This window comes from Leptodactylus fuscus, chromosome 9 (genome assembly GCF_031893055.1).
Source record: "Leptodactylus fuscus isolate aLepFus1 chromosome 9, aLepFus1.hap2, whole genome shotgun sequence".
Taxonomy (NCBI): domain Eukaryota; kingdom Metazoa; phylum Chordata; class Amphibia; order Anura; family Leptodactylidae; genus Leptodactylus; species Leptodactylus fuscus.
The window spans coordinates 14,074,156-14,146,244 of record NC_134273.1 but is presented as its reverse complement, the minus strand read 5'-3'; positions in this window follow the sequence as shown (position 1 = coordinate 14,146,244).

Here is a 72,089-nt window from a genome sequence, read left to right as displayed (position 1 = left end):
TACAGGGTAGGGCGCATATTCAGGGTAGGGCGCATATATATGTGTGCGCATAAATATGTGCGCACATAAAAATGTGCGCACATATACAGAGTAGGATGCATAAATAAGTGCGCGCATAAATATGTGCGTGCATGTACAGGGTAGTGCGCATGAATATGTGCGCGCATAAATATGTGCATGCATATACAGAGTAGGGCGCATAAATATGTGCACGCAAATACAGGGTAGGGCGCATAAATATGTGCGCACATAAATATGTGCGTGCATGTACAGGGTAGTGCGCATAAATATGTGCGCGCATAAATATGTGCACGCATATACAGGGTAGGGCGCATAAATATGTGCGTGCATGTACAGGGTAGTGCGCATAAATATGTGCGCGCATAAGTATGTGCACGCATATACAGGGTAGGGCGCATAAATATGTGCGCGCATATACAGGGTAGGGCGCATAAATATGTGCGCACATAAATATGTGCGCGCATAGATATGTGCGCACATAAATATGTGCGCGCAAAAATATGTGCGCACATATACAGCGTATAGCGCATAAATATGTGCGCGCATAAATATGTGCACGCATGTACAGGGTAGGGCTCATATACAGGGTAGGGCGCATAAATATGTGCGCGCATAAATATGTACGCGCATATACAGGGTAGGGCACATAAATATTTGCACGCATAAATATGTGCGCGCATAAATATGTGCGCGCATATACAGGGTAGTGCGCATAAATTTGTGCACGCATAAATATGTGCGCGCATATACAGGGTAGGGCGCATAAATATGTGCGCGCATAAATATGTGCACTCATATACAGGGTAGGGCACATAAATATGTGCGCGCATAAATGTGTGCGCGCATATACAGGGTAGTGCGCATAAATTTGTGCGCACATAAATATGTGAGCGCATAAATATGCACGCGCATATACAGGGTAGGGCGCATAAATATGTGCGCGCATAAATATCTGCGCTCATATACAGGGTAGGGCAAATAAATATGTGCGCGCATAAATGTGTGTGCGCATAAATATGTGCACGCATAAATATATATGTGCGCGCATACAGGTTAGGGCGCATATATATGTGCGCGCATAAATATGTGTGCGCGTATTCAGGGTAGAGCGCATTTTCAGGGTAGGGCGCATAAATATGTGCGCGCATATACAGGGTAGGGCGCATAAATATGTGCGCACATAAATATGTGCGTGCATAAATATGTGCGCACATAAATATGTGCGCGCATAAATATGTGCGCACATAAATATGTGCGCGCAAAAATATGTGCGCACATATACAGCGTATAGCGCATAAATATGTGCACGCATGTACAGGGTAGGGCTCATATACAGGGTAGGGCGCATAAATATGTGCGCGCATAAATATGTACACGCATATACAGGGTAGGGTGCATAAATATGTGCGCGCATAAATATGTGCGCGCATAAATATGCACGCGCATATACAGGGTAGGGCGCATAAATATATGCGCGCATAAATATGTGCGCGCATAAATATGTGCGCGCAGAAATATGTGCGCACATATACAGCGTAGAGCGCATAAATATGTGCGCGCATAAATATGTGCGCGCATAAATATGTGCGCGCATATACAGGGTTGGGCACATAAATATGTGCGCGCATAAATGTGTGCGCGCATAAATATGTGCACGCATAAATATGTGCACGCATGTACAGGGTAGGGCTCATATACAGGGTAGGGCGCATAAATATGTGCGCGCATAAATATGTGCGCTCATATACAGGGTAGGGCACATAAATATGTGCGCGTATAAATGTGTGCGCGCATAAATATGTGCACGCATAAATATGTGCACGCATGTACAGGGTAGGGCTCATATACAGGGTAGGGCGCATATATATGTGCGCGCATAAATATGTGCGCGCATAAATATAAATGTGCGCGCATACAGGGTAGGGTGCATATATATGTGCGCGCATAAATATGTGTGCACATAAAAATGTGCGCACATATACAGAGTAGGGTGCATAAATAAGTGAGCGCATAAATATGTGCGTGCATGTACAGGGTAGTGCGCATAAATATGTGCGCGCATAAATATGTGCATGCATATACAGGGTAGGGCGCATAAATATGTGCGCGCATATACAGGGTAGGGTGCATAAATATGTGCGCACATAAATATGTGGGTGCATGTACAGGGTAGTGCGCATAAATATGTGTGCGCATAAATATGTGCACGCATATACAGGGTAGGGCGCATAAATATGTGCGCCATATACAGGGTAGGGCGCATAAATATGTGCGCGCATAAATATGTGCGCGCATAAATATGTGCGCACATAAATATGTGCGCGCAAAAATATGTGCGCACATATACAGCGTATAGCGCATAAATATGTGCGCGCATAAATATGTGCACGCATGTACAGGGTAGGGCTCATATACAGGGTAGGGCGCATAAATATGTGCGCGCATAAATATGTACGCGCATATACAGGGTAGGGTGCATAAATATGTGCGCGCATAAATAAGTGCGCGCATAAATATGCACGCGCATATACAGGGTAGGGCGCATAAATATGTGCGCGCATAAATATGTGCGCGCATAAATATGCACGAGCATATACAGGGTAGGGCGCATAAATATGTGCGCGCATAATTATGTGCGCGCATATACGGGGTAGGGCGCATAAATATGTGCGCGCATAAATATGTGCGCTCATATACAGGGTAGTGCACATAAATATGTGCGCGCATAAATGTGTGCGCGCATAAATATGTGCGCGCATAATTATGTGCGTGCATATACGGGGTAGGGTGCATAAATATGTGCGCGCATAAATATGTGAGCTCATATACAGGGTAGGGCACATAAATATGTGCGCGCATAAATGTGTGCGCGCATAAATATGTGCACGCATAAATACGTGCACGCATGTACAGGGTAGGGCTCATATACAGGGTAGGGCGCATATATATGTGCGCGCATAAATATGTGCGCGCATAAATATAAATGCGCGCGCATACAGGGTAGGGTGCATATATATGTGCGCGCATAAATATGTGTGCACGTATACAGCGTAGGGCGCATATTCAGGGTAGGGCGCATATATATGTGTGCGCATAAATATGTGCGCACATAAAAATGTGCGCACATATACAGAGTAGGATGCATAAATATATGCGCGCATAAATATGTGCACGCATATACAGGGTAGGGCGCATAAATATGTGCGCGCATAAATATGTGCGCGCATATACAGGGTAGGGCGCATAAATATGTGCGCGCATATACAGGGTAGGGCGCATAAATATGTGCGCGCAAAAATATGTGCGCACATATACAGCATAGAGCGCATAAATATGTGCGCGCATAAATGTGTGCGCGCATAAATATGTGCACGCATAAATGTGTGCACGCATGTACAGGGTAGGGCTCATATACAGGGTAGGGCGCATAAATATGTACGCGCATAAATATGTGCGCTCATATACAGGGTAGGGCACATAAATATGTGCGCGCATAAATATGTGCGCGCATAAATATGTGCACGCATAAATATGTGCACGCATGTACAGGGTGGGGCTCATATACAGGGTAGGGCGCATATATATGTGCGAGCATATATATGTGCACGCATAAATATAAATGTGCGCGCATATAGGGTAGGGTGCATATATATGTGCGCGCATAAATATGTGTGCGCGTATACAGGGTAGGGCGCATATTCAGGGTAGGGCGCATATATATGTGTGCGCATAAATATGTGCGCACATAATAATGTGCGCACATATACAGAGTAGCGCGCATAAATATGTGCGTGCATGTACAGGGTAGTGCGCATAAATATGTGCGCGCATAAATATGTGCACGCATATACAGGGTAGGGCGCATAAATATGTGCGCGCATATACAGGGTAGGGCGCATAAATATGTGCGCGCATATACAGGGTAGGGCGCATAAATATGTGCGCACATAAATATGTGCGCGCAAAAATACGTGCGCACATATACAGCGTATAGCGCATAAATATGTGCGCGCATAAATATGTGTGCGCATAAATATGTGCGCGCATATACAGGGTAGGGCGCATAAATATGTGCACGCATATTCAGGGTAGGGCGCATAAATATGTGCGCGCATATACAGGGTAGGGCGCATAAATATGTGTGCGCATAAATATGTGCATGCATAAATATGTGCGCGCAAAAATATGTGCGCACATATACAGCGTAGAGCGCATAAATATGTGCGCGCATAAATATGTGTGCGCATAAATATGTGCGCGCATATACAGGGTTGGGCACATAAATATGTGCGCGCATAAATGTGTGCGCGCATAAATATGTGCACGCATAAATATGTGCACGCATGTACAGGGTAGGGCTCATATACAGGGTAGGGCGCATAAATATGTGCGCGCATAAATATGTGCGCTCATATACAGGGTAGGGCACATAAATATGTGCGCGCATAAATGTGTGCGCGCATAAATATGTGCACGCATAAATATGTGCACGCATGTACAGGGTGGGGCTCATATACAGGGTAGGGCGCATATATACGTGCGTGCATAAATATGTGCGCGCATAAATATAAATGTGCGCGCATACAGGGTAGGGTGCATATATATGTGCGCGCATTAATTTGTGTGCGCGTAAACAGGGTAGGGCGCATATTCAGGGTAGGGCGCATATATATGTGTGCGCATAAATATGTGCGCACATAATAATGTGCGCACATATACAGAGTAGCGCGCATAAATATGTGCGCGCATATACAGGGTAGGGCGCATAAATATGTGCGCGCATATTCAGGGTAGGGCGCATAAATATGTGCGCGCATATACAGGGTAGGGCGCATAAATATGTGTGCACATAAATATGTGCGCGCATAAATATGTGCGCGCAAAAATATGTGTGCGCAAAAATATGTGCGCACATATACAGCATAGAGCGCATAAATATGTGCGCGTATAAATATGTGCGCGCATAAACAGGGTTGGGCACATAAATATGTGCGCGCATAAATGTGTGCGCGCATAAATATGTGCACGCATAAATATGTGCACGCATGTACAGGGTAGGGCTCATATACAGGGTAGGGCGCATAAATATGTGCGCGCATAAATATGTGCGCTCATATACAGGGTAGGGCACATAAATATGTGCGCGCATAAATGTGTGCGCGCATAAATATGTGCACGCATAAATATGTGCACGCATGTACAGGGTGGGGCTCATATACAGGGTAGGGCGCATATATATGTGCGCGCATAAATATGTGCGCGCATAAATATAAATGTGCGCGCATACAGGGTAGGGTGCATATATATGTGCGCGCATAAATATGTGCGCACATAAAAATGTGCGCACATATACATAGTAGGGTGCATAAATAAGTGCGCGCATAAATATGTGCGTGCATGTACAGGGTAGTGCGCATAAATATGTGCGCGCATAAATATGTGCACGCATATACTGGGTAGGGCGCATAAATATGTGCGCACATAAAAATGTGCGCACATATACAGAGTAGGGTGCATAAATAAGTGCGCGCATAAATATGTTCGTGCACGTACAGGGTAGTATGCATAAATATGTGCTGTCACGGGATGGTTAGAGTCTATACTATAGGCAATGTGTAATATATATTTCATGTGGAATGTATTCTCTAACCTGTTGTAAACATCAATGTGTAGTTGGCTGATTGGGGTCTAGTGTGTTAGCACATTGTATGCAAATACCTCTAACTAGTGAGGACCAGTGAGGACAATGGGTGGAGATAATCTGATCAGTGTCTCCAAGAAGATGTTGGACTGTGCATTGTTCAAAAGAGACAGGGAGTCTGCTCTCCTTGGTATAGGTGAGGGGGGAAGGATCTGTGACTCAGCCCTTCCCACCCCCAGGTATAGGAAGTAACAGTCTTAGTATATAGATGTAGCTAGCAGTTAGTATGTGTTAGCCGGCCTGTGCACAGCTCTGCAGAGAGCCAGGACTTAGTTACAGGACCAAGGAGCCAAAGCTATCATTGGATTGTGACTTCTGTGGACTTATTGTTATTACGGTTGATGTGACCGCCACTGGCTACTAACTTTGTGGATTACAATAAATTGCTGTTGTCTCCTGACCTCTTGCGTCCGTGTTGATTCAACAGACCATCCGGAGGAAGACGTATACCTTTGCTCCGTGACAACTGGTTGGCAGCGGTGGGATCAACAGCGGACAGCGAGATGGACTACAGCAGCTCAGCGATTAATGGAGCCACAACCTCAGAATACAGGAACTGGACTATGGCAAGTCTACAAGTAAGGGCCCGGGAACTAAACCTGAGTTACCAGGGAAGAACGAAAGAGCAACTGATCGAGGCACTGGAGGAGATGACCCTGCAAAGCGACCATGAGGAGGGCTGCCCCCAGGAGACTGGAGAGATACGGGAGTGGCAGGTACAGACCCAAAAGAGCAGATGGGTTGTTTTGTATGAGGAGGAATTGGCAGTGCTGGGGCTAGAAGCAACTGCAGAGCAAAGGAGTAGAGCATTACAGAGGGCTCAGGAAACGGAGAAGGAGGAACAGAGAATGGCGCATGAAAAGGAAAGAATGGCGCATGAAATGCGAATGGCTGAGATAACTACGCGGAATTATAATCAAACGTCGACCCCCAGCCCAACAGTGAGAGAACCACCATATGTCTCCCATAAACACTTCAAGACCTTTGATGAAGCGGCTGGGGATGTTGATGGATATTTTCAGGACTTCGAACACCAGTGCCGCCTGATGGAAGTCCCAGAGAAGGATTGGGTCCGGTATCTGGTGGGGCACCTACGAGATGGGGCTGCGGAAGCTCTCAGAGCCATGGACCCTAGTGATCAGCGGGACTATGAGGCCATTAAAAGAGCGGTGCAGAAGTATTATGCAGTCACTCCAGAGACCTACCGACTTCAGTTCCGCTCTTTGTCTTACAATGGGGGAAGCTCCTTCCACATGTTCGCCCACAAGTTGAAGCAAGCATGCAAGCGCTGGCTAGAAGGAGAGGAGGCTGTCACAGTCGATAAGATCCTCCAAGTCATACTTAAGGAACAGTTCTTTTCCCAGTGCCCCGCTGAGATCCGTGAGTGGGTGCTGGAACGGAACCCAGCCACAGTTGAGCAAGCTGCTTCTCTTGCAGATGAGGGCCTGACCATCAAGCCGCAGTGGAAGAGGTTGTTTGCAGAGGAGCGGAAAACTACCACAGTCCGCCAGACACCCTTCATCCAGCCACCCACCTTTCGTGTCCGGCCTCAGGATTACAATTCCCCCTCTACCCCTGCCCCAGCCCATCGGCCTCCAGCTATGAACAACCCTGTCCCTAGACAACGACCCACTGGAAGAATGCTAGAGCGCAGATGTTTTGGGTGCGGGCGGCCTGGACATTTGCAAGCTAGTTGCCCTGCTAACATGGGGGCACGGGCCACCGTGGCATCCCGGCCTATTCACTACCTTGGAACCACTCCTAGGACAGAAAGTTTGGCCCCATTTCCAGATGACTCCATGAATGACCCATCTGTTCCACCTCCAGGGGTCTATGGGATTCAGCCTTCCGCCACACATCCCGCAAACCTTCAGCGGAAGCACTTGCAGGAGGTCCTACTGGATGGCCGAACAGTTGTTGGATTCCGGGACTCGGGAGCTTTCCTAACGGTAGCGGACCCCCGAGTTGTGCGACCCGAGGCCCTAGAGGAGGGCCCTGGCCTTTCTATCGAGTTGGCAGGAGGTACTCGGAAACGTATTCCTAAAGCTACCGTGGAACTCGACTATGGTTATGGACCAAAACGATGCACAATTGGTGTGATGAGCGGGCTGCCGGCCGATGTTCTGTTAGGCAACGATGTTGGAAATCTACAGTGCCACTTTGTGGGAGCAGTGACCCGAAGCCAAGCTCAGGGAGAAGCCAACATGGATCCACCGGATTTTCTGACAGATGCCAGCCCTTCAACCCTACAACTTTACCATTCAGTACCGCCGAGGGAACCAACACCAGAACACAGATGGGTTATCCCGGCAGGAGGAAATATGAGCTATAGAGACTGATGTGCATTCCCCAATTTACCTGTGTAGGCCAATTGTGTCATGCACATGTTTTGAGAGGGGGAGGGGTTGTCACGGGATGGTTAGAGTCTATACTATAGGCAATGTGTAATATATATTTCATGTGGAATGTATTCTCTAACCTGTTGTAAACATCAATGTGTAGTTGGCTGATTGGGGTCTAGTGTGTTAGCACATTGTATGCAAATACCTCTAACTAGTGAGGACCAGTGAGGACAATGGGTGGAGATAATCTGATCAGTGTCTCCAAGAAGATGTTGGACTGTGCATTGTTCAAAAGAGACAGGGAGTCTGCTCTCCTTGGTATAGGTGAGGGGGGAAGGATCTGTGACTCAGCCCTTCCCACCCCCAGGTATAGGAAGTAACAGTCTTAGTATATAGATGTAGCTAGCAGTTAGTATGTGTTAGCCGGCCTGTGCACAGCTCTGCAGAGAGCCAGGACTTAGTTACAGGACCAAGGAGCCAAAGCTATCATTGGATTGTGACTTCTGTGGACTTATTGTTATTACGGTTGATGTGACCGCCACCGGCTACTAACTTTGTGGATTACAATAAATTGCTGTTGTCTCCTGACCTCTTGCGTCCGTGTTGATTCAAAAGACCATCCGGAGGAAGACGTATACCTTTGCTCCGTGACATGTGCGCGCATAAATATGTGCACGCATATACAGGGTAGGGCGCATAAATATGTACGCGCATAAATATGTGCGTGCATATACAGGGTAGGGCGCATAAATATGTGCGCGCATATACAGGGTAGGGCGCATAAATATGTGCGCGCATAAATATGTGCGCGCATATACAGGGTAGGGCGTATAAATATGTGCGCACATAAATATGTGCGCGCATAAATATGTGCGCGCAAAAATATGTGCGCACATATACAGCGTATAGCGCATAAATATGTGCGCGCATAAATATGTGCGCGCATAAATGTGTGCGAGCATAAATATGTGTACGCATAAATATGTGCACGCATGTACAGGGTAGGGCTCATATACAGGGTAGGGCTCATAAATATGTGCGCGCATAAATATGTGCGCTCATATACAGGGTAGGGCACATAAATATGTGCGTGCATAAATGTGTGCGTGCATAAATATGTGCACGCATAAATATGTGCACGCATGTACAGGGTAGGGCTCATATACAGGGTAGGGCGCATATATATGTGCGCATAAATATAAATGTGAGCGCATACAGGGTAGGGTGCATATATATGTGCGCGCATAAATATGTGTGCGCGTATACAGGGTAGGGCGCATATTCAGGGTAGGGCGCATATATATGTGTGCGCATAAATATGTGCGCACATAAAAATGTGCGCACATATACAGAGTAGGGTGCATAAATAAGTGCCCGCATAAATATGTGCGTGCATGTACAGGGTTGGGCACATAAATATGTGCGCGCAAAAATATGTGCGCACATATACAGCGTATAGCGCATAAATATGTGCACGCATAAATATGTGCGCGCATAAATATGTGCGCGCATATACAGGGTTGGGCACATAAATATGTGCGCGCATAAACGTGTGCGCGCATAAATATGTGCACGCATAAATATGTGCACGCATGTACAGGGTAGGGCTCATATACAGGGTAGGGCGCATAAATATGTGCGCGCATAAATATGTGCGCTCATAAACAGGGTAGGGCACATAAATATGTGCGCGCATAAATGTGTGTGCGCATAAATATGTGCACGCATAAATATGTGCACGCATGTACAGGGTAGGGCTCATATACAGGGTAGGGCACATAAATATGTGCGCGCATAAATATGTGCGCTCATATACAGGGTAGAGCACATAAAAATGTGCGCGCATAAATTTGTGCGCGCATAAATATGTGCACGCATAAATATGTGCATGCATGTACAGGGTGGGGCTCATTTACAGGGTAGGGCGCATATATATGTGCGCGCATAAATATGTGCGCGCATAAATATAAATGTGCGCGCATACAGGGTAGGGTGCATATATATGTGCGCGCATAAATATGTGCGCACATATACATAGTAGGGTGCATAAATAAGTGCGCGCATAAATATGTGCGTGCATGTACAGGGTAGTGCGCATAAATATGTGCGCGCATAAATATGTGCACGCATATACAGGGTAGGGCGCATAAATATGTGTGCGCATAAATATGTGCGCGCATAAATATGTGCGCGCAAAAATATGTGTGCGCAAAAATATGTGCGCACATATACAGCGTAGAGCGCATAAATATGTGCGCGCATAAATATGTGCGCGCATATACAGGGTTGGGCACATAAATATGTGCGCGCATAAATGTGTGCGCGCATAAATATGTGCACGCATAAATATGTGCACGCATGTACAGGGTAGGGCTCATATACAGGGTAGGGCGCATAAATATGTGCGCGCATAAATATGTGCGCTCATATACAGGGTAGGGCACATAAATATGTGCGCGCATAAATGTGTGCGCGCATAAATATGTGCACGCATAAATATGTGCACGCATGTACAGGGTGGGGCTCATATACAGGGTAGGGCGCATATATATGTGCGCGCATAAAGATAAATGTGCGCGCATACAGGGTAGGGTGCATATATATGTGCGCGCATAAATATGTGCGCACATAAAAATGTGCGCACATATACATAGTAGGGTGCATAAATAAGTGCGCGCATAAATATGTGCGTGCATGTACAGGGTAGTGCGCATAAATATGTGCGCGCATAAATATGTGCACGCATATACAGGGTAGGGCGCATAAATATGTGCGCACATAAAAATGTGCGCACATATACAGAGTAGGGTGCATAAATAAGTGCGCGCATAAATATGTGCGTGCACGTACAGGGTAGTGCGCATAAATATGTGCGCGCATAAATATGTGCACGCATATACAGGGTAGGGCGCATAAATATGTGCGCGCATAAATATGTGCGCGCATATACAGGGTAGGGCGCATAAATATGTGCGCGCATATACAGGGTAGGGCGCATAAATATGTGCGCGCATAAATATGTGCACGCATATACAGGGTAGGGCGCATAAATATGTGCGCGCATATACAGGGTAGGGCGTATAAATATGTGCGCACATAAATATGTGCGCGCATAAATATGTGCGCGCAAAAATATGTGCGCACATATACAGCGTATAGCGCATAAATATGTGCGCGCATAAATATGTGCGCGCATAAATATGTGCGCGCATATACAGGGTTGGGCACATAAATATGTGCGCGCATAAATGTGTGCGCGCATAAATATGTGTACGCATAAATATGTGCACGCATGTACAGGGTAGGGCTCATATACAGGGTAGGGCGCATAAATATGTGCGCGCATAAATATGTGCGCTCATATACAGGGTAGGGCACATAAATATGTGCGTGCATAAATGTGTGCGCGCATAGATATGTGCACGCATAAATATGTGCACGCATGTACAGGGTAGGGCTCATATACAGGGTTGGGCGCATATATATGTGCGCGCATAAATATAAATGTGAGCGCATACAGGGTAGGGTGCATATATATGTGCGCGCATAAATATGTGTGCGCGTATACAGGGTAGGGCGCATATTCAGGGTAGGGCGCATATATATGTGTGCGCATAAATATGTGCGCACATAAAAATGTGCGCACATATACAGAGTAGGGTGCATAAATAAGTGCCCGCATAAATATGTGCGTGCATGTACAGGGTTGGGCACATAAATATGTGCGCGCAAAAATATGTGCGCACATATACAGCGTATAGCGCATAAATATGTGCGCGCATAAATATGTGCGCGCATAAATATGTGCGCGCATATACAGGGTTGGGCACATAAATATGTGCGCGCATATACAGGGTAGGGCGCATAAATATGTGCGCGCATATACAGGGTAGGGCGCATAAATATGTGTGCGCATAAATATGTGCGCGCATAAATATGTGCGCGCATAAATATGTGCGCGCAAAAATATGTGTACGCAAAAATATGTGCGCACATATACAGCGTAGAGCGCATAAATATGTGCGCGCATAAATATGTGCGCGCATAAATATGTGCGCGCATATACAGGGTTGGGCACATAAATATGTGCGCGCATATACAGGGTAGGGCGCATAAATATGTGCGCGCATAAATATGTGCACGCATATACAGGGTAGGGCGCATAAATATGTGCGCGCATATACAGGGTAGGGCGTATAAATATGTGCGCACATAAATATGTGCGCGCATAAATATGTGCGCGCAAAAATATGTGCGCACATATACAGCGTATAGCGCATAAATATGTGCGCGCATAAATATGTGCGCGCATAAATATGTGCGCGCATATACAGGGTTGGGCACATAAATATGTGCGCGCATAAATGTGTGCGCGCATAAATATGTGTACGCATAAATATGTGCACGCATGTACAGGGTAGGGCTCATATACAGGGTAGGGCGCATAAATATGTGCGCGCATAAATATGTGCGCTCATATACAGGGTAGGGCACATAAATATGTGCGTGCATAAATGTGTGCGCGCATAGATATGTGCACGCATAAATATGTGCACGCATGTACAGGGTAGGGCTCATATACAGGGTAGGGCGCATATATATGTGCGCACATAAATATAAATGTGAGCGCATACAGGGTAGGGTGCATATATATGTGCGCGCATAAATATGTGTGCGCGTATACAGGGTAGGGCGCATAATCAGGGTAGGGCGCATATATATGTGTGCGCATAAATATGTGCGCACATAAAAATGTGCGCACATATACAGAGTAGGGTGCATAAATAAGTGCCCGCATAAATATGTGCGTGCATGTACAGGGTTGGGCACATAAATATGTGCGCGCAAAAATATGTGCGCACATATACAGCGTATAGCGCATAAATATGTGCGCGCATAAATATGTGCGCGCATAAATATGTGCGCGCATAAATATGTGCGCGCATAAATATGTGCGCGCATAAATATGTGCGCGCATAAATATGTGCGCGCATAAATATGTGCGCGCATATACAGGGTTGGGCACATAAATATGTGCGCGCATATACAGGGTAGGGCGCATAAATATGTGCGCGCATATACAGGGTAGGGCGCATAAATATGTGTGCGCATAAATATGTGCGCGCATAAATATGTGCGCGCAAAAATATGTGTACGCAAAAATATGTGCGCACATATACAGCGTAGAGCGCATAAATACGTGCGCGCATAAATATGTGCGCGCATAAATATGTGCGCGCATATACAGGGTTGGGCACATAAATATGTGCGCGCATAAATGTGTGCGCGCATAAATATGTGCACGCATAAATATGTGCACGCATGTACAGGGTAGGGCTCATATACAGGGTAGGGCGCATAAATATGTGCGAGCATAAATATGTGCGCTCATATACAGGGTAGGGCACATAAATCTGTGCGCGCATAAATGTGTGCGCGCATAAATATGTGCACGCATAAATATGTGCACGCATGTACAGGGTGGGGCTCATATACAGGGTAGGGCGCATATATATGTGCGCGCATAAATATGTGCGCACATAAAAATGTGCGCACATATACATAGTAGGGTGCATAAATAAGTGCGCGCATAAATATGTGCGTGCATGTACAGGGTAGTGCGCATAAATATGTGCGCGCATAAATATGTGCACGCATATACAGGGTAGGGCGCATAAATATGTGCGCACATAAAAATGTGCGCACATATACAGAGTAGGGTGCATAAATAAGTGCGCGCATAAATATGTGCGTGCACGTACAGGGTAGTGCGCATAAATATGTGCGCGCATAAATATGTGCACGCATATACAGGGTAGGGCGCATAAATATGTGCGCGCATAAATATGTGCGTGCATATACAGGGTAGGGCGCATAAATATGAGCGCGCATATAAAGGGTAGGGCGCATAAATATGTGCGCGCATAAATATGTGCGCACATATACAGGGTAGGGCGCATAAATATGTGCGCGCATATACAGGGTAGGGCGTATAAATATGTGCGCACATAAATATGTGCGCGCATAAATATGTGCGCGCAAAAATATGTGCGCACATATACAGCGTATAGCGCATAAATATGTGCGCGCATAAATATGTGCGCGCATATACAGGGTTGGGCACAAAAATATGTGCGCGCATAAATATGTGCGCGCATAAATATGTGTACGCATAAATATGTGCACACATGTACAGGGTAGGGCTCATATACAGGGTAGTGCGCATAAATATGTGCGCGCATAAATATGTGCGCTCATATACAGGGTAGGGCACATAAATATGTGCGTGCATAAATGTGTGCGCGCATAAATATGTGCACGCATAAATATGTGCACGCATGTACAGGGTAGGGCTCATATACAGGGTAGGGCGCATATATATGTGCGCGCATAAATATAAATGTGAGCGCATACAGGGCAGGGTAGGGTGCATATATATGTGCGCGCATAAATATGTGTGCGCGTATACAGGGTAGGGCGCATATTCAGGGTAGGGCGCATATATATGTGTGCGCATAAATATGTGCGCACATAAAAATGTGCGCACATATACATAGTAGGGTGCATAAATAAGTGCCCGCATAAATATGTGCGTGCATGTACAGGGTTGGGCACATAAATATGTGCGCGCAAAAATATGTGCGCACATATACAGCGTATAGCGCATAAATATGTGTGCGCATAAATATGTGCGCGCATAAATATGTGCGCGCATATACAGGGTTGGGCACATAAATATGTGCGCGCATAAATGTGTGCGCGCATAAATATGTGCACGCATAAATATGTGCACGCATGTACAGGGTAGAGCTCATATACAGGGTAGGGCGCATAAATATGTGCGCGCATAAATATGTGCGCTCATAAACAGGGTAGGGCACATAAATATGTGCGCGCATAAATGTGTGTGCGCATAAATATGTGCACGCATAAATATGTGCACGCATGTACAGGGTAGGGCTCATATACAGGGTAGGGCACATAAATATGTGCGCGCATAAATATGTGCGCTCATATACAGGGTAGAGCCCATAAATATGTGCACGCATAAATATGTGCATGCATGTACAGGGTGGGGCTCATTTACAGGGTAGGGCGCATATATATGTGCGCGCATAAATATGTGCGCGCATAAATATAAATGTGCGCGCATACAGGGTAGGGTGCATATATATGTGCGCGCATAAATATGTGCGCACATAAAAATGTGCGCACATATACATAGTAGGGTGCATAAATAAGTGCGCGCATAAATATGTGCGTGCATGTACAGGGTAGTGCGCATAAATATGTGCGCGCATAAATATGTGCACGCATATACAGGGTAGGGCGCATAAATATGTGTGCGCATAAATATGTGCGCGCATAAATATGTGCGCGCAAAAATATGTGTGCGCAAAAATATGTGCGCACATATACAGCGTAGAGCGCATAAATATGTGCGCGCATAAATATGTGCGCGCATAAATATGTGCGCGCATATACAGGGTTGGGCACATAAATATGTGCGCGCATAAATGTGTGCGCGCATAAATATGTGCACGCATAAATATGTGCACGCATGTACACGGTAGGGCTCATATACAGGGTAGGGCGCATAAATATGTGCGCGCATAAATATGTGCGCTCATATACAGGGTAGGGCACATAAATATGTGCGCGCATAAATGTGTGCGCGCATAAATATGTGCACGCATAAATATGTGCACGCATGTACAGGGTGGGGCTCATATACAGGGTAGGGCGCATATACATGTGCGCGCATAAATATGTGCACGCATAAATATAAATGTGCGCGCATACAGGGTAGGGTGCATATATATGTGCGCGCATAAATATGTGCGCACATAAAAATGTGCGCACATATACATAGTAGGGTGCATAAATAAGTGCGCGCATAAATATGCGCGTGCATGTACAGGGTAGTGCGCATAAATATGTGCGCGCATAAATATGTGCACGCATATACAGGGTAGGGCGCATAAATATGTGCGCACATAAAAATGTGCGCACATATACAGAGTAGGGTGCATAAATAAGTGCGCGCATAAATATGTGCGTGCACGTACAGGGTAGTGCGCATAAATATGTGCGCGCATAAATATGTGCACGCATATACAGGGTAGGGCGCATAAATATGTGCGCGCATAAATATGTGCGCGCATATACAGGGTAGGGTGCATATATATGTGCGCGCATAAATATGTGCGCACATAAAAATGTGCGCACATATACATAGTAGGGTGCATAAATAAGTGCGCGCATAAATATGTGCGTGCATGTACAGGGTAGTGCGCATAAATATGTGCGCGCATAAATATGTGCGCGCATAAATATGTGCACGCATATACAGGGTAGGGCGCATAAATATGTGTGCGCATAAATATGTGCGCGCATAAATATGTGCGCGCAAAAATATGTGTGCGCAAAAATATGTGCGCACATATACAGCGTAGAGCGCATAAATATGTGCGCGCATAAATATGTGCGCGCATAAATATGTGCGCGCATATACAGGGTTGGGCACATAAATATGTGCGCGCATAAATGTGTGCGCGCATAAATATGTGCACGCATAAATATGTGCACGCATGTACACGGTAGGGCTCATATACAGGGTAGGGCGCATAAATATGTGCGCGCATAAATATGTGCGCTCATATACAGGGTAGGGCACATAAATATGTGCGCGCATAAATGTGTGCGCGCATAAATATGTGCACGCATAAATATGTGCACGCATGTAAAGGGTGGGGCTCATATACAGGGTAGGGCGCATATACATGTGCGCGCATAAATATGTGCACGCATAAATATAAATGTGCGCGCATACAGGGTAGGGTGCATATATATGTGCGCGCATAAATATGTGCGCACATAAAAATGTGCGCACATATACATAGTAGGGTGCATAAATAAGTGCGCGCATAAATATGCGCGTGCATGTACAGGGTAGTGCGCATAAATATGTGCGCGCATAAATATGTGCACGCATATACAGGGTAGGGCGCATAAATATGTGCGCACATAAAAATGTGCGCACATATACAGAGTAGGGTGCATAAATAAGTGCGCGCATAAATATGTGCGTGCACGTACAGGGTAGTGCGCATAAATATGTGCGCGCATAAATATGTGCACGCATATACAGGGTAGGGCGCATAAATATGTGCGCGCATAAATATGTGTGCGCATATACAGGGTAGGGCGCATAAATATGTGCGCGCATATACAGGGTAGGGCGCATAAATATGTGCGCGCATAAATATGTGCGCGCATATACAGGGTAGGGCGCATAAATATGTGCGCGCATATACAGGGTAGGGCGTATAAATATGTGCGCACATAAATATGTGCGCGCATAAATATGTGCGCGCAAAAATATGTGCGCACATATACAGCGTATAGCGCATAAATATGTGCGCGCATAAATATGTGCGCGCATAAATATGTGCGCGCATAAACAGGGTTGGGCACATAAATATGTGCGCGCATAAATGTGTGCGCGCATAAATATGTGTACGCATAAATATGTGCACGCATGTACAGGGTAGGGCTCATATACAGGGTAGGGCGCATAAATATGTGCACGCATAAATATGTGCGCGCATAAATAAGTGCACGCATAAATATGTGCACGCATGTACAGGGTAGGGCTCATATACAGGGTAGGGCGCATATATATGTGTGCGCATAAATATAAATGTGAGCGCATACAGGGTAGGGTGCATATATATGTGCGCGCATAAATATGTGTGCGCGTATACAGGGTAGGGCGCATATTCAGGGTAGGGCGCATATATATGTGTGCGCATAAATATGTGCGCACATAAAAATGTGCGCACATATACAGAGTAGGGTGCATAAATAAGTGCCCGCATAAATATGTGCGTGCATGTACAGGGTTGGGCACATAAATATGTGCGCGCAAAAATATGTGCGCACATATACAGCGTATAGCGCATAAATATGTGCGCGCATAAATATGTGCGCGCATAAATATGTGCGCGCATATACAGGGTTGGGCACATAAATATGTGCGCGCATAAATATGTGCACGCATAAATATGTGCACGCATGTACAGGGTAGGGCTCATATACAGGGTAGGGCGCATAAATATGTGCGCGCATAAATATGTGCGCTCATAAACAGGGTAGGGCACATAAATATGTGCGCGCATAAATGTGTGTGCGCATAAATATGTGCACGCATAAATATGTGCACGCATGTACAGGGTAGGGCTCATATACAGGGTAGGGCACATAAATATGTGCGCGCATAAATATGTGCGCTCATATACAGGGTAGAGCACATAAATATGTGCGCGCATAAATGTGTGCGCGCATAAATATGTGCACGCATAAATATGTGCATGCATGTACAGGGTGGGGCTCATTTACAGGGTAGGGCGCATATATATGTGCGCGCATAAATATGTGCGCGCATAAATATAAATGTGCGCGCATACAGGGTAGGGTGCATATATATGTGCGCGCATAAATATGTGCGCACATAAAAATGTGCGCACATATACATAGTAGGGTGCATAAATAAGTGCGCGCATAAATATGTGCGTGCATGTACAGGGTAGTGCGCATAAATATGTGCGCGCATAAATATGTGCACGCATATACAGGGTAGGGCGCATAAATATGTGCGCACATAAAAATGTGCGCACATATACAGAGTAGGGTGCATAAATAAGTGTGCGCATAAATATGTGCGTGCATGTACAGGGTAGTGCGCATAAATATGTGCGCGCATAAATATGTGCACGCATATACAGGGTAGGGCGCATAAATGTGTGCGCGCACATACAGCGTAGGGCGCATAAATATGTGCGCGCATAAATATGTGCGCGCATATACAGGGTAGGGCGCATAAATGTGTGCGCGCACATACAGCGTAGGGCGCATAAATATGTGCGCGCATAAATATGTGCGCGCATATACAGGGTAGGGCGCATAAATATGTGCGCGCATATACAGGGTAGGGCGCATAAATATGTGCGCGCATAAATATGTGCGCGCATATACAGGGTCGGGCGCATAAATATGTGCGCGCATATACAGGGTAGGGCGTATAAATAATTGCGCACATAAATATGTGCGCGCAAAAATATGTGCGCACATATACAGCGTATAGCGCATAAATATGTGCGCGCATAAATATGTGCGCGCATAAATATGTGCGCGCATATACAGGGTTGGGCACATAAATATGTGCGCGCATAAATGTGTGCGCGCATAAATATGTGTACGCATAAATATGTGCACGCATGTACAGGGTAGGGCTCATATACAGGGTAGGGCGCATAAATATGTGCGCGCATAAATATGTGCGCTCATATACAGGGTAGGGCACATAAATATGTGCGTGCATAAATGTGTACGCGCATAAATATGTGCACGCATAAATATGTGCACGCATGTACAGGGTAGGGCTCATATACAGGGTCGGGCGCATATATATGTGCGCGCATAAATATAAATGTGAGCGCATACAGGGTAGGGTGCGTATATATGTGCGCGCATAAATATGTGTGCGCGTATACAGGGTAGGGCGCATATTCAGGGTAGGACGCATATATATGTGTGTGCATAAATATGTGCGCACATAAAAATGTGCACACATATACAGAGTAGGGTGCATAAATAAGTGCCCGCATAAATATGTGCGTGCATGTACAGGGTTGGGCACATAAATATGTGCGCGCAAAAATATGTGCGCACATATACAGCGTATAGCACATAAATATGTGCGCGCATAAATATGTGCGCGCATAAATATGTGCGCGCATATACAGGGTTGGGCACATAAATATGTGCGCGCATAAATGTGTGCGCGCATAAATATGTGCACGCATGTACAGGGTAGGGCTTATATACAGGGTAGGGCGCATAAATATATGCGCGCATAAATATGTGCGCTCATATACAGGGTAGGGCACATAAATATGTGCGCGTATAAATGTGTGCGCGCATATATATGTGCACGCATAAATATGTGCACGCATGTACAGGGTGGGGCTCATATACAGGGTAGGGCGCATATATATGTGCGCGCATAAATATGTGCGCGCATAAATATAAATGTGCGCGCATACAGGGTAGGGTGCATATATATGTGCGCGCATAAATATGTGTGCGCGTATACAGGGTAGGGCGCATATTCAGGGTAGGGCGCATATATATGTGTGCGCATAAATATGTGCGCACATAAAAATGTGCGCACATATACAGAGTAGGGTGCATAAATAAGTGCGCGCATAAATATGTGCGTACATGTACAGGGTAGTGCGCATAAATATGTGCGCGCATAAATATGTGCATGCATATACAGGGTAGGGCGCATAAATATGTGCGCGCATATACAGGGTAGGGTGCATAAATATGTGCGCACATAAATATGTGCATGCATGTACAGGGTAGTGCGCATAAATATGTGCGCGCATAAATATGTGCACGCATATACAGGGTAGGGCGCATAAATATGTGCGTGCATGTACAGGGTAGTGCGCATAAATATGTGCGCACATAAATATGTGCGCGCATAAATATGTGCGCGCATAAATATGTGCGCGCATAAATATGTGCGCGCATAAATATGTGCGCGCATAAATATGTGCACGAATGTACAGGGTAGGGCTCATATACAGGGTAGGGCGCATAAATATGTGCGCGCATAAATATGTACGCGCATATACAGGGTAGGGCACATAAATATGTGCACGCATAAATATGTGCGCGCATGAATATGTGCGCGCATATACAGGGTAGGGCGCATAAATATGTGTGCGCATAAATATGTGCGCGCATAAATATGTGCGCGCAAAAATATGTGTGCACAAAAATATGTGCGCACATATACAGCGTAGAGCGCATAAATATGTGCGCGCATAAATATGTGCGCGCATAAATATGTGCGCGCATATACAGGGTTGGGCACATAAATATGTGCGCGCAGAAATGTGTGCGCGCATAAATATGTGCACGCATAAATATGTGCACGCATGTACACGGTAGGGCTCATATACAGGGTAGGGCGCATAAATATGTGCGCGCATAAATATGTGCGCTCATATACAGGGTAGGGCACATAAATATGTGCGCGCATAAATGTGTGCGCGCATAAATATGTGCACGCATAAATATGTGCGCGCATAAATATGTGCGCGCATATACAGGGTAGTGCGCATAAATTTGTGCACGCATAATTATGTGCGCGCATATACAGGGTAGGGCGTATAAATATGTGCGCGCATAAATATGTGCACTCATATACAGGGTAGGGCACATAAATATGTGCGGCTATAAATGTGTGCGCGCATATACAGGGTAGTGCGCATAAATTTGTGCGCGCATAAATATGTGAGCGCATAAATATGCACGCGCATATACAGGGTAGGGCGCATAAATATGTGCGCGTATAAATGTGTGCGCGCATATATATGTGCACGCATAAATATGTGCACGCATGTACAGGGTGGGGCTCATATACAGGGTAGGGCACATATATATGTGCGCGCATAAATATGTGCGCGCATAAATATAAATGTGCGCGCATACAGGGTAGGGTGCATATATATGTGCGCGCATAAATATGTGTGCGCGTATACAGGGTAGGGCGCATATTCAGGGTAGGGCGCATATATATGTGTGCGCATAAATATGTGCGCACATAAAAATGTGCGCACATATACAGAGTAGGGTGCATAAGTAAGTGCGCGCATAAATATGTGCGTGCATGTACAGGGTAGTGCGCATAAATATGTGCGCGCATAAATATGTGCATGCATGTACAGGGTAGGGCGCATAAATATGTGCGCGCATATACAGGGTAGGGCGCATAAATATGTGCGCACATAAATATGTGCGTGCATGTACAGGGTAGTGCGCATAAATATGTGCGCGCATAAATATGTGCACGCATATACAGGGTAGTGCGCATAAATATGTACGCACATAAATATGTGCGCGCATAAATATGTGCGCACATAAATATGTGCGCGCAAAAATATGTGCGGACATATACAGCGTATAGCGCATAAATATGTGCGCGCATAAATATGTGCACGCATGTACAGGGTAGAGCTCATATACAGGGTAGGGCGCATAAATATGTGCGCGGATAAATATGTACGCGCATATACAGGGTAGGGCACATAAATATGTGCACGCATAAATATGTGCGCGCATATACAGGGTAGTGCGCATAAATTTGTGCACGCATAATTATGTGCGCGCATATACAGGGTAGGGCGCATAAATATGTGCGCGCATAAATATGTGCACTCATATACAGGGTAGGGCACATAAATATGTGCGCGCATAAATGTGTGCGCGCATATACTGGGTAGTGCGCATAAATTTGTGCGCGCATAAATATGTGAGCGCATAAATATGCACGCGCATATACAGGGTATGGCGCATAAATATGTGCGCGCATAAATATCTGCGCTCATATACAGGGAAGGGCACATAAATATGTGCGCGCATAAATGTGTGCGCGCATAAATATGTGCACGCATAAATATATATGTGCGCCCATACAGGTTAGGGCGCATATATATGTGCGCGCATAAATATGTGTGCGCGTATTCAGGGTAGGGCGCATTTTCAGGGTAGGGCGCATATATATGTGCGCGCATAAATATGTGCGCGCATAAATATGTGGACGCATAAATATGTGCGCGCATAAATATGTACGCGCATATACAGGGTAGGGTGAATAAATATATGCGCGCATAAATATGTGCGCGCATAAATATGTGCGCGCATATATATGTGCGCGCATAAATATATGCGCGCATATACAGGGTAGGGCGCATAAATATGTGCGCGCATATTTATGTGCGCGCATATACGGGGTAGGGCGCATAAATATGTGCGCGCATAAATATGTGCGCTCATATACAGGGTAGGGCACATAAATATGTGCGTGCATGTACAGGGTAGTGCGCATAAATATGTGCGCACATAAATATGTGCGCGCATAAATATGTGCGCACATAAATATGTGCGCGCAAAAATATGTGCGCACATATACAGCGTATAGCGCATAAATATGTGCGCGCATAAATATGTGCGCGCATAAATATGTGCACGCATAAATATGTGCACGCATGTACAGGGTAGGGCTCATATACAGGGTAGGGCGCATAAATATGTGCGCGCATAAATATGTACGCGCGTATACAGGGTAGGGCACATAAATATGTGCACGCATAAATATGTGCGCGCATAAATATGTGCGCGCATATACAGGGTAGTGCGCATAAATTTGTGCACGCATAATTATGTGCGCGCATATACAGGGTAGGGCGCATAAATATGTGCGCGCATAAATATGTGCACTCATATACAGGGTAGGGCACATAAATATGTGCGCGCATAAATGTGTGCGCGCATATACAGGGTAGTGTGCATAAATTTGTGCGCGCATAAATATGTCAGCGCATAAATATGCACGCGCATATACAGGGTAGGGCGCATAAATATGTGTGCGTATATATGTGCACGCATAAATATGTGCACGCATTTACAGGGTAGGGCGCATAAATATGTGCGCGCATAAATATGTGCGCGCATATACAGGGTAGGGCGCATAAATATGTGCGCGCATATACAGGGTAGGGCGCATAAATATGCACGCGCATATACAGGGTAGGGCGCATAAATATGTGCGCATATAAATGTGTGCGCGCATATATATGTGCACGCATAAATATGTGCACGCATATACAGGGTAGGGCGCATAAATATGTGCGCGCAAAAATATGTGCGCACATATACAGCGTAGAGCGCATAAATATGTGCGCGCATAAATATGTGCGCGCATAAATATGTGCGCGCGTATACAGGGTTGGGCACATAAATATGTGCGCGCATAAATGTGTGCGCGCATAAATATGTGCACGCATAAATATGTGCACGCATGTACAGGGTAGGGCTCATATACAGGGTAGGGCGCATAAATATGTGCGCTCATATACAGGGTAGGGCACATAAATATGTGCGCGCATAAATATGTGCGCGCCTAAATATAAATGTGCGCGCATACAGGGTAGGGTGCATATATATGTGCGCGCATAAATATGTGTGCGCGTATACAGGGTAGGGCGCATATTCAGGGTAGGGAGCATATATATGTGTGCGCATAAATATGTGCGCACATAAAAATGTGCGCACATATACAGAGTAGTGTGCACAAATAAGTGCGCGCATAAATATGTGCGTGCATGTACAGGGTAGTGCGCATAAATATGTGCGCGCATAAATATGTGCACGCATATACAGGGTAGGGCGCATAAATATGTGCGCGCATATACAGGGTAGGGCGCATAAATATGTGCGCGCATAAATATGTGTGCGCATATACAGGGTACGGCGCATAAATATGTACGCACATAAATATGTGCGCGCAAAAATATGTGCGCACATATACAGCGTATAGCGCATAAATATGTGCGCGCATAAATATGTGCACGCATAAATATGTGCACGCATGTACAGGGTAGGGCTCATATACAGGGTAGGGCGCATAAATATGTGCGCGCATAAATATGTGCGCTCATATACAGCGTATAGCGCATAAATTTGTGCGCGCATAAATATGTGCGCGCATAAATATGTGCACGCATAAATATGTGCGTGCATGTACAGGGTAGTGCGCATAAATATGTGCACGCATATACAGGGTAGGGCGCATAAATATGTGCGCGCCTATACAGGGTAGGGCGCATAAATATGTGCGCGCATAAATATGTGCGCGCATATACAGGGTAGGGCGCATAAATATGTGCGCACATAAATATGTGCGCACATATACAGCGTATAGCGCATAAATATGTGCGCGCATAAATATGTGCACGCATAAATATGTGCACGCATGTACAGGGTAGGGCTCATATACAGGGTAGGGCGCATAAATATGTGCGCGCATAAATATGTGCGCTCATATACAGGGTAGGGCACATAAATATGTGCGTGCATAAATGTGTGCGCGCATTAATATGTGCACGCATAAATATGTGCACGCATGTACAGGGTAGGGCTCATATACAGGGTAGGGCGCATATATATGTGCGTGCATAAATATAAATGTGCGCGCATACAGGGTAGGGTGCATATATATGTGCGCGCATAAATATGTGTGCGCGTATACCGGGTAGGGCGCATATTCAGGGTAGGGCGCATATATATGTGGGCGCATAAATATGTGCGCACTTAAAAATGTGCGCACATATACAGAGTAGGGTGCATAAATAAGTGCCCGCATAAATATGTGCGTGCATGTACAGGGCAGTGCGCATAAATATGTGCGCGCATAAATATGTGCGCGCATATACAGGGTAGGGCGCATAAATATGTGTGCGCATATACAGGGTAGGGCGCATAAATATGTGCGCGCATATACAGGGTAGGGCGCATAAATATGTGCGCGCATAAATATGTGCGCGCATAAATATGTGCGCGCAAAAATATGTGCGCGCAAAAATATGTGCGCACATATACAGCGTAGAGCGCATAAATATAAATGTGCGCGCATACAGGGTAGGGTGCATATATATGTGCGCGCATAAATATGTGTGCGCGTATACAGGGTAGGGCGCATATTCAGGGTAGGGCGCATATATATGTGTGCGCATAAATATGTGCGCACATAAAAATGTGCGCACATATACAGAGTAGGGTGCATAAATAAGTGCGCGCATAAATATGTGCGTGCATGTACAGGGTAGTGTGCGCATAAATATGTGCACGCATATACAGGGTAGGGCGCATAAATATGTGCGCGCATATACAGGGTAGGGCGCATAAATATGTGCGCGCATAAATATGTGCACGCATATACAGGGTAGGGCGCATAAATATGTGCGCGCATAAATATGTGCCCGCATAAATATGTGCGCGCAAAAATATGTGCGCACATATACAGCGTATAGCGCATAAATATGTGCGCGCATAAATATGTGCGCGCATATACAGGGTTGGGCACATAAATATGTGCGCGCATAAATGTGTGCGCGCATAAATATGTGCACGCATAAATATGTGCACGCATGTACAGGGTAGGGCTCATATACAGGGTAGGGCGCATAAATATGTGCGCGCATAAATATGTGCGCTCATATACAGGGTAGGGCACATAAATATGTGCGTGCATAAATGTGTGCGCACATAAATATGTGCACGCATAAATATGTGCACGCATGTACAGGGTAGGGCTCATATACAGGGTAGGGCGCAAATATATGTGCGCGCATAAATATAAATGTGCGCGCATACAGGGTAGGGTGCATATATATGTGCGCGCATAAATATGTGTGCGCGTATACAGGGTAGGGCGCATATTCAGGGTAGGGCGCATATATATGTGTGCGCATAAATATGTGCGCACATAAAAATGTGCGCACATATACAGAGTAGGGTGCATAAATAAGTGCCCGCATAAATATGTGCGTGCATGTACAGGGCAGTGCACATAAATATGTGCGCGCATAAATATGTGCACGCATATACAGGGTAGGGCGCATAAATATGTGCGCGCATATACAGGGTAGGGCGCATAAATATGTGCGCGCATAAATATGTGCGCGCATATACAGGGTAGGGCGCATAAATATGTGCGTGCATATACAGGGTAGGGCACAAAAATATGTGCGCACATGTACAGCGTAGAGCGCATAAATATGTGCGCGCATAAATATGTGCGCGCATAAATATGTGCATATTTATACGCATACTAGAGGGAGGACCCGGCTTCGCACGGGTATATTACATGTTATGTTTGTGTAGTGGCCCCATAAGAATTGTCCAGTTTTGCCCTGGTGTATTTTGTATGTGGTTTGTGTGTATGTCCATAAGCGTCATGTGATTATCTGTATCTCATTTTGGATATCAGTGAAAAACCTGTGATCAGTTGTTATGGATACCTGGAGTAAAGCTGTATCTAATCCTTCCCCATGCAGTACTGTGTTAGGCGCAAGTATCTAATCCTTGTTGGTGTGGTACTGTGTGCAGATGTGTGTATCTAATCCTCCCCCGTGTGGCATTGTGTGAAGAGGCACGTATCTACACTCACCGGCCACTTTATTAGGTACACCATGCTAGTAACGGGTTGGACCCCCTTTTGCCTTCAGAACTGCCTCAATTCTTCGTGGCATAGATACAACAAGGTGCTGGAAGCATTCCTCAGAGATTTTGGTCCATATTGACATGATGGCATCACACAGTTGCCGCAGATTTGTCGGCTGCACATCCATGATGCGAATCTCCCGTTCCACCACATCCCAAAGATGCTCCTCTATTGGATTGAGATCTGGTGACTGTGGAGGCCATTGGAGTACAGTGAACTCATTGTCATGTTCATGAAACCAGTCTGAGATGATTCCAGCTTTATGACATGGCATTGCATTATCCTGCTGAAAGTAGCCATCAGATGTTGGGTACATTGTGGTCATAAAGGGATGGACATGGTCAGCAACAATACTCAGGTAGGCTTTGGCGTTGCAACGATGCTCAATTGGTACCAAGGGGCCCAAAGAGTGCCAAGAAAATATTCCCCACACCATGACACCACCACCACCAGCCTGAACCGTTACCGATACAAGGCAGGATGGATCCATGCTTTCATGTTGTTGACGCCAAATTCTGACCCTACCATCCGAATGTCGCAGCAGAAATCGAGACTCATCAGACCAGGCAATGTTTTTCCAATCTTCAATTGTCCAATTTCGATGAGCTTGTGCAAATTGTAGCCTCAGTTTCCTGTTCTTAGCTGAAAGGAGTGGCACCCGGTGTGGTCTTCTGCTGCTGTAGCCCATCTGTAGCCTCAAAGTTGGACGTACTGTGCGGCGTTCAGAGATGCTCTTCTGGCTACCTTGGTTGTAACGGGTGGCTATTTGAGTCACTGTTGCCTTTCTATCAGCTCAAACCAGTCTGGCCATTCTCCTCTGACCTCTGGCATCAACAACGCATTTCCGCCCACAGAACTGCCGCTCACTGGATGTTTTTTCTTTTTCGGACCATTCTCTGTAAACCCTAGAGATGGTTGTGTGTGAAAATCCCAGTAGATCAGCAGTTTCTGAAATACTCAGACCAGCCCTTCTGGCACCAACAACCATGCCACGTTCTAAGGCACTCAAATCACCTTTCTTCCCCATACTGATGCTCGGTTTGAACTGCAGGAGATTGTCTTGACCATGTCTACATGCCTAAATGCACTGAGTTGCCGCCATGTGATTGGCTGATTAGAAATTAAGTGTTAACGAGCAGTTGGACAGGTGTACCTAATAAAGTGGCCGGTGAGTGTAATCCTCCGGTAAATGAAACTGTGTGCAGACGTGCATATCTAATCTTAAGGCATGTGGTACTATGTGCAGACGCGTGTATCTAATCCTCTGGCGTGTGGTACTGTGTGCAGACAGGTGTATCTAATCCCTGGTGTGAGGTACTGTGTGCAGATGCACGTATCTAATCCTCCCCCGTGTGGTACTGTGTGCTGAGACGCGTATCTAATTATCTGGCATGTGGTACTGTGTGCAGATGCATGTATCTAATCCTCCAAAGTGTGGTACTGTGTTCAGACACATGTATCTAATCCTCCCTTGTGTGGTATTGTGTGAAGAGGCGCGTATCTAATCCTTCGGCGTGTGGAACTATGTGTAGACGCGCGTATCTAATCCTACAGCATGTGGTACTGTGTGCAGACGCGTGCATCTAATCCTCCCCTGTGTGGTATTGTGTGAAGAGGCGCGTATCTAATCCTAAGGCGTGTGGAACTGTGTGTAGACACGCGTATCTAATCCTACAGCATGTGGTACTGTGTGCAGACGCGTGTATCTAATCCTATGGCATGTACAACTGTGTGCAGACGCGCGTATCTAATCCTCTGCAGTGTGGAACTGTATGTAGACGCGTGTATCTAATCCTTCGGCGTGTGGAACTGTGTGTAGACGCGCGTATCTAATCCTACAGCATGTGGTACTGTGTGCAGACGCGTGTATCTAATCCTATGGCGTGTACAACTGTGTGAAGACACGTGTATCTAATCCTCCCCGTGTGGTATTGTGTGAAGAGGCGCGTATCTAATCCTATGGCGTGTGGAACTGTGTGTAGACGCGCGTATCCAATCCCCCGGCATGTGGTACTGTGTGCAGACGTGCGTATCTAATCCTATGGCATGTGGTACTGTGTGTAGACGCACGTATCTAATCCTCCCCCGTGTGGTACCATGTGCAGACGCGCGTATCTAATCCTCCCCCGTGTGATACTGTGTGCGGAAATGCGTATCTAATTTTCTGGCTTGTGGTACAGAGGCATGTATCTAATCCTCCAAAGTGTGGTACTGTGTGCACACACACGTATCTAATCCTCCCTTGTGTGGTATTGTGTGAAGAGGCGCGTATCTAATCCTTCGGCGTGTGGAACTATGTGTAGACGCGCGTATCTAATCCTACAGCATGTGGTACTGTGTGCAGACGCGTGCATCTAATCCTCCCCTGTGTGGTATTGTGTGAAGAGGCGCGTATCTAATCCTAAGGCGTGTGGAACTGTGTGTAGACGCGCGTATCTAATCCTACAGCATGTGGTACTGTGTGCAGACGCGTGTATCTAATCCTCCCCTGTGTGGTATTGTGTGAAGAGGCGTGTATCTAATCCTAAGGCGTGTGGAACTGTGTGTAGACGCGCATATCTAATCCTACAGCATGTGTTAATGTGTGCAGACGCGTGGATCTAATCCTATGGCGTGTACAACTGTGTGCAGACGCGCGTATCTAATCCTCTGGAGTGTGGAACTGTATGTAGATGCGTGTAACTAATCCTACGGCATGTGGTACTCTGTGCAGATGTGTGTATCTAATCCTATGGCGTGTACAACTGTGTGAAGACACGTGTATCTAATCCTCCCCTGTGTGGTATTGTGTGAAGAGGCGTGTATCTAATCCCCCGGCATGTGGTACTGTGTGCAGATGCGCGTATCTAATCCTATGGCATGTGGTACTGTGTGTAGACACGCGTATCTAATCCTCCCCCGTGTGATACTGTGTGCTGAGACGCGTATCTAATTCTCTGGCTTGTGGTACTGTGTGCAGAGGCATGCATCTAATCCTCCAAAGTATGGTACTGTGTTCACACACGTATCTAATCCTCCCCTGTGTGGAATTGTGTGAAGAGGCGCGTATCTAATCCTTCGGCGTGTGGAACTATGTGTAGACACGCGTATCTAATCCTACTGCATGTGGTACTGTGTGCAGACACGTGTATCTAATCCTGTGGCGTGTACAACTGTGTGCAGACGCGCGTATCTAATCCTCTGGAGTGTGGAACTGTATGTAGATGCGTGTATCTAATCCTACGGCATGTGGTACTCTGTGCAGACGTGTATATCTAATCCTATGGTGTGTACAAATGTGTGCAGATGCGCGTATCTAATCCTCTGGAGTGTGGAACTGTGTGTAGATGTGCGTATCTAATCCTACGGCAAGTGGTACTGTGTTCAGACACGCGTATCTAATCCTACGGCATGTGGTACTATGTGTAGACGCGCGTATCTAATCCTACGGCATGTGGTACTGTGTTCAGACGCGTGTATCTAATCCTACGGCATGTGGTACTGTGTGTAGACGTGCATATCTAATCCTCTCCCGTGTGGTACTGTGTGCAGACGCGCGTATCTAATCCTCCCCCGTGTGATACTGTGTGCTGAGACGTGTATCTAATTCTCTGGCTTGTGGTACTGTGTGCAGAGGCATGTATGTAATCCTCCAATGTGTGGTACTGTGTGCACACACGTATCTAATCCTCCCTTGTGTGGTATTGTGTGAAGAGGCGCGTATCTAATCCTTCGGCGTGTGGAACTATGTGTAGATGCGAGTATCTAATCTTACTGCATGTGGTACTGTGTGCAGACACGTGTATCTAATCCTATGGCGTGTACAACTGTGTGCAGATGCGCGTATCTAATCCTCTGGAGTGTGGAACTATTTGTAGACGTGTGTATCTAATCCTACGGCATGTGGTACTCTGTGCAGACGCGTGTATCTAATCCTATGGCGTGTACAAATGTGTGCAGACGCGCGTATCTAATCCTCTGGAGTGTGGAACTGTGTGTAGACGCCTGTATCTAATCCTTCAGCATGTGGAACTGTGTGCAGATGCACGTATCAAATTCTTCAGTGTGTGGAACTGTGTGCAGAAGTGCGTATTTAATCCCCTGGTTTATGGGACTGTGTGCAGACGTGTGTATCTAATCCTCTGGCGTGTGATACTGTGTGCTGATCCGTGTATCTAATCCTCTGATGCATGTATCTCAGTTTGGATATCAGTGTTGTATTGTGCATGTGGAGTGACCGTGTGTATTCCAGTTGGAATATGAGTGAAAGTCTTGCAGGTTTGTATTGGCTAAGGGGGGGCACTGTGTTTGGAATGCTGTATCTCAGCAACGGTACGTCCGAGCGAGTTGGAGTCTTGTCTTAAACCTTCCCGGATATCTGAAATATCTCTGTACCAAATTTGGTGAAGATCGGTCCAGTCGTTTGGTTCGCATTAGAGAACAGACAGACAGACAGACAGACGGACAGACAGACAGACAGACAGACAGACAGACAGACAGACAAGAATTCATTTTTATAAGATAGAGAGAAGTGATATGCTATTTTAATATTACATTACCGCTTCATACTCAATGCCGATAAGCAGGTAGGTAGGAAAGATTGTACTTATTGTACTCTATAATTTCCTTATAGTCTTAGTTGTACCTTAAAATAAGAGGATCTCGATTTAAGCACAGTTATGTGAATTAGATTTCTCTCTACTATAAGTACTTACCTTGTAAGTCAATGTCCAATCCATTAAAAGGGCTTTGATTTTAGTCAATCCAGAGAACCCTCCAGAAGAAAGAGATACCGATCTGTAAACAGCTGTTTCAAGGTTTTTTTTCAGTAAAGGACAAGGTACTGTTTGGCCGGGTGAGACATCATTGACTTAGCTCTTAGGGCTCGTTCACACGGAGTAAACGCGCCGCGCATTGTGGCGCGTGTCCGCCGCGTTTTTTTACGGTGCGCGATTACGCGGCACGTTTACTCCGTGTGAACGAGCCCTTAGAGGTGATGTTTCTCTTTTCTTCTGTTTGGAGCCAGAAAACGTCTGACCCATTAAAACAATCCTATAAGTCAAAGTCCGACCCATTAAAACACTCCTGTAAGTCAATGTCCGACCCATTAAAACACTTCTGTAAGTCCTTGTCCGACCCACTAAAACACTCTTGTAAGTCAATGTCGGACTCATTAAAACACTCCTGTAAGTCAATGTCCGGCCCATTAAAACACTCCTATAAGTCCATGTCCGACCCATTAAAACACTCCTATAAGTCCATGTCCGACCCATTAAAACACTCCTATAAGTCCATGTCCGACCCATTAAAACACTCCTGCAACTACATGTCCGACCCATTAAAACACTCCTGTAAGTCAATGTCCGGCCCATTAAAACACTCCTATAAGTCAATGTCCGACCCATTAAAACACTCCTGTAAGTCCATGTCCGACCCATTAAAACACTTCTATAAGTCCATGTCCGACCCATTAAAACACTCCTGCAACTACATGTCCGACCCATTAAAACACCCCTGTAAGTCCATGTCCGACCCATTAAAACACTCCTGCACAGCAGAGTTTAGCCTCCTCCTGCTTTCCCTCCCCTCTCCATAGACTTCTATGTAAAAAGTAGAGCTCCCGCACACACAGAAGAGTTTAGCCTCCTCCTGCTTTCCCTCCCCTCTCCATAGACTTCTATGTAAAAAGTAGAGCTCCCGCACACACAGAAGAGTTTAGCCTCCTCCTGCTTTCCCTCCCCTCTCCATAGACTTCTATGTAAAAAGAATAGCTCCCGCACACACAGCAGAGTTTAGCCTCCCCCTGCTTTCCCTCCCCTCTCCATAGACTTCTATGTAAAAAGTAGAGCTCCCGCACACACAGCAGAGTTTAGCCTCCTCCTGCTTTCCCTCCCCTCTCCATAGACTTCTATGTAAAAAGTAACTGAGCCTGACAAGTGAAGAAGGAGACAGATTTCTTTCATAAGATATATTATACATTTTCTTACATTGACATGTTCTATTCATTTATAACAAGTGGTTTTATAATTGGAGGTTCGCTTAAATTTGATGTGAGATCTGTAATAGGCAATATGGCAAAATGCAAAACCCCCCTATTATTATTACTTGTATTATTTATGGGGAAGGGGTTCGGGAGAGAATCGTCTTATGTCTTCTATGTTCTATTCCTCATTGATGGGGATACATGATGTGTGCCTTCCCTATATTCCCCCATATAGAGGATTATAGGTAAAACTCATCTAATTGCAAGTGTTCTAATTGATCTGAATACAAAGAAACACCCCATTACCTTCTTTTCCACAGGCAATTCCATGACAGCAAAGTTATGGGTTTCCATGAGAACTAAATCCAGAAACAACAAACAGCTCCTTCGTTTGTGCGGCGCTCGGTGCTCGGTAATTTTAGTGATTATTCCAGTTATTACACATGACTAAGGCTGGGATCTCACAATGACAGGCTGAACCTGCTGATGGTAAAGTGCAGGAGAGCATGTTCTGCCATCATCATGATTTATAGGACGCGACCATGCTGACATTAATATATGCCCTGTGCTTGGGAAGGGGATTAATTTGATATCAACATGTTAAAGAGTACCTCAATTATAAAAGAACTTTGCATAAATTAATAGTACAGGAGAATATAAGAAACTTTGTAATGTATCTTATTAAAGAAATCTGTTTCCTTCTACTTTTATCAAGTTACTTTTTTACATAGAAGTCTATGGAGGGGGAGGAGGAAGTTGATGGAGATAACTGTAGATGCTAAAGTCTGGGGAGAGCTCTTCTGACACTGCTATAGCTTCAAGATAAGACTCTACCAGTGCACAGAATGAGGCAATAAATTAATGAACAGGCTCCTCCCCTCTCCATAGACTTCTGCGTGTGAGGCTTAATATGAAGACACGTTTCATACAAATAAACTGTCTGAGTGGAGGAGATAAGCGGAGAAGGGAGCTACAAGGGGCACAAGAAAAGCCACAGCAAAACAAGTGAATAAGGACTTGGATTTTAGGGGGTTCGTTGTGTCTGATCTTGGGGTCTAACATAGGGGGCTTATCTAGGGTCTTACCTGAGAGCCGAATCTAATCCGAGAGTCTAACCATGGCTGAGGATCTGAATTCATTTTGAAGTTTGGTCAAGGGTCTGAATTAATTTAGGGGACTATGCTGGGGTCTGATATAACTTAGTCTGGGGTGACTTTTGGAGTTTGTTCTGGGGTCTGAAATGGGGTCTTAATTATTTTAGGGAACACAACACCTACTCAATGATTCTTCAATGAGTAGGTATATGTCCCTAGGGTCCCTTTGCATAATGACCCCTACCCATATTTTTAGTAAAGTAGAGACATGACTCCATAGATTTCCTCGCACACATAACATAATATTGATTCCATCCCCTGGCACATATAAGGAATGCTTTGGATGATGCAAGGTCCTTCTTCAGGCTGCAACCAGCACCTTTTGGAACTGCCAAATGGGTCACAGCAAGATGCAGGATATAGATCCAGGAGGTTTGACAGTAGGAAGCATGGACCTGTCACTGCTGACCAAGGCTGTGGGGTCAATAGGCCAAATCTCTGACTATGACTCCTCTGTTTTCACCATGTGAAGAATATGCAAATCTGTCTTCCATGATGTAATTAGGAAGTCAGGTGCCTCAGTGTTGCAAACCAAAAGAGGGCACTCACTGGAATGTGCAAGCCTGTCTTCCAGTCTCCACACACCTAAATGGTGGTCTCTCCCCAAGGAGTGACGATATCCCCCTAACCCTGTCTAAGCCTCTCACCTCTACCAGGTTAGTCTTCTCTACACCAGGCTGACGAGATGCAATAACATTGAAACAGCTGTCCTCGGTTGAGAGACTATACCTGGTAATAATCCCAGCATCATTGCAAAACAAAGGCCTCTTAGAAGGTCGAACATGATGTTAAAGGGAGCAACCTCTATTGGGCTGAGATTCTGTCTTCCTAATTACATCAGGGAAGACAGACTTGGACATTCCAGTGAGCGCCCTCTATTGGTTTGCAACATTGAGGCACCTGACTTCCTAATTACCTCTGCTCCCATAGAAAGTGAAAGTTCCTAAATGACACAGATTTCCATTGTAGGGCAGTCACATCCAACTGACTTATTAAGACTCCGCAGCCTCTTCATAAATGTCTTGTTGCCTGTGCCAGTCGGTGGCCTTTATTATCACTGGCGTACGATATACCGCCCCTAATAAATCTGCCCCATTGCGTATAGAGGTCTCCCGCGATAGCCAATATTAGTCTAATATGTTGGTTGGTTTTTAACTTGTCTGTATCTTCTACTTTCTCCTCTGTCCTCGCTCAGAACACATGCACACTTGGACAAGCCAAGCATGCATGTGCATTGGGAGGTCTAAAGGAATAGCTGTCAGATGAATAATCAGATAACGGAAATACATGGCCGGTTTTAGTCTATACGCCATTCCTATATGTAAACCTCATTGTATCCGATTTTTAGAACTAGGCTAGAACCGGTAGGATCAGAAAATCCGGTGAAACCGGTTCCAAATCGTGGAGTGGATGGCAGGATGGAAACGGTTAACCGTAAAGGGAGAAACTGCATGTTAAAAAGTTGTCTCTTTTACCTGCATGTGGCAGCAGATATTGAACTGACTTCATTAGCTGCCTAATGTCCCAGTAAATGACTGTCAGAATGTTTGACAGTTCAGCTGTATACGGGGAGACCTGCATACCTGATGCTTAATGAGCCAAAAGCAGGGCAACCTTCTGTGAAGAAACTTCAAGCACCTTTGTCAGTGACTAGATCTCCCACCAATACTCCGCCGTACCTGCGTCAAGTCTTCGGAGGGCTTAATCCTTTGGAATATTTTCAAGAACGGTGTGCACTGAACCATTAACCCAAACCGCACGCTGCATTTCAGATATATCATTTCCCACGTACTTGTTGCAAAATATTATTACCAGGTCTGAAATGTACTGGCACCCAAAGGTGCAAACACGCTATGGACGGTATACGGTATACGGCAGACAATCTACAGTGACACCTACAGGTGGGCGCTGGAAATGCACCGCCACTAGTAGGCTGTGGCTTTGTGCGGCTTATAAAGGCACTCATGTGGCATGTGCACTATTAGAATATTCATAAGCATATACCAGAAATAAACTCCTTACTTCAGGTGTATGATTTATACACGACTGGCACAGGATGTTGCCGCTCCATGAGGCCGTGAAGACGTTTAATGCCCTAAATGCAGGAGACACCTGCCCATTAGGCTGGCGCCAGAACTGCTCAGTCAGAGACTAAACAGGCCAGAGCAACTACATGTGGTGTCCCAGCAGGAGATAGTGCATTGGATCCCTTAGGGACCCCTCCACCACTCCCTGAAATTTCATGCCTCCCTTAGCAAATGTCTGCTGATGTCATCCCTTACCAAGTAACTCTTCGCATGCTGAAGAACACAGCGAGAAATATGTATTGTCTTATGTGTCAGTCATTGGTCTGCAGAGGATGGAGATGGGGTCTTACTGTAGGGGGAGCTAGAGTATCGGGGGGGCCAAGGTAGTAGGTGGTAGAGATAGCAATGTCCTAGTGTCGCACCCTGACCTTGGGGGTCACAGAAACGTCCTCCTGTAACCTAAAATAAGCTACAACATTACTGTACATGGGTATATATAATATACTGTATATGCCCTGTAATCCAGTACACTACAGCATTACTGTATATGGGTGTATACTGTATATGCATTGTAATCAAATATACCACAACATTACTGTACATTGATATATACTGTATACTGTATATGCATTGTAATCCAATACATTGCAGCATTAATGTACATGGGTATATACTATATATGATCTGTAACCAAATACACTACAACATTACTGTACATGGGTATATAGTGTATACTGTACATGCCCTGTAACCCAATACACTACAACATTACTGTACATGGGTATATACTGTATATATCCTGTAACCCAATACACTGCAGCAGTTCTGTACATGAGTATATATAATATACTGTATACGTCCTGTAATCCAGTACACTACAGCATTACTGTATATGGGTATATACTGTATATGCTTTGTAATCCAATATACAACATTTCTGTACGTGAGTACATACTGTATGCTGTATATGCCCTGTTACCCAATACAGTACCACATTACCTTACATGAGTATATACTGTATACTGTACTGCACATGCGATGTTACCCAATACACTACAACATTACTGTACATGGGTATACACTATATACTGTATATAGTATATACATGGGTTTATAATGTATCCTATATATGCCCTATAACTTGATACACTACAGCATTACTATCCATGGGTATATACTGTATACTGTCACACATTGTGACCTGTTATATAACTGGTAGATGCAATGGTGTAATTTTACAAGGACCCTTGAGAAATCCCTGGGATATAAGTCTCTCTATAGAAGCCTATATATGCTCAGCTCTAACCATTAGGGTCCTTAAGGAGGATTTGTCGCCACTCTTAGTAAATACTCGAATTCCGATGACATAACAGATCCGGGGAATCTCTTCCTAGACCTCTGGAGGCTCCTCTGAGAAATGTGCGAATACATTGTATGTATACTGTATACTGTATACTGCCCTTTGTATGTGTAAGAGACATAGCCCTAAAAAATGGAGACTGACTGTCTAAAACTGTCTGTGCTGACTGATGAGACAGTGTAAGGTCACACACATGGTGCTCACCCAATCCCCCTCTCAGCAAACCCAGCACAGCGCCATATACTGTATGGTGGCCGTGCTTGGTATTGCAGTCCAGCCAATTCATTTGAATGGAATGGAACTCAAACCTGCCATGTGACCAAGGAATGTGAGATCACATGGTCTGTGACGAGGAAGCTGCGCCAGTGCTGATCGGTGGAGGTCCCAGGTGCAGGTCACCCGCTGATCTGCAATTGATGACCAATCCTTATTTTATAAAGGAAAGAGCATATTAGACAAGGTGTGTAAAGGGTTACAACTGAATGCAAGGAGCAGGAACTGCAGTAAATGATCTAGAAGCGCCAGCGATCCTCAGAATGGGGATTTCTGCATTTATCTCCATTGCAATACAGTATTCGGATCAAGTTTGTGGAGCCACAGACCTGCCCTGTATATTCCCGGGGTTGGTAACTAATATCTTAGATACATTAACATGGGCAACAAACAAAAGCTACAAAACCACAGACACAATGTCTAATCCAGAAAAAATAACTCCTGACATTTCCCCCTGAGTCTGTGCAGGAGCCGGCTCGCTCTTCAGTATTTCCTACCATATTTAATGTGATATATCGTTCATACATATTTAGCAGGGAGATGTAGCCGGTGTAGCAATGTGGCAAAGTCTGGAGGAGCCTCGCAATTCTGCAGGATAGCAAAATCAAAAACTCTTAAGAAGGAGACACAATTCAATGGGAAATTGCAGTCATGGTTGACAAGTGCAAGGTTACATGCACAGGGGAAGGTGGAGGCATTGCTACATGTACAGTCTGATGGACAGCTCCGAGAAAACAGCGGCAGACATTTACATTCTCCAGCATTAGCATTACCATTAGCTGAGGCATCAGGGCAAGGAGCAGGTGCAATACTGCCCCCTGTGGCGTTTCAGGAAATGGGAATTGGTAAATATTAAGAGTGCGAAACAGAAATATAAGGTGCAATAGAATAGTATAGTAAGTCAAAGAATATTACAGTAGATTTATAGATAATGCCTTGCTTTAATGGAAGGGCAACATAACTTTATCACTACTACTATGCCGCTGGAATGTATGGAGCAGGAACTCAAGGTTTAATGTAAAAAGTGATTATTATTAATATGTAGCAGGAGTAGAGCTAGGCCATCGTTGGCTTAGGCTCGTGGCCCTCCATAGTCCTCTGCTAATCAATGAATCGGGACCAGAGGACATTGATGACTGATTGGCAGTACAAAAAGCCCAAGCGTTAGTAGAAAGATTGCATTGTGTGGGGAGAGATTAGAGAGATAGGCGCTCAAATCCTCAGACTTAGAAAAAAATCCTCAGGTTTAAAAAAAAAAAAAAACGGTTTCACCCGAAGCGCATAAAACGGCCGGACTCGGCATGACAGGTTTCCGTCTTCTGCATGCAGAAGACAGAAACCTGAAAACGGAGATGGAACGTTGGTGTGAACCCAGCATCAGTGAAGTTATGTGCAGATATGTCAATCTCAATCACAATCTCATAGTTGTAACATTCAAACTCAATCGGTACTGTACCCAAAATCAAAAGCAGACAATTTAGTGATGTCACATGTCCCATTTGTGGCATAATTTGTTTTTTGGGGGGTCTTTGGTTGCCAAAACGCAGTGAAGTTATATACGCTACCTCTTTAAGTCTGAGGCCCCACGTTGTGAAATTCTATAAGAGGAAACAATCCTAGACAGCAGTGTTGTTACAGAGGCTGCTTGTTTACCCAGAACCATAGGGGTTCGGTGTAGAGATCAGCGAACAGTAAAATGTTCGAGGTTTGAGATTCGTTTCGAGTAGCCCCTCAATATTAGACTACTTGAATCGAATATCGAACCCTATTATAGTCTATGGGGGGAAAATGTTCATTTCAAGGGTAGGCAACGTTTGATCAAATTACACTTACCAAGTCCACGAGTGAGGGTCGGGCTGGATCCTCCGAGAAGTCTTCTCCGTGCAGCGTCCCGTGGCATCTTCCAGCTCTGAATTCACTCTGCCAGGCATCGGGCCTGGGCAGAGCCGAATGCGCATGTCCACACTACAAGCAGGCATGCGCAGTCGGCTCTGCCCAGGCCCGATGCCTGGCAGAGTGAATTCAGAGCCGGAAGACGCCGCGGGGAAGCTGCACGGAGAAGACTTCTAAAGGTAGGAGAAGAACCAGCGTTGATTGGCCGACTGTATAGCATTCGGCCAATCAATGCTGGTTCTGCATCGAACTTTTACATTCGAATAGCGAGTGGTACTCGATCGAGTACGAGTATTTCGAATACCGTAGTATTCGATCAAATACCTACTCGATCGAATACTACTCGCTCATCTCTAGTTTGGTGGAGTCCTGGAAACTCTCAGAGTATTAGGCGCAACATTTTATAAAATGTATTTGTATTTCTGGTTGCCTTCCTCTGGATCAACACTATAGGGGATTGTCGGGTTATCGGTTGGACTTGATGGACTGGTATCGTCATCCAACCTCATCTACCATGTAACTATCTATGTAACGAATCGAACTCCGAAAACGGAACAAATCCTTGGAAGATGCGCTCATGTCTAGTTGATAGAACTCGCCGTTGTCACTACCTCCTGGATCCTAAGAAAAACCTAGTGTTAGAAGAAGAGTATCTGGAAGACGTAAACAATCTCGTACCGGGAAGGCTGCTCTAATCCGCTCTCCGAGATTCATCCTTGGCTGAACATGTGTTCTTAGGTGGCAGCTGTCATTTCAATTCAATTAAAATCCCCCATAAATAATACAGTCATTATCAAATATACATAAAAACGCGGCCTCTATTATTTCCTAAAATGTCCATTTTTGAGAATAATGTGTGACGGATGCGCCAGGTAGACGGGGACTGCTGGGTATTCGCGCTGTTAAAAAATTCAATATATCATTTTTTTATATATTTTTTTTTTCTAAATGACTGACAAAGCGACGTCCCCCCCGCCCGACGCATATAGCGCATTATTTTACCCCTAAATAATTCATGTGGATTCATATTGCTGCCAGTGGTGGCTAATATCATCTGGACCTTTACCACACAAATGATGAGTTAATCTGTATTGTGCCTCAGATTTTACAAATATAGGGCTTAATAATTAATATGCTTCTGTATGGAATCTGTCAGCAGACTCCTGAATAATGCATTCAATGCAAGATCAAGGTGCATTTACATATCAAATCAAGCGTCCCGACATGAAGCCGAATATGCCGGAGCACAAGGAAGCGGCAAAGCCTACGAATACATACAGACTAAGATCTCAATATTCCCCCCTATAAATATATATATTGCATTTGTTCCTTAGTGGTGGGGGAGCGTTGGGTGATAGGTGCGGCATGGTAGTGGGTACTGTATTAGGGAATTTATGGAGAACAGCACTGGAACTGTATGGCGGCATTTGTGGTTGCCACTATGTGGCGTATTCTGCCTGGTACTTCCATATACAATTGGGCCTGTTATGATGGGATATGGTCATATGCACAACGGCAGCACTGCAATGACATTGGCATTATTATGGAGCCAAAGGTCATATAACTGGCATTGTTATGGGGCACACTGTCATATACAAGTGGCATTATTATAGGGCACACTCATATACAATTGGCACTATTATGGGGCACACTGTCATATAATTGGCACTATTATGGGGCTCACTGTCATATACAATTGGCATTATTATGGGGCACACTGTCATATAATTGGTATTATTATGGGGCTTCGTGTCATATACAATTGGCACTATTATGGGGCACACTGTTATACAAATGGCATTATTATGGGGCTCAATGTCATATACAATAGACACTATTATGGGGCTCACTGTCATATACAATAGACACTATTATGGGGCACACTGTCATATACAATAGGCATTATTATGGGGCTCACTGTCTTATAGTAGACATTATTATGGGGCACACTGTCATATACAATTGAAATTATTATGGGGTATACTGTCATACAATAGGCATTAGGGCTCGCTGTCATATAATTTACATTATTATAGGGCACATTGTCATATACAGTTGACATTATTACTGGGTACACTTATACCTATGGCATTATTATGGGGCACACTGTCATAAACAAATGGCATTATTATGGGGCACACTGTCATATAGTTGACATTAATATGGGGTATACTGTCATACAATAGGCATTAGGGCTTGCTGTCATATAATTTACATTATTATAGGGCACATTGTCATATACAGTTGACATTATTACTGGGTACACTTATACATATGGCATTATTATGGGGCACGCTATCATACAATAGGTCTTATTATGGGGAACACTGTCATACAATAGGCATTATCACTGGGCACATTGTCCTATAACATTGGAGCTGAGGTAATAAATGTCAGGAATACTATATAACAGCTCTTTCAGTTATTCCCTAGGTATATCTGCTCCTGGGAAAGTTGATTAACCATATGGCTGCCATTACATCTTGCATAGCTTTTTCTAAACCATATTTCCCATGATCCTAAATAGTAATTCTGCCCAGTTATTCATGATAGGATATAATAGGTCCCTCATTCTATTATTTGGTAAACTCAAAAATCAGGATTCTGGGAAAGCTGGGTGACGATCTATATGTGAATACTGCACCGTTACTTGTATATATTGATGTTTTCTTGTTCTGGGGTCTTCTTCTATAGACCGATCATCCTTTATTGAGTTAGACAGCGTTTTATTAAGGCTAATCCCCGTGTGCTGCGCGAATAGATGTGAATGGCGGGATACGGCGACTTTCCTTGGACTTGTAGGGAATTCTTGACACAGGGATCTTATTTACGCAAACATGGCTAATTCTGTCCTGTAGCATGACCTGTGGGTTGTAGCTTTCAGGACCACGGAGAGCATCTGCTGTCCTCCTGACTGCCTGCGGCGCACCAGAGCCTGCCTTCCCCCGGACAGATGCTAGCCCTATCCTTAGACCTGCTCAAGGCACAAGAAAACCTTTTAGCAAAGTCTTTGGTGGCGTCTCTAAATTACACGCTGCAAGGAATATTAATTGGCTTAATGAAGAAAGTTTAGATTGTACGTAAGTCGGATTCTACAACACGTAGCGAGACGCATGGAACACACTCAAGATGTTATACTATGTGAACGAAACGGCCAGGACGGGGTAAGGAATCATTGGGTGGTAATTATTAGATATACTTAAAGGAGAACTCTCACCGATCATGGTTTGAGTAAGTACTTATAGTACTGTGCAAAAATTTTAAGCATGTGTGGGAAAAATGCTGCAACATTAGAATGCATTCAATGTTATCAATGAATACAAATGCAAAATGTAGAAAATGTAATATTCGGGGTGACCTTTGCCCTTTGCCTTCCATCAGTTCTTTTTGGGACTTGCAGACAGTTTTTGGCAGAACTGGGCAGGGAGGTTGTTCCTGCCGCCATCTTGGAGAACTAAGCCCAGATCTTCTGTGGATGTAGGCTTGCTCCAATCCGTCTGTCTCTTCATGTCATCCCAGACAGACTGGACGATGATGAGATCAGGGCTAGATCATCCCTTCCAGGACTCCTCTTCCAAAGGGCAAAGGTCACACCGAATATTGATGGGATTTACGTTTCTCTTTTCTCCATTCACTCCATTTTTGTTACTGGACAAAAATAAACTATTAACCCTTCTAGTGCTGGCGCTAGAGATGGGGCGGACCTAACAAGGTTTGCTTTGTTTTAGGTCTGGGTGCCTCAGGTTCCAAATTTGTTTTGAGTTGAAAAAGTTGAAATAGATCTGAAGGTGAAATTATTATATTCTTAGGCTGAAGCCCCACATTGCGGAAACGCAGCTTTTTTAGTTGCAGATTTTGTTAAGGTTTTTTGAACCAAAGCCAGGAGTGGATTGAGCAGAAGGCAGAAGTATAAGAACTTCCTATAGATTTCCCATTCCTTACGTAGCCATTCTTGGCTTTGGCTCAGAAAACCGCAACAAAATCTGCAACAAAAAAAGCTGCGTTTCTGCAACATGGGGCCTCAGCCTTAGGATGTCTTAGACCCCGGAGGTCCTGGGAAGGTGTAAAAAATCAAAACATTTTTGCTCACCTTTTCTCACCTCTTTTGATCCTCCTTGTGACACCCAGAACTTTCTCTTGGTCTTCAGGATCATCATGACGTCATGACCATTGGCGTGTCCATGTGACTGCTGTGGCCCAATCACAGGTCCCAGGGATGACCCCAGGAACATGATGTCACCAGGACAGACACGACACAGGTCTAAAGAGAAGAGGAAAGGTGAGTATAAATGTTTAATTTATTTTTTTTTTACCTTCCCTGGGCTTGATTCCATAGTCACCACTCCACTGTGATTCCAGCACAGTTGAATTTTTTCCTCTAGCCCCCACCATTCCTGAGCAATCAATGCTGTTATTTTCATGGTGGCTATTTTAGTTCATCCAAGACAAATAGTCACTTATTGTTTTCTTTAAAAAAAAAAAAAAAATGAACACTTTGGAATATTTAGGTTAAACCTGGTTCATGACCAAGGGGTTTGCCCATCTCTGATTCTTACTTTGCAGGATTTTTTTGCACTTCTGCCTAAAACTTTTGCACAATACTGTATTTTAGGACATGTCATCCCAGAAAACCCTCAGATATTCAGCCAATGACCAACCCCACAAGTTCGCTTTACACATTTAGCAGCAGAAATTGCTATTCTCCCGCTTACCATAACGCTGATGTTCTCAGTGTGGACCTCATATGGATTCCTAGTCAGCGGTAATCTTACTCCTCGCTCTATGCGCAACTTGATGTGAATATTTTATCATCCCAGACTGCTAAAATAAGAATTAAAAGACAAACAGCCTGCTTCCAATTACTTATAAAGCACCTTAGACTCGGCAATGGTCTCAGTATAGTGCCGGCTCTCTGTAACATGACTTATTAATGTCCTGCTGGCTGACTACAATGTCATTTCTTAAAAAAATATTTGCTTAAGATTGAAGTAAAAAGCATCTGCTCCGTATCAGTCCAAGGCTTGTCACTAGCACTGCAGCCCATCCCTATTATAAATTGGCTGAGCTGCAATACCAGACACAGCCTGTGAAAAATGGTGGCGCTGTTGCTTAAAAGATTAAGCAGATTCTTTTTCCTAATTTTGGACCATTACTGTAATAGAAGAGGAACAAAATACAATAAAATGTTAAATAAATACAATGAAAATCACATTACCATATTCTTCATAGGAGATCAATTAAAGGGAACATTCTATAGCCCGGGAAGTTATTCACTAATGTCTTTATTTTAGATTTCATCATTAAAAAGGAGTAATTCATCTACATCGGTGACATAAGTACAAAGACAGGATTTATAAATGGAAAAGTAAATTAACATAAGGCAAGATTGAAGATAGTACATGGATGGATAGGTAATGACATTTTAGGCTCAAATACTCCTTTAAAGTGGACCCTTCATGACCTCCACCAACTCCAACTCTTTGTATCCTTCAATAGTCCTCGCTCCACTGATTCTGGCGCAGTTGCAATTTTTTCTCTAGCCCCCACCGTTCCTGAGCAATCATGCTGTTAGTTTCAGCACCCAAAATGCTAATTTAGCTATCTACTGTCTGATGGGCGGTCCATGTCTACTCCAGTCAAGGACCGCCCACCTGCTAGTAGGGAGCCTAATTAACATGAGTGTTGAAACTAACAGTACTGATTGCTCAGGAATGGTAGGGGCTAGAGAAAAAATTCCAATTGCACTGGAATCAGTGGAGAGGAGTCTATTGAATGATGCAAAGAGTTGAAGATGATGGGGGTGATGAAAGGTCCCCTTTAAGGCCCCATATAAGAGCTACTCACACTACATTTTTTTTATTTTACACTCTAATACAATCATGATGTTTCAATCCTTAAAGAGGACCCACCCATTCTCCTCAAAATAACAATTCTTAGATGTTGTGATGTTCCTCTGTTGTCCCTCCTGGAAATTTATACATAAATTGACAAGTGGGTGACACCATTCCTCTTGTGAATGTGAACACTGATTAGACACAACGAATAACAGAGGAATGGCATAACATAGGGTTATAAGGAGTAATGAAAAATAAAAAAACAAACCACACTCACCTGTCCCGGGTTCTCCAGTGTTCCAGGCCTCTGTCCAATTTCATGGCAGTCTGGGACACTGGAGCACCAGGGACAGGCGAGTATGTTTTTTTGTGGTGGTTTTTTTCACGTTCACCGGCCTCCAGAGAAAAATAGTTTTTTCCTGGACAACCCCTTTAAGTGAGCTTTTCCAATGATTAACTCCTATGCCATGTCAACTAGCAAAACAAATGATCATTCTCTATTAAAAGGGGTTTCCAGGCTACATAATTGATGGCCTATCCTTTTGGAATGGTGGGGGTCTGAAGAGGCTGCAGCATTTGCGTGAGTGCTGCAGCCTTTTCATTATTTACCAAGCACAGCGCCATGCATTGTACAGTGGCTATGCTTGGTATTGCAGCTCAACCTATTCACTTGACTATGCTGCAAATAGGCCATGTGACCGATGAATGTGGCATCACAGGGGTCCAAGTAGAAGGCGACCCTTTTAGTCTTGGGTCCAGTTGCACATCCATCATGGAGCTACAACCCATGCTGGAACTTGTAGTTCCACCCACATAGGACATAGTGTTGTTGGAACCCACAACTACTTGTATGGAATCCTAAGCAGAATCATCTATTTGAGGCTCTTTTAATAAAAGTAGATTGTAATCTCCCGGGGCCCATAATTCAGAGAGGCTGTCTGCTTTTACCTTGTACTGTATTGTTTATATCCCCGGCACTATATAAAAATGACAGGATCGCAGTTCCCCGGCACTTTATCATGCAAAGAAATTTCACACATGACTGTGCAGCACCTCATTGCTATGACTGGTTATTTTTATGACTGATCAAAGTTAGAAAATGAGAGCAGAACTATTTTGTGGAGCAGGGGCCAAGCGGGGAGCGGGCCCGACATATGGATTATATTCAGATATAAAACATTATGGGGGTGCTGCAAAATAACTGGACGCCTTATGACTAGAGCGGAAATTTTATCTATAGAAATATATACATCTTATCCGTAGAAAGTCTCTAGAACCGAGGTGTAATTTATTGTACAAGGTGCAAAGCCGTGATGTCATCAGTCTCACCAGATCAATGCAAGCTTGTATCCTTAAAGGGTTGGCCAGGATTTTTTTTTTATTTGTGGGCTATCCTAAACATCTGATCAGTGAGGGAGGGGGTCAACAGGCTGATAATATGTGGCCTCTTCCAATGCTAATGCTATACAGTGCACAGAGCCAGAAGCACATAGCGCCAGTCCCTGTATAGTGGCCAGGAGCCAGTATTGCAGCCCAGCTCCCATTGATTTCAATGGTGTTGAGTTGCAATTATAGTCCCCGGGCACAACACAGTGTATAGGGCTATCTAGTTCTAGCTCTGTATACTTGCAATGCCCATACTATATAGTGCATGTAGCCAGAAGCAGATAGCGCCAATCCCTGTACAGTGGCCAGGAGCCAGTATTGCAACTCAGCTCCCATGAACTTCAATGGGGTTGAGCTGCAGTTACAGTCCCTGGGCACAACACAGTGTACAGGGCTATCTGGTTCCAGCCCTGTGCACTTCCAATGCCCATACTATACAGTGCACAGAGCCAGAAGCTGATGGCTCCAGTCTCTGTATAGTGACCAGGAGCCAATATTGCACCGCAGCTCCCAATGATTTTAATGGTGTTGAGTTGCAATTACAGTCCCCGGGCACAACACAGTGTACAGAGCTATCTAGTTCCAACTCTGTTCACTTCGAATGTTCATACTATACAGTGCACAGAGCCAGAAGCAGATAGATGCAGTCCCTGTACAGTGGCCAGGAGACAATATAACAGCTCAGCTCCCATTGACTTCAATGATGTTAAGCTGCACATTCATGTGCCCTCTTATTTTAAAGAGGCGTCCCCATCCCCTATCCTGCAGATCCTTTGGGTTTTGACTGCTCAGATTCCCATTGATCAGAAGATTGACAAGTTGTGTCCCCCATTCTAAACGCAGCACTCCAGAAATGGCCAATACTTATTATAGTGCTCGGGATTTCAGGCACTCCCATTAAAATGAATGGAGCGGTCTGTGCGGGATCACGTTACCTGCACCGATCTGAAGATTATCCCTTGTCCAGAAGATACTGGATAACTTGTGATGATGTGAATACTCCCTTAACGTTTCTAATGCATCCTAAAAATATTGACTGCGCTTTTTGTCTCCAAAAAAGCAAAAAAAAACCAGGTTGGAAACCCTAAAAACTACCCCGACTCGGAGTCTAGCAAGGGCGTAATTCACCCCTTTCCTGATAAGTGGATGGTTCATGGGGATCTTGTTCTGGAGACCCTTCCCATGAAGCTGCGACGCACCGTCCTCGTGCCGATGTCACTTTGAGAGTTTAGTAGTCTGTAGCGAGGTATGCAACAAAGGACAGGAGATTTTTACAGGCAACGCGTTTTAGCACTCGCTGGCCCCCGTCTTGTGAATTTTCACAGTCTATCGCTTCAAGGCCGAGCTCTCGTTACCGCCACTTCACAATATGAGCATTCGCAGTTGACCAGGGCAGATCAGAAATCTTACAAAAGGTGGCATCTCCTGACCGTGACCTTCGGGATGACCTATGCCATGACCAATGTGTGTCTATGGAGATGGCACGGCTGTGTGCCCGCTCTTACGCTACCTGATCTCCATATAGTGTATAGGGATACCTATAGAATATTATATACAGTATAGTAATAGGAACAACTTTCCTAGATTGTGCTCTGCTTTTTCCTCCTCGATTCTTTGATGCACATTTCAGGTCTGGAATTGTATTTTATAACAGGGGATTGAAGGAGAAACAACAAGACCGTGAAACCAGATGTTGCACAATCCCTGATGTAGGGGTGCAGCGAGCCCCAAATGTGAACGTTGTCTCTGTGAGATCTAGAAGAGGTGCCCAGCGTGCAGTCAGCATTACCAGTCAACCATGAATGATTCCATCTCTGTCTCTGCTCACATCCCCTCATTACATGCCTTCCGTGTGCAACTTGTGTCTCCAAGCATCATCTGAGCTGTGTGAAATTAGATGCAGTTGGCTCAGCCCGGCAATAACCCGCACCGTGCACCGGGGGGCGGCGTGCAACAGATAGGAGAGGCGCAGTATATAGGAAATATATCAGGGCTAATACCTGCAGAAACAAGGCTATAATAATATAATATCCAAGTATATAACACGTGAGACATAGACTAGTAATGAAGATGTCCTCTGTTATCTAGAACAGCTTTCAGGAAATATCTGTAATGTACAGCGCTGTGTAAAAGTTTTAGGCACGTTTAATAAAAATGCTACAAAGAATGCTTTCAGGAATAGAAGGGTTAATTGTTTTTTTGTTTGTTTTTTTTTTTTGTCGATTACCAAGATTAAGGGAATGAATAAAAGAGAAATGTAAGTCCCATCAATTTTTGGCGTGACCTTTGCCTTGTATCAGATTTTCTCGGTACTTGCAGACAGTTTGCAAGTGCACTATATCAACTGATGGGACTGATGACCAGGACACAATTATTATTATTCCCGTGCTGTGACATCACTGTGTGTATTATCCCTGTACTGTGACATCACTGTGTGTATTATCCTGTACTGTGACATCACTGTGTGTATTATCCCTGTACTGTGACATCACTGTGTGTATTATCCCTGTACTGTGACATCACTGTGTGTATTATCCTGTACTGTGACATCACTGTGTGTATTATCCCTGTACTGTGACATCACTGTGTGTATTATCCCTGTACTGTGACATCACTGTGTGTATTATCCCTGTACTGTGACATCATTGTGTGTATTATCCTGTACTGTGACATCACTGTGTGTATTATCCCTGTACTGTGACATCACTGTGTGTATTATCTCTGTACTGTGACATCACTGTGTGTATTATCCTGTACTGTGACATCACTGTGTGTATTATCCCTGTACTGTGACATCACTGTGTGTATTATCCTGTACTGTGACATCACTGTGTGTATTATCCCTGTACTGTGACATCACTGTGTGTATTATCCTGTACTGTGACATCACTGTGTGTATTATCTCTGTACTGTCACATCACTGTGTGTATTATCTCTGTACTGTGACATCACTGTGTGTATTATCTCTGTACTGTGACATCACTGTGTGTATTATCCCTGTACTGTGACATCACTGTGTGTATTATCTCTGTGCTGTGACATCACTGTGTGTATTATCCCTGTACTGTGACATCACTGTGTATATTATCCCTGTACTGTGACATCACTGTGTGTATTATCCTGTACTGTGACATCACTGTGTGTATTATCCTGCACTGTCACATCACTGTGTGTATTATCCTGTACTGTGACATCACTGTGTGTATTATCTCTGTACTGTGACATCACTGTGTGTATTATCCTGTACTGTGACATCACTGTGTGTATTATCCTGTACTGTGACATCACTGTGTGTATTATCCCTGTACTGTGACATCACTGTGTGTATTATCCCTGTACTGTCACATCACTGTGTGTATTATCCCTGTACTGTGACATCACTGTGTGTATTATCCCTGTACTGTGACATCACTGTATTATCCTGTACTGTGACATCACTGTGTGTATTATCTCTGTACTGTGACATCACTGTGTGTATTATCCCTGTACTATGACATCACTGTGTGTATTATCCTGTACTGTGACATCACTGTGTGTATTATCTCTGTACTGTGACATCACTGTGTGTATTATCCCTGTACTGTGACATCATTGTGTGTATTATCCTGTACTGTGACATCACTGTGTGTATTATCCCTGTACTGTGACATCACTGTGTGTATTATCCTGTACTGTGACATCACTGTGTGTATTATCTCTGTACTGTGACATCACTGTGTGTATTATCCTGTACTGTGACATCACTGTGTGTATTATCCTGTACTGTGACATCACTGTGTGTATTATCCTGTACTGTGACATCACTGTGTGTATTATCCCTGTACTGTGACATCACTGTGTGTATTATCCCTGTACTGTGACATCACTGTGTTATCCTGTACTGTGACATCACTGTGTGTATTATCTCTGTACTGTGACATCACTGTGTGTATTATCTCTGTACTGTGACATCACTGTGTGTATTATCCCTGTACTATGACATCACTGTGTGTATTATCATGTACTGTGACATCACTGTGTGTATTATCTCTGTACTGTGACATCACTGTGTGTATTATCTCTGTACTGTGACATCACTGTGTGTATTATCTCTGTACTGTGACATCACTGTGTGTATTATCCCTGTACTGTGACATCATTGTGTGTATTATCCTGTACTGTGACATCACTGTGTGTATTATCCCTGTACTGTGACATCACTGTGTGTATTATCCTGTACTGTGACATCACTGTGTGTATTATCTCTATACTGTGACATCACTGTGTGTATTATCCTGTACTGTGACATCATTGTGTGTATTATCCTGTACTGTGACATCACTGTGTGTATTATCCCTGTACTGTGACATCACTGTGTGTATTATCCCTGTACTGTGACATCACTGTGTGTATTATCCCTGTACTGAGACATCACTGTGTGTATTATCCCTGTACTGTGACATCACTGTATTATCCTGTACTGTGACATCACTGTGTGTATTATCTCTGTACTGTGACATCACTGTGTGTATTATCTCTGTACTGTGACATCACTGTGTGTATTATCCCTGTACTGTGACATCACTGTGTGTATTATCCCTGTACTGTGACATCACTGTGTGTATTATCCCTGTACTGTGACATCACTGTGTGTATTATCCCTGTACTGTGACATCATTGTGTGTATTATCCTGTACTGTGACATCACTGTGTGTATTATCCCTGTACTGTGACATCACTGTGTGTATTATCTCTGTACTGTGACATCACTGTGTGTATTATCCTGTACTGTGACATCACTGTGTGTATTATCCCTGTACTGTGACATCACTGTGTGTATTATCCTGTACTGTGACATCACTGTGTGTATTATCATGTACTGTGACATCACTGTGTGTATTATCATGTACTGTGACATCACTGTGTGTATTATCCCTGTACTGTGACATCACTGTGTGTATTATCTCTGTACTGTGACATCACTGTGTGTATTATCTCTGTACTGTGACATCACTGTGTGTATTATCCCTGTACTGTGACATCACTGTGTGTATTATCCTGTACTGTGACATCACTGTGTGTATTATCCTGTACTGTGACATCACTGTGTGTATTATCTCTGTACTGTGACATCACTGTGTGTATTATCCCTGTACTGTGACATCACTGTGTGTATTATCCCTGTACTGTGACATCACTGTGTGTATTATCCCTGTACTGTGACATCACTGTATTATCCTGTACTGTGACATCACTGTGTGTATTATCTCTGTACTGTGACATCACTGTGTGTATTATCTCTGTACTGTGACATCACTGTGTGTATTATCCCTGTACTATGACATCACTGTGTGTATTATCCTGTACTGTGACATCACTGTGTGTATTATCTCTGTACTGTGACATCACTGTGTGTATTATCCCTGTACTGTGACATCATTGTGTGTATTATCCTGTACTGTGACATCACTGTGTGTATTATCCCTGTACTGTGACATCACTGTGTGTATTATCCCTGTACTGTGACATCACTGTGTGTATTATCCTTGTACTGTGACATCACTGTGTGTATTATCCTGTACTGTGACATCACTGTGTGTATTATCTCTGTACTGTGACATCACTGTGTGTATTATCCTGTACTGTGACATCACTGTGTGTATTATCCTGTACTGTCACATCACTGTGTGTATTATCTCTGTACTGTGACATCACTGTGTGTATTATCCTGTACTGTGACATCATTGTGTGTATTATCCCTGTACTGTGACATCACTGTGTGTATTATCCGTGTACTGTGACATCACTGTGTGTATTATCCTGAACTGTGACATCACTGTGTGTATTATCCCTGTACTGTGACATCACTGTGTGTATTATCCCTGTACTGTGACATCACTGTGTGTATTATCCCTGTACTGTGGCATCACTGTGTGTATTATCCCTGTACTGTGACATCACTGTATTATCCTGTACTGTGACATCACTGTGTGTATTATCTCTGTACTGTGACATCACTGTGTGTATTATCTCTGTACTGTGACATCACTGTGTGTATTATCCCTGTACTGTGACATCACTGTGTGTATTATCCCTGTACTGTGACATCACTGTGTGTATTATCCCTGTACTGTGACATCACTGTGTGTATTATCCCTGTACTGTGACATCACTGTGTGTATTATCCCTGTACTGTGACATCACTGTGTGTATTATCCCTGTACTGTGACATCATTGTGTGTATTATCCTGTACTGTGACATCACTGTGTGTATTATCCCTGTACTGTGACATCACTGTGTGTATTATCCTGTACTGTGACATCACTGTGTGTATTATCCTGTACTGTGACATCACTGTGTGTATTATCCTGTACTGTGACATCACTGTGTGTATTATCCTGTACTGTGACATCACTGTGTGTATTATCCCTTCTGTGTGTATTATCCCTGTACTGTGACATCACTGTGTGTATTATCCTGTACTGTGACATCACTGTGTGTATTATCCCTGCACTGTGACATCACTGTGTGTATTATCCCTGTACTGTGACATCACTGTGTGTATAATCCTGTACTGTGACATCACTGTGTGTATTATCCTGTACTGTGACATCACTGTGTGTATTATCCTGTACTGTGACATCACTGTGTGTATTATCCCTGTACTGTGACATCACTGTGTGTATTATCCTGTACTGTGACATCACTGTGTGTATTATCTCTGTACTGTGACATCACTGTGTGTATTATCTCTGTACTGTGACATCACTGTGTATTATCCTGTACTGTGACATCACTGTGTGTATTATCTCTGTACTGTGACATCACTGTGTGTATTATCCTGTACTGTGACATCACTGTGTGTATTATCCCTGTACTGTGACATCACTGTGTGTATTATCCTGTACTGTGACATCACTGTGTGTATTATCCTGTACTGTGACATCACTGTGTGTATTATCCTGTACTGTGACATCACTGTGTGTATTATCCTGTACTGTGACATCACTGTGTGTATTATCCTGTACTGTGACATCACTGTGTGTATTATCCTGTACTGTGACATCACTGTGTGTATTATCCTGTACTGTGACATCACTGTGTGCATATCCTGTACTGTGACATCACTGTGTGTATTATCCTGTACTGTGACATCACTGTGTGTATTATCCCTGTACTGTGACATCACTGTGTGTATAATCCTGTACTGTGACATCACTGTGTGTATTATCCTGAACTGTGACATCACTGTGTGTATTATCCTGTACTGTGACATCACTGTGTGTATTATCCTGTACTGTGACATCACTGTGTGTATTATCCCTGTACTGTGACATCACTGTGTGTATTATCCTGTACTGTGACATCACTGTGTGTATTATCTCTGTACTGTGACATCACTGTGTGTATTATCCTGTACTGTGACATCATTGTGTGTATTATCCTGTACTGTGACATCACTGTGTGTATTATCCTGTACTGTGACATCACTGTGTGTATTATCCCTGTACTGTGACATCACTGTGTGTATTATCCTTGTACTGTGACATCACTGTGTGTATTATCCTGTACTGTGACATCACTGTGTGTATTATCTCTGTACTGTGACATCACTGTGTATTATCCTGTACTGTGACATCACTGTGTGTATTATCCTGTACTGTGACTCACTGTGTGTATTATCCTGTACTGTCACATCACTGTGTGTATTATCTCTGTACTGTGACATCACTGTGTGTATTATCCTGTACTGATTACATTGTGTGTATTATCCCTGTACTGTGACATCACTGTGTGTATTATCCGTGTACTGTGACATCACTGTGTGTATTATCCTGTACTGTGACATCACTGTGTGTATTATCCCTGTACTGTGACATCACTGTGTGTATTATCCTGTACTGTGACATCACTGTGTGTATTATCCCTGTACTGTGGCATCACTGTGTGTATTATCCCTGTACTGTGACATCACTGTATTATCCTGTACTGTGACATCACTGTGTGTATTATCTCTGTACTGTGACATCACTGTGTGTATTATCTCTGTACTGTGACATCACTGTGTGTATTATCCTGTACTGTGACATCACTGTGTGTATTATCCCTGTACTGTGACATCACTGTGTGTATTATCCTGTACTGTGACATCACTGTGTGTATTATCCCTGTACTGTGACATCACTGTGTGTATTATCCCTGTACTGTGACATCACTGTGTGTATTATCCCTGTACTGTGACATCATTGTGTGTATTATCCTGTACTGTGACATCACTGTGTGTATTATCCTGTACTGTGACATCACTGTGTGTATTATCCTGTACTGTGACATCACTGTGTGTATTATCCTGTACTGTGACATCACTGTGTGTATTATCCTGTACTGTGACATCACTGTGTGTATTATCCTGTACTGTGACATCACTGTGTGTATTATCCCTGTACTGTGACATCACTGTGTGTATTATCCTGTACTGTGACATCACTGTGTGTATTATCCCTGCACTGTGACATCACTGTGTGTATTATCCCTGTACTGTGACATCACTGTGTGTATAATCCTGTACTGTGACATCACTGTGTGTATTATCCTGTACTGTGACATCACTGTGTGTATTATCCTGTACTGTGACATCACTGTGTGTATTATCCCTGTACTGTGACATCACTGTGTGTATTATCTCTGTACTGTGACATCACTGTGTGTATTATCTCTGTACTGTGACATCACTGTGTATTATCCTGTACTGTGACATCACTGTGTGTATTATCTCTGTACTGTGACATCACTGTGTGTATTATCCTGTACTGTGACATCACTGTGTGTATTATCCCTGTACTGTGACATCACTGTGTGTATTATCTCTGTACTGTGACATCACTGTGTGTATTATCCTGTACTGTGACATCACTGTGTGTATTATCCTGTACTGTGACATCACTGTGTGTATTATCCTGTACTGTGACATCACTGTGTGTATTATCCTGTACTGTGACATCACTGTGTGTATTATCCTGTACTGTGACATCACTGTGTGTATTATCCCTGTACTGTGACATCACTGTGTGCATTATCCTGTACTGTGACATCACTGTGTGTATTATCCCTGCACTGTGACATCACTGTGTGTATTATCCCTGTACTGTGACATCACTGTGTGTATAATCCTGTACTGTGACATCACTGTGTGTATTATCCCTGTACTGTGACATCACTGTGTGTATTATCCTGTACTGTGACATCACTGTGTGTATTATCCCTGTACTGTGACATCACTGTGTGTATAATCCTGTACTGTGACATCACTGTGTGTATTATCTCTGTACTGTGACATCACTGTGTGTATTATCCTGTACTGTGACATCACTGTGTGTATTATCCCTGTACTGTGACATCACTGTGTGTATTATCCTGTACTGTGACATCACTGTGTGTATTATCCCTGTACTGTGACATCACTGTGTGTATTATCCTGTACTGTGTCATCACTGTGTGTATTATCTCTGTACTGTGACATCACTGTGTGTATTATCCTGTACTGTGACATCACTGTGTGTATTATCCCTGTACTGTGACATCACTGTGTGTATTATCCTGTACTGTGAGATCACTGTGTGTATTAGTTCTGCTACATCTTTGCGCTCACACGGGAATATCCTATACTTTGATATGTAGCTTGGCTAATGCAGATATGAGTGTAATATAAGCCGTATATTCTACCATTTAACATAATTGTAGCATTAGTAAAACGGCTCATTGAAAACACAATTTCTTTCAGATTTATTTTTGTCTCTTTTTTTTCCTGGGATATCAATGTCCTCGCATTGTACGCGGCGGATAATATATTGTGCATTCTCTGTCTCTCTCTGAATTCATGCATATCGGCCGCATCTGTGAATCTCCGTGACTACTAATGGCTTCATTCCTTTACAAACAACCTATTAAACACGACAACGTCCGCGGCTGAGCCGAGTCCAACAAGAACCGGCCGTCTCCCTGCAGCCATTTTGCGTGTTTTTGTTTGATTTTCGCCGCACAATGTTTTGCCATCGAGTCCTTTCAGAGCGGCGCTGGAATCTCTGCTCCATTGCTTAGACTATTAGGAAGTCTATATTACCCCAGATATACTTTCATGGTATTATTCTAATTACTATTGTTAATATTACCATTGCACGCTTCACTGTCACGAACATCGGCAAGGTGACTCTCAGGTAAATATTTCATGTTAATGGTCTTCGGAAATGAAGGAGGTGATTAGAAAACACTTTGCAATGCTTTATAGTTCGGGTATTCTCATGACAATGTGCTGCAGATGAATGTTATGTAGATGTAGCAGAGCTGAATGCGTTGTTTCTAGAAGCTAATGCAATAAACTGAGTCACCCTGTGCCAAAACAAGACTCCCATAGGAATCCGACCTCAAATGGTCCAGAACTCTTTGCATGAATTACCTTGTAATACATCTTAGAAGAGAAAAATTCTTTTTTCCCCATTTATCAGACTCATTTCCTGTTCCCATCCTTGCTAAATTGGAATACAATCTGAAATCTCTGGTCGGTCTTGCTCTACAGATCACAATAGAAGTCTATGGAGAGGGGAAGGGGGAGTGGCTAGGAGGTGACACACATGGGGCTCGGCCTGTAAACTATGGACAGGTCACCCTCGCCATGTTAGGGCTAGATAAACTCCTTTCTGATTTTGTCTGGTAGTCTGTGCACCATAAACTTCTTCCCCCTGCCCTCTGGTGCACTGGAGTGAGACAGGGGAAGAAGATTTAGATTACACAGCCCTTCACTGTCAGAAAGGAGAAAGTGAACCTTTCAATGTCAAAATTAGTCGGTGCTCAACATACAGTCAAGGAGGGATTCTGTGGCACACAATAGGACTTTTTTATGACGTGGGCACATTGTGGCCGTACCCCTTTTTTGGGTGACATGAGTGGTATATATAGTGCCCGTGTCATGTATAATATGACTACAATGTAAGACCAGTCCGTCAGACCCGGGCCCACCCATCCAGGACATTAGTGAGACATTCTGGGAGAGTTGGCAAGTATGTGCCAATATCTGCCGACAAAATGGACTCGTATTCTTAATTGGGCTTTTTGGACTGGCAATCAACAGTGACCTCAAGATTGGCTGCCCCCTGTCAAGGCATTATGGGGTGCCCTGAAACTCCTAGATCCCAATCCAAAAATCTATAGTTAAGCCCCTTCATGTGTTGTCTATGACACTGATGTAGAAAGGTCTTTGCACCCCATAGGTAGCGAGTGCACCCCTATGCTACGCCCAGTGCACCTAATCCCTTTCGTCTCTGCTTTCTCCATGCATTCAGATGACGGCCACCAATTTAGCCGAACCTCAAAATCTTCATTCTCATTGCACCCCAAAGTTTTTGAAAAGTTCGTTCCGAATCCAGTTTGTCACAAAGCGTTTCGCTCATCTCTAGTACAATGTACACATGCAAACTCCATAGTAATGCTAAATTAAGATAATGCCCCATTATCCCAAAATTCCTTCAAAAATAAGTGTGGATTTTTGTCAGCAACATTTTCACGAGTCGCCTTTTTCTTTTTTTCTTACGGATGAATTGATGCGGGAATACAACTTTATTAATCATGGCGGAGGTGGACGATCTGCCGGTGAAGGGTATAATGAAATCCTTTCATGTGGCTTTAGGTGAATGTAATTACCTAAACCCAGCGGGCCGGGACAATCGCTCCATACACAAGGCAAGGCCGAGACTTAGGATATAGTCTGAGAAATCCTGACCTTTGGGGAGGTCGGTGTGACCTTTACATAGAGATAAGCCATTCAGGCAAACATTTCATTATTGAGGGTCACTGACGAAATAGAGCGGCCCGTGTTTGCCGTACAGAACAGCTAAATACCCTCTGATTTTCTATTGACCTTTCATGCGGTCAGAGGCGATAGCAAAACTTGTTCCGCAAATTGTTCTAGATCAATCTAAGCCCCTATAGTTACAGTTAGAGGATAATCCATTAAAGCGCAATTAAAAAAGCACAAAAACTGCAGAGAATTTGACTTTTTTTGACATTTTTCCTCCCAGAGTATTTAAGACATGTATAGTACAAGTGATTAGAAGAAACTTTGAATAGATCTTATTAAAGAAAAATACTTCTTTCTCCAATGATCAGGTTGCTTTCCTCTCCCTTCAGTAATAGAACTAGTATCCATAGAGAAAACAGACTGCTAGCCTTACACAAAAAGCCTATGGAGAGGAGGAGGAGGCTGCTGGCCCGAGAGAAGATGAGACATGTACACAGCGTGTAATTTATTGTCATACTAAAAAAGCAGCAAGACATAGAATCTGACCAACCCTATTGAGGATAATGGGGTATGTTGAGCAGGTGGCTTGTTTCTCCGAATAGAGGCCGGGCGTTGAGCTGCAGTGCTGGAGTTGACTACTATACAGAGTGAAGAACTCTGCAACTGCTTCCAGCCTTATATTGTATATAGTGCTGGTGTCAGAAGTGTCCAGGTTATCTCCTCATACATGCAGTGTCCTCCTGATAACCAGCCATGATGTCCTTATTGTGGTCAGGTTATCTTCTCATACATGTAGTGTCCTCCTGATAACCAGCCATGATGTCCTTATTGCGGTCGGGTTATCTTCTCATACATGTAGTGTCCTCCTGATAACCAGCCATGATGTCCTTATTGTGGTCAGGTTATCTTCTCATACATGTAGTGTCCTCCTGATAACCAGCCATGATGTCCTTATTGTGGTCGGGTTATCTTCTCATACATGTAGTGTCCTCCTGATAACCAGCCATGATGTCCTTATTGCGGTCAGGTTATCTTCTCATACATGTAGTGTCCTCCTGATAACCAGCCATGATGTCCTTATTGTGGTCGGGTTATCTTCTCATACATGTAGTGTCCTCCTGATAACCAGCCATGATGTCCTTATTGTGGTCGGGTTATCTTCTCATACATGTAGTGTCCTGATAACCAGCCATGATGTCCTTATTGTGGTCGGATTATCTTCTCATACATGTAGTGTCCTCCTGATAACCAGCCATGATGTCCTTATTGTGGTCAGGTTATCTTCTCATACATGTAGTGTCCTCCAGATAACCAGCCATGATGTCCTTATTGTGGTCGGATTATCTTCTCATACATGTAGTGTCCTCCAGATAACCAGCCATGATGTCCTTATTGTGGTCGGATTATCTTCTCATACATGTAGTGTCCTCCTGATAACCAGCCATGATGTCCTTATTGTGGTCAGGTTATCTTCTCATACATGTAGTGTCCTCCTGATAACCAACCATGATGTCCTTATTGTGGTCGGGTTATCTTCTCATACGTGTAGTGTCCTCCTAAAAACCTGACCACAATAAGGACATCATGGCTGGGTTTCTGAGTCCCAGACCAGTTTCTGCATTCATGGTCATATCCATTGGTAACTGAGACTATTATTTGTCTATACATTTACAGGTGGTTACATTCATGGACGAATCCTCATGCATGATCCTGATCGTCCTTCTCCCTCCATATAACACTTATAGACCAGTAATCCAGCAGGCGATCCCAGATTCTGCACGGCCTGAGAACTATCAGCGGCAGCTACGTCTCTGCTATCATTTAATTTTGGATAAATAGACTCCATTTATCTAAAGAATAGCAGGTTCAGTGCAAAATAAAGCATACAGCAAGCGGTGCAAGATCTAAATAATAGTAACACACAATGCCGTCAATTCTGCTATGCATTTACAATAAAACCATTTAACGAAAAAATTTACATTCAACAGAGGATGCTAAAAGAGAAAACGGGGGCTGGCACTAACCCACCTCGAAAAACAATTCATTTATATATGGAACTGTTATAGCGGTGATTGATGTACAGATCACATCTGCATAGACAAATGTATTTATATAAGCGTATAGAGTGTCATCTACTGCCATCTGCTGGTACAATGGAAAAAGACACCTGTACGGCCAAATAACCATCACATCCCGCTTGGCAAGTACTGCTATAGCACAACTAACGCAAACCCAAAGTGGCTACATAGAAAATACAAAAGACCCCAGAGTTTAATAATTGTTCATGGGTGTCCACAATGGGGCATAATACTGTCTGCAGGGGCCATTATGGGGGATAATACTGTGTGCAGGGGCCACTATGGGGTATAATACTGTGTGCAGGGGCCACTATGGGACATAATACTGTGTGCAGGGGCCACTATGGGGCATAATACTGTGTGCAGGGGCCACTATGGGACATAATACTGTGTGCAGGGGCCACTATGGGGCATAATACTGTGTGCAGGGGCCACTATGGGACATAATACTGTGTGCAGGGGCCACTATGGGGCATAATACTGTGTGCAGGGGCCACTATGTGGAATAATACTGTGTGCAGGGGCCACTATGGGACATAATACTGTGTGGAGGGGCCACTATGGGACATAATACTGTGTGGAGGGGCCACTATGGGGGATAATACTGTGTGCAGGGGCCACTATGGGACATAATACTGTGTGCAGGGGCCACTATGGGACATAATACTGTGTGCAGGGGCCACTATGGGACATAATACTGTGTGCAGGGGCCACTATGGGGGATAATACTGTGTGCAGGGGCCACTATGGGACATAATACTGTGTGGAGGGGCCACTATGGGGTACAATACTGTGTGCAGGGGCCATTATGGGGTACAATACTGTGTGCAGGGGCCACTATGGGACATAATACTGTGTGCAGGGGCCACTATGGGACATAATACTGTGTGCAGGGGCCACTATGACATTCCAACTGCAAGGACTATCCAAACCTTCCAAGATCCTGTATAGTCCAGATACAACTGTTTTCAACAATGGACATTCTTATGACTTTGTGTCAAACAACCTGGTGCATCCTTACACTATCCAGCCTCAGTCTCTACTACCTAGTAGTTCACTTCCTTTGTAACAGAATTCTCTTGCACATTGTTCCCCTTAGTTGTACCCATGGCTTGTTAGGCTACTATAGTTAGGCTTGTTTCACCACCTCCAACTTTTTTGTATCCTTCAATAGTCCCCATTACAGTACAGTTGGAATGTTCTCTCTAGCCCTCACGGTTCCTCAGAAATCAATTCTGTCCCTTTCAGTACCCAAAATTGATAATTAGTATTTCTAATGTCAGGTGGGCGGGTCCCACACTGTTCTGCCTACCTGACAGTAGAGAGTCCAATTAGTATATTGGGTGCTGAAAGTAACAGCACTGATTGCTCCGGAACAGATGGGGCTAGAAAAAATATTCCAACTGCTCCGGAATCAGTGGAGCCGCAGCTATTAAAGAGTTTGAGGTGGGAAGTTACTGAGTAGGACCACCCACTGGAGCTGAATGTTGAGTAGGACTGCACCCTGGAGCTGATGGTGGGCAGTCACTGAGTAGGACCGCCCACTGGAGCTGGAGGAGGGCAGTCACTGAGTAGGACCGCCCACTGGAGCTGGAGGAGGGCAGTCACTGAGTAGGACCGCCCACTGGAGCTGGAGGAGGGCAGTCACTGAGTAGGACCGCTCACTTTAGCTGGAGGAGGGCAGTCACTGAGTAGGACTGCGCCCTGGAGCTGGAGGTGGGTAGTCACTGAATAGAACCGCCTACTGGAGCTGGAGGAGGGCAGTCACTGAATAGAACCGCCCACTGGAGCTGGAGGAGGGCAGTCACTGAGTAGGACCGCCCACTGGAGCTGGAGGAGGGCAGTCACTGAGTAGGACCGCTCACTTTAGCTGGAGGAGGGCAGTCACTGAGTAGGACTGCGCCCTGGAGCTGGAGGTGGGTAGTCACTGAATAGAACCGCCTACTGGAGCTGGAGGAGGGCAGTCACTGAATAGAACCGCCCACTGGAGCTGGAGGAGGGCAGTCACTGAGTAGGACCGCCCACTTTAGCTGGTGGTAGGCAGTCACTGAGTAGGACCACCCACTTTAGCTGGAGGAGGGCAGTCACTGAGTAGGACCGCCCACTGGTGCTGGAGGTGGGCAGTCACTGAGTAGGACCGCCCACTGGAGCTGGAGGAGGGCAGTCACTGAGTAGGACCGCCCACTGGAGCTGGAGGAGGGCAGTCACTGAGTAGGACCGCCCACTGGAGCTGGAGGAGGGCAGTCACTGAGTAGGACCGCCCACTTTAGCTGGTGGTAGGCAGTCACTGAGTAGGACCGCCCACTGGAGCTGGAGGAGGGCAGTCACTGAGTAGGACCACCCACTTTAGCTGGAGGAGGGCAGTCACTGAGTAGGACCACCCACTTTAGCTGGAGGAGGGCAGTCACTGAGCAGGACCACCCACTGCAATCTTAAGTTCCAAATGAAAGCTAATTTTTGCCACTAAATCACTGGATAGACTGAATCTTTTCCCATAAAACTATATATCGATCTGTTCAGCTCCTCCTGCTCTATAACATACTGCTGGCGGATCACATTGCATTTTTAGTGTAACGGGTTCCCTTTAAGTAAGAAAAGTAAGTAAAGGAATACATTTTTTTTTCCACTGGTTCTATTAAACTTAATAAAATCATGAATAAAATAAGAAATCTCCAGCCCTGCTCCCGTTTCCATTACGTCTCAGCTCATGACAATCTGGGCTTATTAAAATTATTGAACCATAAATGCAGCTCTGTAAAACATAATGAAACTTAATGGTGTATGTTTCATGGCGCTGGGATAACTTATGTTAATAAAGATAATGTAGCATTATACTTCCCCAAATCCCTCTTCATGATTGTGGCACCTAGAGGTTACCTGGGGTACTACACTACAGGTAAAGATTCGCTCCTGCCAAAATCCTGCTTCATGATGGTGACACCTACTGGCTACCTTGTGGTACTACACTACATGTAAAGATTTGCTCATAACTTTTCAACAATACTCTAGAGCAAAGTTTTTCAGGGGACAAAGCTAGGCTACCCCAAACCTGGAGCAAAGACTTAGTTATACATGCAGATGTCATATACTATATGATGTGCATATATAGATTGATAGATCAGCTGCCCAACCGGACGTCTGTTCTACACTGGCATACCGATAAGTAGCCATTCTACCCCCAGCCTCAATGCGAAGTGCGTCTCGTGCCGAAATAGGCGTGGTCTGATTAGATTCTGGCCACAAGAGGGGCGTAAAAGTGCTTCCCAGCACCATAAAAGACTCTACAAGGCGGCTCCTTTTGGGTAGTGTACCACTTGGTGAGAGATCTCTGACTGCTAGACATGCCTCTGTTATGCACCCAAAGATATTTTTGATATTTTGTCCAATTTTCCCCAATAACCTTCTCCTTTGGCTGTAATGTTGTTATCACTTCCATAGATCACCATTACATCACCCTGAAATCCTCAGTCCAGTGCAACGTCTTGGTACTGCACCCATCGAAGTCAATGAGAGGAGAGCTGCAGTAACAGCGCCCGGTCACTATACAGGGTACGGAGTCATCTACCTCTGGCTGTGCACTATAGGGAGCGGACCCATGTGGGTGATACCAGCCCGCGGACCCATGTGGGGGATGCAACACCCCCACTATTCAGATACTTATGGCGTATCCTAAAATTCCTGGACAACTCCTTGAATCCAAGGTCGTAAATGGAACAAAACCATTAACAAGCCGATACCTTTAGTTCTGGGACACCAATAGGAGGGCGCTTAGACCCTTCCATCTCACCTCACCGCCGCCCTGTCCGTTTAACATGCAGAACTGGTACATTTATTTATCTGCATCTAATTGAAGTAATTTCCAGTAAACTATTAATATAAAACATATTTTACGCCACGGAAATCTCCATAGTCTGTATTTGCATCAGAGTTTAGAGCCACCATATAAATCAAAATATAGTTCAGCCTGATCATAAAATGAATAGCTCATCATAAATACATTGCTGGCTTGGTGGTTACAAGGGAAAACGTTTCATATATCCAAGGCTAAGTGTCACCGCATTCATGTAAATTAAACAGGCTGCAATAGATCCCGGGGAATTACCATAAATAAGCCTGGCCTATGATGGTAATAAATGGAGAGGACTGAACCCTGTAAACAAGATAAGTAACTCCGACTATGAAGAGTCTCGTAAAACAGGAAGGGCCTGAAGGACGATGACAGTCACCATTAATAACCCCAGGAAAGGGGCTCAGAAGTAATATCAATACAGATATAGCCTTATATTTATAGGGAGGTTGTCACCAGACCCAGCATATCACCCCAGCCCTGCAGATAGATAGGTTACTGTCACCAGACCCAGCATATCACCCCAGTCCTGCAGATAGATAGGTTACTGTCACCAGACCCAGCATATCACCCCAGCCCTGCAGATAGATAGGTTAGTGTCACCAGAACCAGTATATCACCCCAGCCCTGCAGATAGATAGGTTACTGTCACCAGAACCAGCATATCACCCCAGTCCTGCAGATAGATAGGTTACTGTCACCAGAACCAGCATATCACCCCAGTCCTGCAGATAGATAGGTTACTGTCACCAGACCCCAGCATATCACCCCAGCCCTGCAGATAGATAGGTTACTGTCACCAGAAACAGCATATCACCCCAGCCCTGCAGATAGATAGGTTACTGTCACCAGACCCAGCATATCACCCCAGCCCTGCAGATAGATAGGTTACTGTCACCAGACCCAGCATATCACCCCAGCCCTGCAGATAGATAGGTTAGTGTCACCAGAACCAGTATATCACCCCAGCCCTGCAGATAGATAGGTTACTGTCACCAGAACCAGCATATCACCCCAGTCCTGCAGATAGATAGGTTACTGTCACCAGACCCCAGCATATCACCCCAGCCCTGCAGGTAGATAGGTTACTGTCACCAGAACCAGCATATCACCCCAGCCCTGCAGATAGATAGGTTAGTGTCACCAGATCCAGCATATCACCCCAGCCCTGCAGATAGATAGTTTACTGTCACCAGACCCAGCATATCACCCCAGCCCTGCAGATAGATAGGTTAGTGTCACCAGACCCCAGTATATCACCCCAGCCCTGCAGATAGATAGGTTACTGTCACCAGAACCAGCATATCACCCCAGCCCTGCAGATAGATAGGTTAGTGTCACCAGACCCAGCATATCACCCCAGCCCTGCAGATAGATAGGTTAGTGTCACCAGACCCGGCATATCACCCCAGCCCTGCAGATAGATAGGTTAGTGTCACCAGAACCAGCATATCACCCCAGCCCTGCAGATAGATAGGTTATTGTCACCAGAACCAGCATATCACCCCAGCCCTGCAGATAGATAGGTTACTGTCACTAGAACCAGCATATCACCCCAGCCCTGCAGATAGATAGGTTAGTGTCACCAGACCCGGCATATCACCCCAGCCCTGCAGATAGATAGGTTAGGGTCACCAGAGCCAGAATATCATCCCAGCCCAGCAGATAGATAGGTTAGTGTCACCAGACCCAGCATATCACCCCAGCCCTGCAGATAGATAGGTTACTGTCACTAGAACCAGCATATCACCCCAGCCCTGCAGATAGATAGGTTAGTGTCACCAGACCCGGCATATCACCCCAGCCCTGCAGATAGATAGGTTAGTGTCACCAGAACCAGCATATCACCCCAGCCCTGCAGATAGATATGTTACTGTCACCAGACCCAGCATATCACCCCAGCCCTGCAGATAGATAGGTTAGTGTCACCAGACCCAGCATATCACCCCAGCTCTGCAGATAGATAGGTTAGTGTCACCAGAACCAGCATATCACCCCAGCCCTGCAGATAGATAGGTTACTGTCACTAGAACCAGCATATCACCCCAGCCCTGCAGATAGATAGGTTACTGTCACTAGAACCAGCATATCACCCCAGCCCTGCAGATAGATAGGTTAGTGTCACCAGACCCGGCATATCACCCCAGCCCTGCAGATAGATAGGTTAGGGTCACCAGAGCCAGAATATCACCCCAGTCCCGCACATAGATAGCATCATAATCATAGGTGAGAATTCCAATATAGTTTTCAATAGCCTTACATTTTTTGCTTTGGAGCCAATCCCATGACAGTATGGAGCGCTTGTCATCCAAGCCTATTCAGATTCACCTTGTAGTAAATCAAAAAAAAAAAAAAAGAAATATTCAGCAAATCTCTGAAGAATATTAATGACACCCTTCAAGGTTCCTTCTGTCTTATACATTTTCTATGCCCTCCTTCGACTTTGACCTTTGATGAAGTCTACGCCTCCCTGCAACATTCTCCTATGTAACAAGACACAAGTGCAGGAACAAGAGACACTTAGATAAGAAAATCCAGTCTTGTCCTTTCTCTCATGACAACAGAGGGATGTTTCATTTCAGAAAACACTGAGGATCGGGCCGCGGTCTTTGTTTATTTAATTGAAGCAATCTCCTCCGTTTTCCCTTTAATTTCACCTCCAGTTCTGGGGGCGCGCTGGCCATAAGTTATTGATGAAGCCTATTCTGACTTAAAGGAGAGGAAGAAAAAAAGAAAGAGAAAATGAATGTGTGCCGGAGAATGGAGGAGACGAAAATGAGAAAGTGGAAAGCATTTAAATCGATTGTGCAAACAAAGGAAAAGAGTGAAGGAAGAGAAAGGAGGAGAAGATGTCGCAGAGCGCTGTCAAAACATCTGAAATTCTAGATAACATCAGGAGCAGCTGAGACGTCTGTCTGCACCCAGATACGGCTGCAAATATCTCAGCCTACAAGCTACAAAGGAATACACATTGTCCTCACCTGCCGATCTGCAGAGGGGGCTCACGGCCATCATTAAACTGTCTACCTGCAAAGTCAAGGAGAATAGATGAATGCCACCAATACGTCAAGAACAAGTCATCTATACATTTCTAATATCAAAGTACAAGCTGCCAAAATCAGTAACCAGATATTGCCGTGCCTGGTGACATCACTGCTCTGCAATGACTGCTCTATGCACTAGGGGGCAGCACAACTGGCACCAAATAGAATTGGCTAGAACGTTACAAATGTGTTCTTTGGGGCATTCTGCTCTGTTTGGTCTCAGTTTTAGAGATAGGATACTTGTAGCAAATATACTAAGTTGCCAAAATCGGGTGGATTTTGCTACTGTATGGTGGTGGAACCATCACCCATCACATGAGCCTGTGCCACCTGCCCTGACTGCCGGACTGATCTTGACCTCACATGAGCCTGTGCCGCCTGCCCTTACTGCCGGACTGATCTTGACCTCACATGAGCCTGTGCCACCTGACCTGAATACCGGACTGATCTTGACCTCACATGAGCCTGTGCTGCCTGCCCTGACTGCCGGACTGATCTTGACCTCACATGAGCCTGTGCCGCCTGCCCTTACTGCCGGACTGATCATGACCTCACGTGAGCCTGTGCCGCCTGCCCTGACTGCTGGACTGATCTTGACCTCACATGAGCCTGTGCCGCCTGCCCTGACTGCAGGACTGATCTTGACCTCACATGAGCCTGTGCCGCCTGCCCTGACTGCTGGACTGATCTTGACCTCACATGAGCCTGTGCCGCCTGCCCTGACTGCCGGACTGATCTTGACCTCACGTGAGCCTGTGCCGCCTGCCCTGACTGCCGGACTGATCTTGACCTCACGTGAGCCTGTGCCGCCTGCACTGACTGCTGGACTGATCTTGACCTCACATGAGCCTGTGCCGCCTGCCCTGACTGCAGGACTGATCTTGACCTCACATGAGCCTGTGCTGCCTGCCCTGACTGCCGGACTGATCTTGACCTCACATGAGCCAGCGCTGCCTGCCCTGACTGCCTGACTGATCTTGACCTCACATGAGTCTGTGCCGCCTGCCCTGACCTTTAGCTTGAACTTGACCTGTGAAGTAGCTGATCTGTCGATGTCCCAGGTATCAGCCCCCACAGATCAGATATAGTAGACCTAGAAGACTGAGGTCTATGGTCACGTTTAGGAATATCATAGTATAATCTCTTTCTTTCCTTCCTTACCCTCTACCGGTTTGTACTGAGAATTTTTAGAAATGCTGAACACTGGAAAACTTGCAAGACTTTATTAAATAAATGTGATCAATGTCTATTCCAATAAGAGACTTTCTGCTAAACGTGACGACTGAGCGACTGTATTTGTGTCTTATTTCAGCTGCAAACATAAAATCTATTTATTAGCTCAAACAGGAGCAAATTGGAGATTTGGGAGGAACGCAGCGGTCGCTTTCTCCAGGATTCACTACATCTGACATTTAAGAGTTCATATCATTTCTGTGAATTAAATATTTTGTTTGCGTGAATGCCCTGGAGCAAAGCACGGTGGGAAGACTTTACATAAGCGAGACCGGTATCTGTGATTAACCAATGGACAAGAATAGATGTGGAGAGCAAGATGTTTACTGCAGGCACTACACAGGGTAGCAGGGGGGCAGGGTGTAATCTATAGGGGTGCAGAGGGTGAACCCAGGTCCTGGAGCCTTGGGGGACCCATAAGGTGTCTCTTTCCAATATGAGGACGCCGATATTATAAATGAGACAATATAGTTAGGGCACCTGATATAGATATATACATAGTCACAGTTACACCAAAGAATTCTGCCACTAGGGGGAGCTAGCTGTGTATACAATTAAATGCACAATGGGAGGGGTAAAAATGTGCATGCAATGAGTTCAGCCTTCTGGAAAGTGCATGTAAACATAACACCCTACGTCCCTTCATATAATCACAGAGCTACATGATAAAATACTGAAAGCAAGGAGCCGCCACTAGGGGGAGCTAGCAGAAAATGGATTGGTCCAGAGCTCTAAGTGTTATTTCATGGGGAATATATACAGTATATAAAGCATACATGTCGGGAGAGGTGACGGATTTTATTCAATGTCACAATAAGGTATCCCAAAAAATCCAATAAAGGTGACACATTGTCAGCAGACCGTCCATTGATTTAGGGTTTGTATTCACATTGTGATGTTGGTCTGGATATCAGGATTTACACCATGGTGGGATCTTTAGGATCAGTATTGTAGAGTTGTCAGTAAAATGTCACAAGCATTGTCCGCATTGTGTTGTTGTCCTTACAATAAGGGGAACGTTGTGTAGGATAATGTCAGACATATTGAATGGCCGCCTACAGCTAGTATACAGAGGGGTATACGGGATTAGTACGATCTAGGCTAACCAATAAAAGTATTGCATCGATGCAGGGAATGAAGGTGTCCCAGAATACAATATCTTACCTATAGGGTCAATTTACACGCAGCAGATTTGTTGCAGACATTTCCATGACTATTCATTTTAAGGATGCGTTCACACGGTGCAGTTGCGTGCACATCAGAGGAGACTCTTAAAGGGATTTTCCAAATCAAAGAAAGTATACAAGAAACAAATAAATGAGGGGCTGGAGCTTCTCCTGACAACCATAAGCCCCATCCCAACAATACATTGTAGCGGCATTTATATTTCTTTTTCCTTCTCCATCTGGCCCAGACCTCCATGAAGACTTGTTCACACCATGATGTCTGTACACACAGGCTTCTCATCACTTCAGCTTTATTTTTCCATTAAAGGGTTAATCCTCTCTTTTCTGACAGTGTAAGGCTGTGTATCATACATTTATATACACTCCGGAGCACCAGAGGGAAGAGAGGAAACATTTATAACATACAGACTGACATCAAAGGAAATAATCAAGGAGAATGACCATCGCTCCCAGTCCCCACCATCACCTTGTCTTCTGGGCCTGGTCATAGCTACTGCCACTTATACCACTGGGTTCACTAGGCTTGGGGGGCCAATGGCAATTGAGTAGATCCTTATACTTGTCAAGATAAGATTGGGGGACTTACTGTGACTGTGCCGTCATACTACAGCCCTTAGCAGAGGGGGATTAATGGATCTCTTGTATGGTGGAAGGAATGGATCTATAGCATACCGCTAATGTACTGTGACATCACTGTGTGTATTATCTCTGTACTGTGACATCACTGTGTGTATTATCTCTGTACTGTGACATCACTGTGTGTATTATCTCTGTACTGTGACATCACTGTGTGTATTATCCCTGTACTGTGACATCACTGTGTGTATTATCCTGTACTGTGACATCACTGTGTGTATTATCCTGTACTGTGACATCACTGTGTGTATTATCCCTGTACTGTGACATCACTGTGTGTATTATCCCTGTACTGTGACATCACTGTGTGTATTATCTCTGTACTGTGACATCACTGTGTGTATTATCCTGTACTGTGACATCACTGTGTGTATTATCTCTGTACTGTGACATCACTGTGTGTATTATCCTGTACTGTGACATCACTGTGTGTATTATCCTGTACTGTGACATCACTGTGTGTATTATCCTGTACTGTGACATCACTGTGTGTATTATCCCTGTACTGTGACATCACTGTGTGTATTATCCCTGTACTGTGACATCACTGTGTGTATTATCCCTGTACTGTGACATCACTGTGTGTATTATCTCTGTACTGTGACATCACTGTGTGTATTATCCTGTACTGTGACATCACTGTGTGTATTATCTCTGTACTGTGACATCACTGTGTGTATTATCCCTGTACTGTGACATCACTGTGTGTATTATCCCTGTACTGTGACATCACTGTGTGTATTATCCCTGTACTGTGACATCACTGTGTGTATTATCTCTGTACTGTGACATCACTGTGTGTATTATCCCTGTACTGTGACATCACTGTGTGTATTATCCCTGTACTGTGACATCACTGTGTGTATTATCCCTGTACTGTGACATCACTGTGTGTATTATCCTGTACTGTGACATCACTGTGTGTATTATCTCTGTACTGTGACATCACTGTGTGTATTATCCTGTACTGTGACATCACTGTGTGTATTATCCCTGTACTGTGACATCACTGTGTATATTATCTCTGTACTGTGACATCACTATGTGTATTATCTCTGTACTGTGACATCACTGTGTGTATTATCTCTGTACTGTGACATCACTGTGTGTATTATCCTGTACTGTGACATCACTGTGTGTATTATCTCTGTACTGTGACATCACTGTGTGTATTATCCTGTACTGTGACATCACTGTGT